The sequence below is a fragment of the Dendrobium catenatum genome, unplaced genomic scaffold, assembly GCF_001605985.2.
Source record: "Dendrobium catenatum unplaced genomic scaffold, ASM160598v2 fragScaff_scaffold_72, whole genome shotgun sequence".
Taxonomy (NCBI): domain Eukaryota; kingdom Viridiplantae; phylum Streptophyta; class Magnoliopsida; order Asparagales; family Orchidaceae; genus Dendrobium; species Dendrobium catenatum.
In genome coordinates this window covers 762,102-834,190 of record NW_021318534.1, presented here as the reverse complement: position 1 = coordinate 834,190, position 72,089 = coordinate 762,102, and the positions used below count along the sequence as shown (strand labels likewise).

The 72,089-nt window shown below is 34.2% G+C and overlaps 2 protein-coding genes across 3 annotated transcripts in view; one reads left to right on the top strand and one right to left on the bottom strand.

The window, feature by feature from the left end:
• LOC110108499 (protein ORANGE-LIKE, chloroplastic) overlaps positions 1 to 4,083 on the top strand; it is a gene marked incomplete in the record, with an annotated part of 32,898 nt that extends 28,815 nt beyond the window's left edge. The window contains 1 exon segment of the mRNA XM_020839174.2: positions 3,765 to 4,083. Coding sequence (XP_020694833.1) covers positions 3,765 to 3,842 — 78 coding nt within the window.
• A 28,639-nt stretch (positions 4,084 to 32,722) lies between these two features.
• LOC110108489 lies at positions 32,723 to 64,436 on the bottom strand. Of its 2 annotated transcripts, XM_020839160.2 has the most exons (10): positions 64,280 to 64,433; positions 61,931 to 64,166; positions 61,432 to 61,561; positions 61,247 to 61,335; positions 60,580 to 60,815; positions 51,797 to 51,883; positions 51,293 to 51,392; positions 34,553 to 34,763; positions 33,348 to 34,431; positions 32,723 to 33,207 (listed from the first exon to the last, which is right to left on the bottom strand). In XM_020839160.2, exons 2-9 carry the CDS (start codon positions 64,121 to 64,123, stop codon positions 33,401 to 33,403), a joined length of 4,077 nt encoding a protein of 1,358 aa, XP_020694819.1. In that variant the 5' UTR covers positions 64,124 to 64,166; positions 64,280 to 64,433; the 3' UTR covers positions 32,723 to 33,207; positions 33,348 to 33,400. The 2 variants fall into 2 exon arrangements, with proteins under 2 accessions (XP_020694819.1, XP_020694818.1); XM_020839159.2 differs by having other exon boundaries at positions 61,931 to 64,436.
• Positions 64,437 to 72,089: the final 7,653 nt, after the last annotated feature.

Sequence of the window (72,089 nt, the reverse complement as noted above, 5' to 3'; positions counted from 1 at the left end):
TTACTTGGAGATAAAATATGTCAATTGATTATAGTTTTAAGTCTTCCTCAAGCATTTTTGTCGTTAAATATTTTTTAGGGTCTTGCATGGATGAGCCTTATCTTATGGTGGAGTTCTTGGCGTTGAAGGGTAACCATATTTAAGATTTGCCACTAGTGGACTTCTCTCTCCCTCTCTCAATACGAATTTCTTCACAATGGGGAGAGTCAAATTTTTAGGGCTTGACTTTTAGTTTTATGATACTTCAAATTTGGCATGATGCTTGATTATGCGACGTTTTTTGAAATTCAGAGAATATCGAAGAATAGAGAAATCCCAATAAAATCATGTAATGATAGAGACCAATGAATTCTAAAATATGAGGTAAATTTTTTTGCTAATAGCATGTCAAGATAATTTTATGGTTCCTTATTCTTACTGAGTTGATATACAATAATGATAGCCAATGATGAATTATCCTTTATGAATGGTATAGAGTCAAAGAATTGAAGAATAACAATTTGCTGGCGGTATGATATAATGTTTTTCGAGTTCAACATATTTAAATTAAGTGTTAGGGTGTCAAGTGTAGATTGCCTGTCTACTTGAGAGCAAAAGCTCACTTGCAATGAGTACTCTCACACTTTTTAATTTGATCTTAAGTAGGGATTGATTTGGTCAACTATTTAAGGTGTTCTATCTCTTGCTTGCTTAACTAATTGAGTATGCATTAAAAAAATAATTTCTCTTATTTTGATTTAAGTCATCAACAACTCAACTTTCTTAACTCAAATTTTGACCACCTACAAGTAGAAATTTAAGCATTATCATAAAGAGCAAACTAATAAAAAAAATCCTTTGAGTATGTATGGTATTTTTGTCAGTGACAAGTTCTGAATTGAAGAGTTCAGTGCCTTTGAGATTTATCATGATCAGAATGAATGAACTAGCAAATTCCAAGGGCGAGCCCCCAAATGCCAAATGCAAGGCAAATTACTTAGTTCAGTTACTTAGGGGTGAGTTCCTCGAGTCCAATTTTTCATTAATATATAATTTTCTTCAAATTCCTTGGGGAATATTTCCTATAATGCTCATTTTGTTGTGAGATTTGAATTTATATGAGACAAACTTTTCTTATGCAAAAAAATCTCAAGAGTTTGATTTCATTTACTTTCTTCTCAATCATAAGTACCAAATTCAAAGTTTTTGGGACACCAACCTTTCTAGTTAAGATTAACATCCTTAAACAATTCAATTGTTGCTCTTAAAAAATATAGAATTGTTATCGCCACTTGAATTATTTTCAGTGAAAATCGATCATTCTTTTCCTTTTTTCATGGGCAGCTTATCAAGGCTTAGTCTAGGATCAACGTGTAGGAATTCTTTGAGCTTGTTCATGCGATTAAGTTCCTAAACAAAGATTATGAAGGGAATGACAATCTTTAAGTAGTGTGATTGTGATCCTTATGGTAAAAATAATATTTGGATAGGTCCCGAGTATATGACGGCTTGCGCATTTGATGTGGTCAATGAAACTACTTTTCGTGCTCTACAATTTCAATAAGTGACAAATGCAAAAGAGTAAAAGTCGAATACTCGTGGTATAGAGGTGTCTTCTCGTTTATCAAGAAGTTGTTAGTAGACATGCTTCTTTATTTATTATGGGGGTGAAGACTCTTTGCAGACTCTCCTGCTGATGCTGATTCTGATGCTTGTTATGATGATGCTTCAACTTCTTAACTAAATTATCATAATATCACATAACATGCTTCACTAAACATGGATGTGTCGTCAGAGTCGAGTATCTATTGGAGGTTTGAAATGATGGGGCTTGAAAAATGAAACCAATGTTATGAGATTGTATTCCTCCATGTGATATGACTATTTTCAACAACTCGGTTAATAGTTTCTGAAAGTGTTCTTTGATTTTTTTGATAATCTTTGTTGAGCGATCCTTCAGAAAATTCATTTGCCCAAGGATAATGAAGTTGCTAGTGATGTGTACGTTCTACATAGATCTTTCCCTATCACCAGGATGCTCCATGGCTTGGTTCTTAGTCTTTGGCATGTTGCTGCTCATAGTATCATTTAGGATGTTGGAAGTCCTTACTTGAAGCATGAATCGAGTCTGATAGGGAAACAAAGATTGGGTTCAAAGATTATCTATGATTGATAAAGTTTTATAGGTAACCTAATTGATCTCTTAGATCAAAGAAAGAAATATAGAGGGCTAGATATTTTATCAGACAGTGTTTTGGCAAAAAAGTGCAAAGTGATCTTATGCTCATGCTTGATTTTTTACCCCATATTTATAGGTGTGGTCTAAGGTCAATAGTATATAAAGAGCTACATAATAAAGTAAAAAAAGCATTAAAAACTCACTATAGTGAGCCGTTTTGTGGACGAGTCCTTCTAAGTGCTATCCAATTAAATGAACTCAAGTTGAGTAACCTAATTGAGGGTCTTGACGAGTTCTATTGGCAAAGTGACTTTACGAGTTTACTGATGAAAACCCTTTTGTTTTCCATGGTGAGTACCATTGGAAGAGCATTCAAGTTCTTTTAATAAATAGCTTAGGTGGTAGAAGCCTTGGTCGCAAGTTTAATAGTTCAATAATAAAAGCTTAGTTTGGCTAATTCTTGGGTGAGTTGATGAGATCCTAGCTCGGGCAACTTGAGGCAATTAGAAACTTGTGAACAATGTTTATGCTCTCATGATGATTTGATCAACCATACCCAAATATGAATATGAGTGTGAATTAATGTGTTTTTGATGCATCTTGGAACTAAAAACAGCAAAATAGATAGAAGGAAAATGTATGAATACAAATGGGGGCATATTTTTGATTACTTTTTCAACAATAACAAAAGATAAAATTGATTTATTATTGGAGAGGTAGAACACAATTAGAAAATCTTCCTAAACAATTAAAATTTCCTAAATAACATAAACACAATTAAGAAACCTTCCTAAACAGCCCCCTTGATTCCTCTTCCTTGCATAATGAATAATAACTCCCCTGGGCCATAAGGGGGGCCGAAATCTCCTCCTAATTATGCTGAGCCAAAGCGCTGGTTTGGCCATGGTTGGGCCCGTCTGCTGGGATGGCTTGGGCCGATTTGGCTAGAGTGGTCTGGGACGGCCAGGTTTCTACCCTTTGCGTATCAGTTCCTTGCTTCATTTTATTATACAAACGTATTTCCTCATCAAAGTAAGCTGATAGTACCCAGTAATTAGCACATAGTGTCCACGTGTTCTCTAGGAAGCCTCTGTAGAAATGCCTGAGGTTGCATGGAGGAGATAGTGATTACCGGCAATTACTTCCAGTTCATTTAAGTTTGGCCAAGTAACTATGTTGCTTGCCTTTAAAAAAATTCACGTTCAGGTCCCTCAAGTTCATGGGGGTTCTCTATCATTTTTAGAAGGCCATTAAAGCAAATAGCAAGATAAAGTATCCATTTTACAGAATCCTTTTAGTCTAGTTCTTAATTGCAAATTGTTTCAGGTAGTTTTTAAACCTGGTCTTTGGTATAGTATTGACCATATTAATGAACTTAGGCCACGCATTTAAAACTTAATCTGAGGTTTGCAAAGACTTTCATTACACATAGTCTGCAGCTTGTATTGGATGCCTATTTCATTCAAATTTGATGTATGAAACCATTTGTTTTTAATTATTAGCACATCATCTTATAAGTTCTGTAGATTGGATTTTAATTTATTGACCAGAGTCTGCTGGCTTCCCACTCCGCTCTTATCTGAAAGCTTCACTGTATTTTCCTCAGGTAATGTGCCCAACATGCCTTTGCACTGGGATGGCGATGGCAAGTGAACATGATCCACGAATTGATCCATTTGATTAAGTCTTAATGGCTTGTCTGGGGACGAAGCTTGCAGCTCTACTTGAATGGAATGTTTCTCATCGGAAAAGTTAGTGGTTAGTGAAAGATTTCCAGTATCTGTGATATAAAATATTAGTTACTGCTATTTAGATTATCTCCCAGTCGTGTGTCCGCTAAATATGTATATGGTGATCGTATTACAGAAAAATATGCAAGTTACATTAATAAATTTACAAAGGAGCAGTTTTTTTAAGCACCAAAATTGAAGCTCGTCATCATCATTTGCACTCACAAACATAGAGCAAGGAACCTTGATCAACATGATAATGATCACCCCTTTAAAGGGTTAATTTTCAATATATGTCGACCCAGCAATGGAAGATCCATGAAGATTATTATTGTTGACCGCACAATGGAACCACTATAGGAAAACAATAATTTCCGGTGGATTTTGACCGCCGGTAATACGTAATTTTTCTGTAGTGAACTCTGATCACTTCACTGTATTTTCCTCAAAATTCTTCTGCACACACCGTTAGTCATTATTGGTAAAAAATAAATCAAAATTCATTTTTAAACATACAATAACAACCATATTAAGTCTTTATTCTACTACATCCAGTCGGCTACTTGAATTTTTTTTCTTCACTATCATGTTAAGAGTCAAATGATAAAAAATGATATAATGCAAAGAACGATAGTTATGAAACAAAAGTTTCATCTCTCTATGGTGGAATGAAAATGAACTTTTTTGAATGAGTACGAACCTTGTGGACTATGGAATGAATAAAATTTGAATTAAAAATGCTTTCTCCCTGACTCCTAGCTAAAAATATGCTCAGAACACAAACATGAGAATTTGAGAATGATGACATTACAGTGATAGTCACACACAAACTCTCTCATGATGCCATTTTAAACTAGTTCTTAAGATCATGTAAGACAATTAGACAAAGGCCCAAATAAAGTCAAATCTACCACAAATCCAACAATTTTAATAAATTTCACCTTTTTGCAACTCCCAAAACCTGAAATTTTTTAGCCCATGTCAAGTCTATAGAAGTCTTAATTAACTCTTAAGCAATTTAAGCAATTTGATAATACCTTAAGTATCTAATGTTAGTCTCATATCAAGTATGGTAAATCTTAAGATCCATCATTCTTAAGCTCCACAAAGCTCCACATGTGGATAAATTATTACGTGCGGTCACTGGATCGTCCGAAGGCGAATTAGGTTGTGCCACGTCACCTGGTACACGACAAAATAATTACGTGGCACGTCATGATTCGCCTCCGAACGGCGTCTGGTGACCACACGTAATAATTTCACCCACATGTGACCTTGGTCCAATAAGCTCCTTACAAAAAGTCCCAATATGCATGCAAAATTCAATTAAAAAATAGTATTATGTGATAGCTATAAAAAACACTAAAAATATCACAAAATATGAAAAATTGTGAACTTTGGTCAATAATCCATTCCTGGTAATTTTTACCCACCATTAAAATTGTAGCTTAAAATTTTAATAAAAGTTTTAAAGATTTTCAAAACCAAATTTTATTATGTCATAATTTGAGCATTTCCAAATTAGCAAATTAACACAAGCATATTATTAATTAGAATTGCGAAAAAAGGGGAATTCAATGATAAATGTAGGTTTTTGGAAGTCACCAACATATATGAAAATCTCATAAATTTGTTGTATTTATCTGTGGGCTTCGAAAATTTGAGCTTTAGGGCCTCGACCTCTCTGCATTATATTCGGGGAGAGTTTTAATGGATGAAGTTCTGGGGGAAATTTTCGGAAGACATATTAAATAGATATAAGACACTACTCAAAGATTTCGCCCTCTTAACGAGGACTTTAAGATATGAGTTTTTGTTTCCTATAGGCGCAAGCCTCTATAGTTAATTAGTACCTTTCTCGATTGCGAGAGAGTACTTTCGATTAAGGTTAGTCTTTAAGCAAATACTTAGTATTCAACATATAATAACAACAGATCTAGATATTTAAAATTGGAAAATTTATCACTCATCACTTAAAGCAGATGGTGGGGGAATGATGATGAATCTGATCAAGATCCCATGATTCTGTGGTCTTGGATCATCATGGTCCCTAGTCTACTTAGTCAGAGAAGGTAGTCGACCCAACCTATCCGAAAGATCCTTGTTGGCAACCATGGGTTGCTTCGTACAAGAGTACTTTGTAGACTTGAGATAAATGTTTGTCTAAGGGATGAATTCTGGTCGATCTTAGCTAACATATGACATTATAACCTATCAATTATACCATATAATTTGTTATACCATATATTTTGTTAATAAATGATAAGTAGCCATTGGGGAACATACAGACCTTTAGCATGACCATAACACAGAGTGGAGTAGTTTGACCAAGCCACCAGGTCAGTGGCCATGATCATAATCGCTAACCATGTGGAGCTGGTCTAGCCAAGCCACATGTTCTTTGTGTAGCCATCTGACCAAACCACTGATTAGATGATCAGTCATAACCATACCAGATAGAGTCGTCTGGCCAAGCTACGGGTTAAAGTGGAATCATACTGGCCAAGCCATCAGTTATAGGACACATGTCACGTCCTTACTATCATAATGAAATTTGAGAATGAATCTAAGTGATATTCTCAACTAGACATTGCTCTTTGTGAGCTAGAGTTATCCTTGAGTTAATCACCCTTGCCAAATGATTACGAAGGATGGATGAGTTATGCTTTAAGTTTTAGATAATTAATTTCAATTTTAAATATAAGAATTCTTAATAAATGTAGAGCTTTAGAATTTTTGTTAGGATTAAAAAATTAACACATTCGGTTGATATTAGCTTTCAACACTATCATCATCGGGGTGACATTATAGTCATTTGAAAATGTTTGTATTTATATGAATTAGGAGGCATTTAAAAGGAAATAGTCCCCTCCAGTTGATATTACCTTTCAACACAGTCATCACCGGGGATAAAATGTTTAATATATTTAATTATCTGAATCTTATCGACTCTGTTCAACCGTTAATAGAGGATTGAGTTTGATTATTGATATTATGCAATCGCTGAAACTGAGAGCTTATATTTTCTCGATGAGTTGCATTTAATGAGTCTTTGAAGGCCTACTCTTAACTTTAATATTAAATATCCCTGTGAATTTATGATTAAGCATTCACTTATTAATTCCAAGTCATGTCGACTCCAATCCTTTGAAGGAGGAGAATGAAAGCTGAATATTTGACATGCGCAACATTCTCAGACCTTTGAATTAGGAGTTTGGTAGAATTGTCGGAGAACATGCAATATTAAATTAATGTGCACCATGGTTTAAAATTGCACAATATGAGGCTCGCCTTGAGGGCCGCCTTTGCGCAATTCCAGTAAAACACGCCTCGATGCTTACGCCTTGAGTTTTTTTATGAGGCTTGCGCCTCAACTTGGTTGAGGCCCGTCTTGAAGCCCGCCTCGCCTCACTGGCATGAGGCTTACGCCTCACACTATATATTAAAACTTACATAAATCGTGAAGTAAATGCCCGACATTGGACTCTATAGGAGAGGAGGAAGGGGAAAGAGCAGTTCATCATAATGATGATTCAAATGAAGAACCCCTCAGTGATGACAATGCTGATGACTTATGAGTTCTTATGTGATATGTCATTGCTATTTATTTTTGGATATTTGAATTATATGTTAATGAAAAGAATACTAGGATTTGGGAAAGATAGAATTTTGAGTTGAACTATATTTCATGTTGTCTTATTATTGGGATATTTTGATTTAACTTCATATTTTATGTTTTTTTATGTTTTATATTATTCCCTCGTTAGTATATAAAAAATTTATCATTTTATGTTTAAGCATTCTTTTGATTTTGAGGCTTACGCCTCAAAACGCCTTGAGGCTTACGCCTCGCCTCACGAATGAAAAATGCCTCAATACCCGAATACGCAATTTTAAACATTGATGTGCACACTTCTCGATGTAGTGCCTTGCTACTCGAGGCGGCATCATATTTTTGTTCGATACAAGCCACTTTGTTCTTGCCTATAAGCTAATCACTGCATGCACTACGAATTTTTTGTTTTTGCTCACAGGTGAATTGTAGTGTTCATTAAAAATTCCTTGCCATTATCCATAGACAAGTTGGTTTGTTTGATGTGAGCTTCTTTTACATGCCTGTAGTCGAATTATTGTGGGCACTACAAATTCCATGATGGTTCTTTTAGGTGATTTATAGTGTTGTGCTACAGGTTACTTGGTGTTTCTTGTAGGTAGACTGTTGTGCGGTACAAGTTTCATCAGTATTAACTATGGGCAAGCTATATTCATTATAAGCATGTTGTTTTCATCTGTTGGCAGATTGCCATATGTATAACAAGTCTTCTGTTGTTGCACGTAGGCAAGCTATTGTATGCACTACGAATTCCTTGTTATTGTTCATAAGTGAATTGTAGTATTCATTAAAGGCCTATTGTTATTGGCTGTAGACGGCCTGTAGTGCACCCTTCATATTTGCCTATGCATGTAGGCAAATTATCACATTCATCATGAGTCCCTTCTTGCTCACAGGGCTATGTTGTGAGTTCCATGTTTCTGCCCGTAGGTCGACTTATGTGAGCATTACAAGTCATCGATTGTTTCCTATAGGCGGGCTACATTAAGTGCAAGTCCTCTAGTGTCGTCTGTAAGCTAGCTGTTATGCGCATTAAGAGACCATATTCATGCTTGTAAGCAAGCTGCATCATTAATGACAAGTCTCCTTGCTTTTCACCAATGGGCAGTTTGTTGTGTGTATCACAAGTTCAGATTGAGCATGTAGGTGGACTAATATGTTCATTATAGGTATTATATCTTCTTCAATAAGTGGGTTGTCACACTTATTACAATTATTCTATTCTTGTTCTTACTCATAAGCAAGTTGTAGTTGAACTACCATTTACATTGTATGTTCATTACAAATATTACTTAGCTTCTTTGATTTTGCAAATTGCATTTAATTTCATTCTAATCTTAGAATATTAATTTAGGTATGATTCCCTGCAATTTTAATTTCAGTGCATTTTTCATTGTGCATATCTTTTAAAATTCTAAGTTCAATTTTCTATTAAGATTTTGGCAGTCTCTCGACGTCTCCCCCTTGTAGGGGGAATTTTGGGAGACTAGGCTTTCCTACCACGCTACAAAAAGTGTGTATGATAGGTATCGGATGACACCGTGTTCGATACCTTCAATCCCACCGCGTTACGAAAAACGTATATTGGTCTTCAAGGTACATGCATAAAAGATTGCAAATTTCCTCGCAGGCGTAAAAGCGCATACACGAGTACTTAATTTGACCATGTCATACTAAGAAAAACGCATACAGGGATTAACCATTTCAGCGCTTACGTTACCTTCAAACTTCCTCCTAATGTGCTACGAAAAGCACTTACATGAGATTGCACGTTATGCCGTAAACGACGACAACAAGATTTGAGATTTTTTAGTTTAATGAACATTATACAGGTGGCGATGGTTTCAGATACATGATAATAAAGTGTAAACACAAAAAAAATCTTTCTATCTTTATTTGTTAATAACAAATTATAACAATAGTGAGAGATGGGGAGAGGAAACTAATATTTTTATTAGAGAGAATATGGGAAAGAAAGCTTGTTGTTTGGAGTTGGGATTGGTGGTTATTGTGTAGTGGAGTTGGCTGCAATGAACAGAGTTGCACGGGTAGGGATCTTGAGTGGAGAAGGCTGATTTGGGTGTTGTACTTCAAGTATGGGAAGGAGAAGTGTTGGGTTAGTAGGAAGAGGAGTCCTGTAGTTGGAGGAGAGGAGTTTTTGGGCTTGGTTTCACTGCAAAGGGGGCTGGTTTGGTTTGGTTTGGTTGTTTGGGTGCAGGAGTTTGTGAAATAGGTGGTTTGTTGAGGAGGTGGCAGCTGGTTCGAGTGGGTTGCTGCAATTGAGTTCGTTTGAATGTAGGGAGGAGATGGGATGCGAGGAACGGCTAGAGCAGAGAATGTATTTTTGCTTGTGCAAGGACCCATACAATATGGTAGTCGCTACATATTCTCAATGTTCCGGACACAACAACGAAGTCCGTTTTGCGAACAGATGTTGTTCGGGCAATTTTGCGCATCGAAGCTCATGTACATTTTGCTATTTTGGCTTGTCCATTAATCATGACAATATTACTATCAATTATAGGTATTTTCAATATTTCGAACGCAACGGCTAAGTGTTTTTTGTAAACGAGTGACATTCGGATAACGTCGCACATCGAAACTTATGTTGATTTCGCTCTTTTCTCTTGTCCAATAATCATGACAATATTATTGTCCATTCTAGGTATTTTTGACTTTCCTGACGCGACAATGAAGTCCTTTTTTGTAAACGGGCAATGTAGCCCATTGACATGTCTGTAGATCATCGATTTTGATCACCTTCACTCAATTCAATTGAGAGGGGTCCCCCTTGGGTAAATTTGATGCTTTGATTATATCAGCGTAGCCCGTTTGACAATTGGAAGTAATTTTATGTGGTGTCGCGCCCACCAAATGTCGCTTTATCATGATATTTGGCCGAGTCGCATTGGGTGACTCTTCTTTGGTAAATTCAGTGTCCTGAATACACTAATGCAATTCGTTTTGCAATCGAACAATGTTTGAATAATTTCAATAGCGATCGAGATGCTTCGACCTTCATTACATGTGACCTGTCCACTGGCCAAATGTTCAATTATGATCATAAAAACAACTACAATTTTTATAAATATTTATTTTTTTGAAGATATTTATATAAATATATAAGCTTGATTAATAAGATGCTTTGAAATGCTTATTAAAATATATTTTAAAGTTATTTTGATATTTGAAAATTGTTATGACTTTTTGGTTAAGAAATAGAGACAAGACCTTTAATTTTTTTTTTTTACAACAATTAAATAATATTTCAGAAGTCATTATAAATTTAATTTGCAAACCGTCTTCTCCATATCATAGATATTATCGTGCTCATATTATGAGAAGTGTTTCTTAATTTTATAGCCAGTGTAGATATAAAAATAAGGAGTTTCTTAGTTATTTGTAATTGCAAAGAAAATTGACACATGTTAGTACAAGTGGATTTTCTAGAACCGTTAGTTGTGTGTTTTATAAACTAATTTCACCAAAGCTTTTCTTAACATGTTGGTGTATTTTATGATTATTTTTTCATAATTTTTGAATCCCGAATTTAAAAATATAAAATAATTTATGCTAAAAATTAAACAATTAACATAATCACCAAAATATATTTTTTATATTATTTTATTATAAAACTCTAAATTCACTTAATAGATTTAACAAATGGCCATTTTCCCTTTTCATTTCGTTTAACATAGAAGGAAAAGAGGGATTTTAAGAAGAAAAGAGAGAGGCGAGGAGAGAGATGCTAGGGTTTGAAGGGTTTAGAGCTATTTTTGTCAATTGGTTCAATTGAAAAAATTGTTTGTCTCAAGGTATGTTACCATTATCCTACATTTGATTTTAAACTTACAAAAACTATGATATCTCAATCTTTAGTAAACTTCCTCTTGTAATTTTTTGTATGTTATAGTTTTAATCATTCTGCACATATTGATATGATCATATTAAATTTTTATCGAGTATTTTTGTATTTTAGGGGAAATTCCCTAATTTGGGAAATTTAGATAAATAATTATAAAACTTTTATAAAATAAAAATAAAAAAATTATAAAACCTTTATAATTCCAGTGTATGACATGCATATTTGTTATAATTATACACATGTAAAAAAGAGTATTGATTTTTTTTTTTTATGAATGTCACTATTCATGATTTATATGTACTTTTTATATGCACTAAATTGATGCCATGAGCTGAATATCTATGTTATATATATATATATATATATATATATATATATATATATGTAAAGAAGGTTGGTTGTGAACATTATAAGTAATATGGGTTGGCTATTAAATAAAAATACTTTGTAAAGGAGGGTAAACCAACAGACTTTCCTTAAAATAAATGTTTGTGGTATAATCCTGAATGTTAGTCTGCAATTGATTGACTTATTACGCTGATAGGTAGATAATGATGACTCCTTATTGATTCATTGAAAAGTCACTTGTTAAAAAATGATTAATATAAAAATTAAAAGATGTGATTGACAAATAATGATGGATTTATATGACAGATGGATGATAGATAGAATGATAAAAACCCCATTTTAAAGCTATATGTCATATCTTACTTTTCATAATTATATTCAAGTTTGCTTTTATATGATAACATATATATGACTAATAAAAGTATTGAGACTATGACATAGCATATGGTAGGCATATTGTTAGACATTAATAGTTATGCATGTATAATGCATTAATAAATATATTAATAAAGCATATTGACAGGTAATTATACATGACATAATTATTGATATAATTATATAATAGAACCTTCAACATGAATATAGCTGATAGATAATTGATGTATGTTTCACTGCAACACTTGTTATAGATTTATAGACTTGTTACTGATTTTCTTATAGATTGATACACCTTTTGCTTTGTGAGATACCCTTTGTTTTACTGATCATATTGGTTTTTACTATTGATTGATATTGATTGCATTGATTGTTTAACATTCATATTAATAGCTTATTGATTTATATTTACTAGAACTAAACCATACATATTGATTATTTTACCTTGCATTGAATTAATGATAGAGCTTTGTTAACCTTATGAGCTTTATAAGCTCATTATATGATTTTTATTAATTTAAGGCCTCGGAAGTGGTCATGACCATCTGGAGTGAGGCTTATTAGTGTTTTTAGGTTTCTTTTATTTATGTATTTTATTATTATGATTATTATTTTTTTATCAAGAGCTTTAACAAGGATAAATTTTGGTTATTTTAAATTATATTTTCAAGAAATAAATATATAAATGTTTTGATATATATGATTTGTAGTTGCTTTTATTGGATTTATTTAAAATGATAGATATTAGTGACCTTGGCAAATTAATTAAGTGATAAAAACAGATAATTTTTTTAAATTTAACACTGTCGTTGCCAGGTCCTAAGTCTTGGATGAGAAAATTTGAGGGTTGCGATGCTTTCAGTATCAAAGGGAAAAGCTCCTAATATTAAAAATAGTTTGTGGTGTAATCAAAATGTGCAAAAAAAAGATTATAAATAAGAAGATTTGTTATAAAAATTGATTTAATTTTAAAAATTCTAATAATTGGGGAAGATATAAAGAGTTTCGTAAGGAATCTAAGAAAGCAATATACGATGCAAAGACCTTAGTTTTTAATGATTTATATAATATATTATATACTAAGGAGGGAGAAAGATATATGTATAAGTTAGCCAAATAAAGAGATATGAGTAGTAAGAATTTAGTTCAAGTGAAGTGTATTAAGGATGAAGATCAAAAAATACTTTTCTTAGAAGATGATATTCAATATAGGTGGATGTGATATTTTGCTAAACTTTTTAATGAAGATTGTGAAAATAAGATTGACTGTCGTGACATTAGCATGCTAAATGAAAATAAAGATTCTTGTTTTTATCGGCGTATTAGTAAAATCGAAGTTAGAGAGACTTTAAAGAAAATGAAGGGTGGAAAAACTGTTGGACCTAATGATATTCCAATAGAGGTGTGGAAATGCTTAGGAGATGAAGGAATTTCTTGACTTACTAATCTTTTTAATAATGTTTTGAAGACTAAAAATATGCCAGATGAGTGGAGAATTAGTGTGTTAACTCTTATTTTTAAGAATAAAGGCGATGCACAATATTGTGCGAATTATAGAGGAATTAAGCTAATGTGTCATACTTTAAAATTATGGGAGAAAGTTATGAAGCATAGGTTGCGGCGTGATACTAATGTTTCTCAAAATCAATTTGGATTCATGTTGGGTAGGTCGACTATGGAAGCCATACGTTTATTAAGAGGTTTGATGGAGAAATATAGAGAAAATAAGGAGGATATACATATGATATTTATTGATTTAGAAAAGCATATGATAAAGTTCCAAGAGAAGTGCTATGGAGAGTTCTTGAAAAGAAATGAGTTATTCAAATCATTAAAGATATGTATGCAGGAGCTTTTACTTGTGTTCAAACACAAGGTGGTTTGACCAAGTATTTCCCTATTTTGGTTGGGTTACATCAAGGATCAGCCTCAAGCCCATACTTTTTGATTTAGTTATGGATGTTCTCACTAGACATTTGCAAGAGGATGTACCTTGGTGTATACTTTTTGCTGATAATATTCTTCTTGTTGATAAGACTAGAGATGGAGTTGAAGGTAAACTTGAATTAGGAAGATTGATTGAGAAGATTGGTAGATTGATTGATAATATCAATCGCTGAAAGTTCGTTAGGGATGTTAAGCCCTTAGCCCAAGCCAACCAAGAGGGGGGTGAATTGGTATTTTAAAAAATCTTTCTTAAGCAAAGCACGAAACAATTCACCACAAAGAATAATGGATGCTGAAATTAAATGCGAAAATAAAATAAAGAAAGATCACACCGTTTTTATAGTGGTTCGGTCAAACCTTGACCTACATCCACTCCTCGGAGGCACCCTACGAGTATTACACTAACTAACTGTCTCTCCTTTAGCTCCCACAGCTAGGCGGAGAAGCCTTTACAATGAATTCTTTTTCACCAACCCCGGTGCGACAGAGAACCGACTCCTTTTGCTTCCTCCTGAAGCGGGCAGAGAACCGACTCCTTTTGCTTCCTCCTGAAGCGGGCAAAGAACCCTGACCTTTTACTGAAGTAGATCTCCCAAGAACCCCCCAAGGACGAAGGACGAAGACGACTTGGAACCTTGCTTGGAACAACCTTTGTGAACCCTCTCACAAACTCCCATCACAAGTTCCTCTCTCTCTCTCTCTCTCTCTCTCTCTCTCTCTCTCTATCTCTCCCTCTCCATAGGCTCTCTTAGGTCAAGACAGCAGCACTCAAGGTCTTAAGCATGAGAAAATTCTGGTCCTTTAAATAGAATTTCAAAGAACTAACATTATCGTCCAGGACGATATTTCTATCATCCTGTACGATCAGTACAAATTATGCTCAATCAGCTTGGACGATATGGGACGATCATAAGAGATTTTGTTTACATCGTCTAGGATGATTGTCACGACCCGACCCGATCCGGGATGGATCCCGCTCGCACCGGGCCGCGACAAAACCCTTTTTATCCAAGATCTGGCTTTGGAATTTGGTTTTGAACTGAATCTTCCAAATATTTAACTCCAAACAACACACAAACCCAGAACAACAGAGCTACTATAAGTCACCAAATGCAGCGGAACAAAACATCTATATTTTCATTTTCCTCAAAACAATCATCTACAAGTACAGTACATGGCTTTTGACTGAATAATTAATAGCTAAGCTAAATGTGCTAAATGTGCTCACGGCACCAGAATAATCCTCGGATCCGGGACAGAACAGAAATTTCTCCAACTTGAGCTCAACTAAAATTTCCCCAGATACTAACTGAATCTCATAGGATCCAGGCCCCTTATAGCTCCCTTTTTATAGCACATACAGATAGCATTTCAATTCAGAAGAAATCCGGGCAAATCCGAAATCAGACAAAAATCGGGCAGCACAACGGCAGTAGACAGAATTTACACAAAATTTCCTGCAAAGAAAATTTACCAAATTCGCACAGAATATAGATAATCACATTCCAGAACCTTTATTCTACTGCACAGAGAATTTACAATTTCACAGAAAAATGTAGTTTACGAAAAACTCCGCCGAATCAAAAATACCCGGACAAAAATCTTCAAAAAATAACCAAAATGTGCACACTCGGCACGTCAACAATATACAGAAAGTTACGCGGTAAAAACCGAACCGATCAAAAGATACGGATGAAAAACAGTAACGAAAATGAAATCCGGACAGAAAATACCGCCAAACTCGACGGTTCTGAAAATTGAGAAAGGCGGAATGTGCCTTACCTTGCGTACAGCAAAATTCTGAACAGTCTCTTCGGACGAAAACGGCTCCGCGTCGTCCGAAAATCAACTTTTTCCAAATTTCTCTCGACTTTCTCTCACCTCAGATATTTTAATTTTTTATTTTTGATTTTTCTCTCTCTTCAAAACGACTGAAATCAGCTTTATAATACACAGATTTGCCCGGCCGATCGCCAGATCGTCCTAGGACGATCAGACCATCTTGGATCGTCCTGGACGGTTCCCAGAACTATTCTCAGGCCGATATTTTCTACAGTGCCAATCGGCCTGGACGATGTCCAAATCGGCCAGGACGATAAGTACAGAAAATCACCTGGAGCAAAACTGGGCACATTCTGGAGCAAAATTTCCACTGATAGTCCCAGGACGATCCAGATCGTCCTGGACGATCCTGGAGCAGATTTTTGATATTACAACGATAACATATCGTCCTGTATAATTAGTTCAAATCACAGAATATCGGCCAGACAATTGCTCGGAAAGGAGGTATGGATGATCCAAAATTAGCTTGATCGTCCGGGCCGATCTCACAATCGTCCCGAATCATTAGTTCAAAATTGAGGAAAATCATCCAGAACATCGCTCGGAAAAGAGCTGCCAAGGATTTTTGAACTGATCATCCCGAACGATCCTACGATCGTCTAGGACGATGTGATCATATCAATCAAGCCTTAATTATTTTTCTTAATTACCAGATTAATTTAGGCATATGTGTGTAAAATTGTCCAGGCCGATGTAATGGATCGGCCTGCCCGATGTCCAAAAATAAATCTTACCTAAATAGATCTGGCGGCTGATTCTTTCTTAGTTGAGCCAATCGTCCTGGCCGATATAAGGATCGTCCAGGACGATGTGCTTAATGACGGCTGCCTTAACCAGGATGCACTAATTAGGATTTCTATTTTTAGTCGGATCGTCCTGGCCGATATGAACATCGTTCAGGACGATGTACTCAAAACATAAAAATAACAGAAAAACCCTCAAGTGTGTGTTTGCAAGGTTACTTAGCATCAGGAACTACTTTTACAATGGACTCAAGAAAGAAAAAAATACAAACTGACTCAAATTAAATCTACCCAATCTTAAGCTGGCTTGAGTTGCATTCGATCTTGTAGACCTGAAAAGTTAGTAGGCAAAACAGTCGTAGATAATTATGAATGTTTGCTATCATCAAAAGTCTAATCCATAAACTCAGATTTGCAACAATCTCCCCCTTTTTGATGATGAAAAACACAACCAGAAAAATCTAAGCAGTTATGACAGTCTAATGAAAACAGTGTAACAAAAAGCAATTTACTAAATTCTAGAAACAAAGTACAAGATAAAGCAGACTACTCTCTCTTTTGACATCACAAAAAGGAGCAGGAAACTAAAAGACAGAATAGAAACTAAAACAACCATAAGAAAGAACAAACTATAGAAAAATATCATAATAAAGAAAACTAAAGAAACGAGGGACCCTGATTATCAGACGGAGGAGGTGGTGGTGAAAAGTAATGGGTCAACTTGACAAACTGAGATTCGAACGAGGCCATGTCTTGGTCATGCTGGTGCTGCATATGGATGATGTCCTCAGTATTTTGTTGCTCCTGTGCAGCAACGTAGGCCTCAAAGGCGATCTCCCACTGATCAAATCTCTCCACCAACTGATCCAGCTGAGAGTGTTGGCGGAGAGGAACAGGTGCAGGATGAGGAGTCGGAGCCTCCTCCTCCTTGGCCCCCTGAGCTTCCTCATCTCCTGGGTGGAGATGAATACTGTGAAGGACGTTGAAGGAATTGTTTGAGTAGAAGGGTGGCTGAAGGTCGGGATGAGCAGGATATTGAAGGTTGTATTTGAATTCTAGAACATATGCAATGATGTGTCCTAGAGCAAAATTGGGCTTCCTTCTATGACCTGGATCTTTAATTATAATCAAATGTTCAATGTAGCGAGAGATCATGTCGGTTGCATTGAATTCACGATTGGCCATGATGTAAAATGTGGTGAGTGAAAGAAGGGGAGTGATATGGATTCAGTCGTCGGCTTTGGGAATCACAGAGGTACGAAGGATGTGCTGGATCATCCTAACATCTTTAAGTAAAGAGATAGTCTCCCCAACATGAAAAGGGGCATTGGTGTGATGAAGGAAGTGATTGGCCGTAACACAGTTAAAATCAGGATAAAAAACCAGGGTATGCAGCTTATCCCCATGGTGGAAAGCTGTAGCAATTATGCACAATCCTGGTATATGATCTCGATAGGGCGTCGATTCACATATGAGGTGAGAGCAGTATAGGCAGAATTGATTCAGAGGTTGGCATAGAATTCAAAGAGAAGTTCAGAATTAAAAGGGATTGCGAGAGTGTGAATAACACATAAAGAGGTGTGAGTAAAAAAGTCGAGTACCAGGTAAGAGAGGTGGTTTGGATTGATTGATCTGTTGAGAGTAATGTTGCAATTTTTGTATTGGTGGTAGGCAGCCTGATCATCTGCCTCCCGAAATCGATGGTCCAGCGTGGCCCTTGAGGAGCTTCCAGATGTGTGTCGGGAAGGCTTGCCACTAGCCATTAGCAGAGAATAGCAAGGAACACGAAAGAAGAAGCCAAAGGAAGAATTTTGGTGTGAAAAAAACTTGCTGGACGTCTCAAAATTTAAAGGATATGCTGGATCTTCCAGGCCGATCGCAGGATCGTCCAGGACGATCCGGTGCAATTATTGCGGCTGGCTGATTGGTCAAAAAGGTGGTCTAATCGTCCGGGACGATTAGACACAGGCGATCGTCCCGAGGAGTCAGACCGGACGACCGTTGAAAAAGCAGATCGTCCAGGCCGATTATGTGGATCGTCCAGGATGCTGCTCAATAATGGATCATACTGGCCGAATTTAAAATGTTTTAAATCATATGCCACATTTATCGTCCAGGACGAACAGTGGATCGTCTAGGACGATTGTCCAAAAATGGATCAACCCGGGCGATTTTATAAATTTTAAACGTATTGACACGTGAATCGTCCAAGACGAACATGTTTATCAGACGAGACTATTACCAATAAAAGCATCGGCCATGACGATCAAGATGATTGTAGCAGAGGACGATCATATCGTCCAGAATGATAATGGATTTTCCAGGACGATGAAGAGCAGAAAAAGTTAAAATATTTAGTAGATGGAGTTTTTGAAGAAAGATAAGCATATCGTCCAGGACGATATAAATATCGTCAAGGACGATGTGACAAAAATTGAAATCAGAGGAAGGATGGAGATGATCAGAGAAGGCCCAAAAATAATAAAATCAACTAAAAATAACAATGATAAAACACAAAAAAGCCATAAAAATTAGCAAAGAAATAAAGTTTTTTTTTTTATTTAAATCACGTCATGAATATGATATAGTCTCAATGTGATTGATTTTAAAAATTTGTAAGTTAATGAGTTAACAACATCAAAAATCTAAAAAATGGTAAAATATCTGATCGTATTAACCCTAAGCTCGGACTTCTTTTAGGGTAAAATCGTCTTTTAAAATCAAAAAGCCTGACTCAGAAAAATCAATTGGATAACAAAAAAGAGATCCGATCAACACTTTGTTTCAAAAAAATATCTTATAAAATAATGTATCAAAGTAGTTTGTTATAATCCCGAAATTTGAAATCAAGTCCTTGGAAATCTCAATTGATATATGAAATCTTCTAAGTTTTAAGAGTTGGAAGAAAAGAAGATAGCTTGCTTTTTGATGGGCTCATTTTATGCCTCTTGTCCATTGAATGGCGCACTTTATGCATCTTTTGATTTTTGATACACTTTGTGTGTCTGTGTGTATTTCAATTTGGCGTGATTGCGCATTTTTTATTTTTGACATCATTGGCCACTTTTTTTTATTTATTTATTTGCAAGCTAGATTCTTTTACATAAAATCCTTAAATATTCTTAGTTGTGAGTATATCTTCTAGATATTAGAGAAGAAGAACTCACTCTCTAATATAGGGAAGAACAAATCACAAAACAGAATAAAAAATCATATGAGAGATGCATTGACATGATAACGAGAAATCTTGAAGTAACAAAAACTTTGATTATTATAAATATAAGCTAGATTACTGTAGCAAGGTAGAAAAGATCTCAATTGCAAAATCTAGTTGTTGATTTGAGATATACTTTTGTTTAGAAAAGACAATTTTACCACAAAAATAGGTTAGAGAAAGAGACACAATCAACGGTATTTTTACCCTTTAGCAGATTAAGAGATGTAAAACATTAAGTACAAATTTTCAAAAAGACAAAAATAAGGCATAAGATATCAATTCAGCGAGGATTAGAAAAACAAATTAAGGCATACAAAAACTAAAGTACCAAAAGCAAGGAAAGCAACTACAAAAAAATAGACAAAAAAAAAAAACTACCAAATTTGAGTTTATGGATTAGACTTTTGATGATAGCAAACATTCATAATTGTCTGCGACTGCTTTGCCTACTAACTTTTCAGGCCCACAAGATCGAATGCAACTCAAGCCAGCTCAAGATTGAGCAGATTTAGTTTGAGTCAGTTTGTAATTTTTCCTTTATCGAGTCCATTGTAAAAGTGGTTCCTGATGCTAAGTAACATTGCACACACACACTTGAGGGTTTTTTTGTTGTTTTTCTTTCTTATGGTTGTTTTAGTTTCTATTTTGTTTTTTAGTTTCCTCCTCCTTTTTGTGATGTCAAAATGGGGAGTAGTCTGTTGTACCTTGTAATTTGTTTCTGGATTTAGTAAACTGCTTTTCGTTACACTGTTTTCATTAGACTGTCATAACTGTTTAGATTTTTCTGGTTGTGTTTGCCATCATTAAAAGTCTAATCCATAAACTCAGATTTGCAACAATCGTAAATGTAAATATGAGGACATGCATCTATTAAAAACTAAAAGATTTCTTCTTTCAGGTATCCGTTAGAGCTAGCTTATGATTCAAACAAGTTAGCAAATCAAATATATCATTTTTATGAGCATTGCTGGATAGAGGAGCATGACGAGATAGCTTTTGAAATTGTATGTTAATTTATAAGGGTGAACAAGGATCTCGGATCTTTGAATTTTTTTTTTTTTGATTAAGGCTATGAATAGGATGACTTTCTTACTGTTTTGTGTAGCTGTTTTTTTAGTACAAAAATATATTCAAAACAAGAAAAAAAAAATGATAGTTTAAAGCTGTTCCAAACTAAGCCTAAGTTAGAATTACTTGCACACACAAACACCACAATATAATAATTTAATTATAAAACTTAAAACATTCATTAGAAAGTTGTGAATAAATTTTTTTTTTGCACTAAATTATAATTGTTGCATAGCTTTTGTAATGAAATCTTATTAATTAATTGGATCCATCTATGAATCCCACTATACATTTAATATCATAATGTATAGTTTATATTCTATAATAGATTTTCCTCTATATGTTTAAAAATGAATTAATTTTATGGTACAATACATATTGTATAGTATGATTGTCCAAACATCATAATATTCTGAATTTTATTCTCTTGAATGGTTATTTTGTGATTCATATGATAATAATAATTATTAAATGCTAAAGATGAACATTATTAGTAGTCATTTTAACTTATAAATATCCCTGGTGTCCTATTTGATGATGATTTCTGGATTACTGAGCCTACAAATTTACCACACAAGTCATACTCTCCTTTTTCTCAAGGCCTCTTTTCTTTCACTTGTAAATTCTTTTTGTGAGGAGAAATTATTCTGTTTAGTATTTAAGTGCTTAATAATATTAAAATTAAGCAATTTTGGGCTTTTTGAATCGGTCTCATTGAGCTACTCCATTCGACTATAAGCATGCCATATTTGTATATCATTTGCGTCATAGAATAATTTTCCCTTTGTGAGAGCTTTGTGGGCGGGCTAATTTGCAAAAGAGATTTCATATCTTAAGAGCTTTATATTTTCCTACAGAGCATTATTTTGTGGTGGATTGTGATAACTGACTGGTTTTATGCCTTGAACTTGGAATACTATGATGGGTTGTGTAAGGAGTTGTGAGTTTCTCACTTAAAGTAAAAAACATTGGGTGGCTTTATTATCCATTAAGGAGAGTTTATACAAGAGATTTCTCCACCTATAATAAAATCTTGGGAGGAGAGATATAAGCCTTGAGGCAATCAACCCATCATCAATTTATTTGCATTATTTACTTTCATTTTTTTTTTTTTTTGTATTTCACTTTGCCACTTTATTGCAATTGAATAGTTTTATGATTTGATTTTCTTATTAAATTTTATTCATCATAATTTTTTAAAAGTATAATTACATAAACTTTTTAAAAAAATAATCTAATTTAACATCCTATTTAGTTGCACCATCATAACCTAAGAGTACATTTTAATGGCATATTGGAAACAATGTTGTTTTTGAAGGATCATCTATTTCTTGTCCTTAGTATTTCATATAATTTTTGCAAAGTTTGTTTGTTTATATTTATTCAATCTATTAATTTTCATATATGACATTTAGTAGAAACTATTTATTCACATCCAATTAAAATTGTAGATGGTTGTAATATAGATAAATTGTATAGTGAATGACCTACAAAAACTTTAGCTAGAACATCTAAATTCCAAGTCTTTTTTTTTTTTTGTGCGCTTACATAGAATGATTATATGTTGTTATATTTGTTTAAGAGAAATAAAGAAATATGCAATCAACCCATTATGGCTTATGAAAATACAAGTAAAATTCATCAATCATATATGAAAATGTTAGGGCATGAATATAAACTCTTTCACATGAGTTAGATGAAGTCATTACAATTAGACTTGACTCATAATGATTATCACTAGTTTATATTTTCTTGGCAAGATTACTTCAACATGGAAAAAGGTAAATAAAATTCTTAGGAGTTTATTTGATACATTGTGTTGACAATGTTTACTTGTTAGGGAGGGAGTAGGTTATGTTTTGGATATATTATTTTTTAATAAGTCAAAGTTTTCAGAATTTTTTTATATTTTAATTAAAATTTTGATGCAAAATTTGGTATATCGGACCACTTGGTAAATTTTTGCTGCGTAACTTTTGATATGCTATAGTTGATAATATATTGCACATTTTGCTACTTCATTTATAAATTTTTACTGGTTAGTTTTCAAAATATGTTATTTTAACGATTTGAAAAAAATATTCTAACACCTATAAATAGTTTTGTAATACAATAAAAGCTTTGAAATATATCTATGATTAATATGCGATAACTTAGTAAAATTTTAAAATATTAAATTTTGTATACATCTTTTCCCCAAATTTTAGTTTGTTTGGTTGTTAGTACGACACTTTGTGAAGCTGTGTGATAATTTTGATACTACATACTATATCAAAAATGCATTTGTTTTAGTGAGTCATAAGATCCTGAATTTTGAATTCTGAATTATGATATCTATTGGGAGGTATTTTGGCACGAGAGAAATCCGCTAATTCTAAGAAATGAATGTGATGTGTTTACTATTCTATTTTCTTCTGCTACTTATGATTGGTTGTAAATGCCTAATATCTATTACCCCGAGCAGTCTATTTATACTTTTGTATTAATGCTAATTATTATTAAAGACTTTGGTAAGTTAAATGTGGCATGTTGAGCTGTGGCTGCTCATGCTGGTCTTTTACGTCTATTTCAGGTCAGGATTGTCACACCCCAACCCTTAGCATTCAGTTCTACCCATTTTATTTAAATAATAATGTTGAGCAGATAAATCATAGAACAATTTATATCACAAAGCAATTCATTTCACATATCTCGGTCCCGAACAAAATCTCAAAGGATTCTAGCCCCTTATGTCTCCATTTTGTGCTTATATCATCAGAACATGTCAGTATGCACAAGAACATGGCTTATAACCATCAGAACATGTCTTATAGGCACCAAAATAATCCATGACATAGATAGGATCTCAAAAGATTTTGACTCCTTATAGCTCACAACATATATTTTTCAATCATATAAGCATATATTCCATCATATATGCATATATTTCATTATATTGTAATAATTAAAGAAAATTTTAGTATATGTCAGAATTTCATAGTATTCTATAACGGCAGATGACGAAACTTCCCACTGAGTAAATTTTTACAATGTCAGAATATAATCAAATTACAAAGGATTGTGTAAAATACTATTTTAAGATATTTATTGTACTATTGCATTATTTTTTTGGTGTCTAGATTATTTTTTCGTTCAATTAAAACTGCATAAAATTTTAAATTACGCAATATAAAATTTATAGAAAATATTCAAAATGTTTGTAATCATGTTCTCTATAACATATAAAAAGTTCTACTGTGAAAGTTTTTTTTGTTGTAAAGTTATATGCATTTTTCGCTATTGCAAATATAAATTTAATCAAAAAATTCAGAAAAAAAAATTTTTATTTTTGAAAATTGAGATGGACATAATGTGACCACCTCGATCTTGATAGCTTTTTTATCTGGGTTGACGGTTTAAAAAGGCTCGAAGTGGTTCAAAACAGGATTTCCCTGGCCAAAACCCTCTTCTCTTTCCTTTCTCTTATTTAGACAACCGATCTGAGAACATGGCAATGGAATAGTGGAAAAATATTATATTTAATAAATTCATAATGGCTTAAGCATTATGGCACTCAAATCGGAGCGCTACGGAGCTAAAAAATATGCAAAAAATTTGAGAGCACGGCGCTGCAATATCATTTTTTGGTGCTTTCACTAAATGCAGCGCTAGAACACCTAGTGTCGTTTCGCTCCAAAAGTGATATTATCATATTTTGTCGAAATTCCCACCAAACACTAACATAAATTTTAGAGCTCATTCAATCAATGTCATACATTAAATCACTCCTAAAGACATGTAAATGATTGAAAAACTCAGAAGTTCCAAATATTTATATTTTTCCAATTGTGTTAAAATGGGTAGAACTGAATGTTAAACCTGGATGTGTCATAAGGATAAGAGGAAAGGGCATGTTGAGCAAAGAAAGGTTGTAGATTCTGATATTTGAGTCTATATAACTAGTCTGATTAGATTTTGATATTCATGATTTTTTTCTATTTTGTTTTGTATTGTTCGTGTCATGTACTATTTGTATATAATTATTTTGATTGTAATCATTTTTTAATAGATTCTACCATTTAGATTCTAATAGCATAGTAAATAACTTTAAATATTTTTCAAGATATTAAAAGATTTATAAACAAATATAAAAACAGAAAATATTTTGTCTACACTTATAAATAAAAGTATTGACTATATTCTAAATATTTGTTCATAGCCCTTAAATCAATTTGATAAATCAAGCTTAAACAAATAAAATGAATCTAATATACTTAAACACTAATCTACCTAGGCCAAGAATAGCACTTTTTAAAAAAAAATTGCAACTCTTTAATCTTCTCTCTAAATGATGGGTGCAACAAGTTGCTTAGCAAAAAGAGGAATAAATGTAACTAATAGTGCATTTTATTAGTAGACACATAAGAGGAAAGTTTGGATTTATTTAAAATTGAGCCTTCAACAAGTCCTATCTTCTCTATAATGGCCTCACTACTCCTTAAGGGAAACCAAATCAGGCTGAAATCAAATTGCATTTATTTTTGCTTAAAAGAGAAGCATCCCATAATAGAGAATGTCTCAACCAAAATGTTCAACATATTGAAGCTTTTGTATTAGTGTGAGGAGCATAAGGTGGCGATGGGGGAGCTATCTAGAATGGACCAACATCATGATTAGTTAGTTGAGGAGAATGATAAAGTAACAATCTTACAATCAATTATGATGGTCTTACAATTCTTTTGAACTTGCAAGTGATTTGAAAACTAAGTGCTCACAAGATTTGGAATGAAAGAATTACTTTAGCTCTTAAGTGAAATATAGCTTGAAAATCTTTTCAAAGAATAAGGATTTGAGATTTCATATTTTGATCTTGTTAGTGCTGATCTTTAACTTCTCCAAACCTTACGAGTATATATAAATTATATTGACTTGTTTTAGGGTTGTTAGGAAAGTCCAAAAGGAATATTTTTCAAAACGATCTACCTTCGTTGCAATATTTCTCAAAATATTTATTCTTAAATTCTCTTCCATGATCTATTTAAATCAGACTAATCAAGTATCCTTACTCTCTCTAATTATAGTTAACAAATTTTCTAAAATCATCAAATATATCATACTTAATTATTAAAAAAGAAAACTCATGTGTAGCTAGACTAATTATCACCTATGATAAATTCATATTTTTTGCCAACAAAATTGGCTACATATATGTCTAAATAAGTTCATTGAATCAATTCTATTAGTTTGGAGATGGTTACCAATTAATACTCTTAAAAATTTCCTAAAATATTTTTGATGAATGCAAGTACCATAAACATTATCAAAGTTAAAATCTATAATGTATATTATAATTGCTAAATTCATTTTTAAAAATTTTTTTAGTGCTTGCATATGTGGCAAGACAGTCTCCTATGCCACAATCAAGCATCCTCTATGCATGTTTTTAAACATAGAAGTATATCTAATGCAACTTTAAGCAATATATTTTCCTTTTCTAATTTGCATACTAATAAAGAATGATTAAGTAAATGATTATTCTTCTTTTTAAATCATCACTCATTTAGTCTTTCTTCTCCTCCTTATCATCCTTCTTTGCATCTTCAATAAGTTTTAGACAATCATACCTCTCATATATTTTGGATTCTTACATTTAACACAATTCCTCCTATAAAAAAATTCTTAGTTGTTAATTTATAAGTATATATCTATATACATTTGATGTTTTTTTCCTCAACAATGATCCAAACCTAATGATGACCATTACAACTTCACTATCTCAATCACTCCAAAATGTAATGTTTACCTCCAAGTGATCAACTTGTAAAGCATTTTCCTTTCATTTTCCTTCTCCTTTTCTTAAAACTTTCATCCTTATCTCTTATTACTATGATTAATTCATGAGCAATAAGAGAACAAAATTGTTAATCAAATGAACTGATTAATTTACTATGATTAAATTTTCGTTGTACTAATGGTCATAACCTTAGCATCTCATTATCTTGGGAGATTTAACATCTACGCCTACAATGCTCTGAACTGGTTTGAGTCTGATCTGGTAAGTCATTTGTGTTTTAAATTTCTGCATTTTTGTTTTGAGTTATCTACCATGAATGCCTCTGCATGCTTAGGAGTTCATAATTTTTGTTCTGGAGTGTGCCGCAAGGGTCTAAGTGTGAAAAATCTGAATTCTTAAAAGTTTCTTTTGAGAATGCGACGTCACTATTGTTGGCAACACTGTGTTTTTGACCTCTCTGTTTGTCTTGTATTTACTCAAGCCATTGTGGTGTTGTGTTCTCTAATTGGTTGGGTTTTTGAAGGGAGTACTACGATGCTAGGTCTTTGAGTTCCATGGCGATGAGATAGAATATTTTATAAATATCAATTTTCACTCAAATTATCAAAGTGCAATTTCACTTTTCATATTTCCCAACCAGCTAGAGAAAGAAAGAGAGAGAAATTTTAGTGAGAGAAAGTCAACTTCGAGAAGCTTCAGACTGTTTTCATCCATCAGGGCGATATGAAAAAATTTCTTGTTTGATGTAACTTATATTTTATATATCCCAAATTTTAAAAGTTTGGAGTTCTCAAGATTTTTTTACATTTTAATTAAAATTTTAACACAAAAATGGGTATATCTAATTACTCGATAAATTTTCATCACATAACTCTTGATATATAATAGTTTTAAATATTCTGCACATTTTGGTTTTTAATTACGAATTTTCAAGAGAGGGGTTTGAAAATACATTGTTTTAATGATCTGAAAAATATTCTGACATATAAATAGTGTCATAGTATAATAAAAACTTTAATATATAGCCATAAACAATGTTTGGTAATTAAAATAAATTTATAAAAATATTACATTTTATGTTCGGGTTTCCCTAAATTTCTATCTACTTTGCTATTAGTAAGACATTTTATGAAACTCTATAATAATTAAGAAATTGTGAACTTTATGTGAAAATGCATTTATTTCTATGCTTACATACATACAATGTGTGAATATGGAGAAGTTCTGATGATCATCGGAGATTCTAAGGCAATGTTTATTGCGAGTCATAAAGGCTTGCGATCTCTAAATATCTATGATGCTAAGCATTGAGAGTTATAAGAATATGCTACAGGGCGTTATAAGAGCATGAATTCTAAATTCTAATATTTGCGATCTTTCGTTCAAGAATGGACGTGTTGTGTTTACTGTTGTGTTACTTTATTATTATGTTATGAGGAAATGGTCTATTATGGAGATTTTTACTATATGTTATTTTGAGTACTTTATTTACACTTGTGTACATATAAATTTACTTATATTAATTATATTTCATTACTAATGGTTATCAGTAAAGATTTGGGTTGGTTAAATATGACCTATTGAGCTTTGATTGTTCATATCTAAAGCGACTCAACTGAACGTGTGAGGGCTGACAGCATGAGGGAAGCACCGCAACAACTAACAGGCGCTACAAGATGGAACAGCGACAGCCAGCAGTGCGGGTATGCAGCCACGGGACGACGCTGACGAGCGACTCAACCAGACATGATCACATGACAGTGCGCACGAGTGCGATATTCTCGGGTCAACCCAGGTTGGTTTTAGGTTTCAAGGTCAACCCGAACCTGGCCCATTTTTACAAACGGGTTGAAATCCCAAATTCAAATCCGACCCGTTTCTCAAATGCATTGAACCTAATATGAAATTTTTTGGTCAAATTTTTGATTTGGGTCAAATATTGACACCCCTCCGATTAATTACATCTCAAGAGATTAAGCATTAAAATATTCTAATTAAAGTCATGGATCAAGGAAATCAAAGATTGTATTAAAAAGATGTGATTTTTAAAATATTAAATGAGAGAGGACAACTTTAAAAAGATCATGTTAAAATAAAAAAAATGATGAATTTTGAACATCATCCTAAGAGATTGAAAATCCCCAAAAAGAGGGCATATCTTATGTCGAGTTTTACATTTTATATAATAAATCAATGAAACATTTGTTAAAGGTGATAATATTATTACAAAGTGGTATTATTATTTCACATTGATGAAATCATCATTAGGAATTTTTTTAAGGTGAGAATTTATGACAACATAATTAAAGATGTTACCCACCATTGTTGGTGGGCAAGTGCAGTTGGATACCCCCCAACATGCGTTCGATTCCGCTCGAGTGACAACGCCTCTTCAGTAGAACACAATCAAGTGCGGGCCAGGATATTTCTATGGTGAGTGTCGTTTTCAAGTCAGTTGAGGATTAATTACACCGCCAAGCTCCTCACAAGCTGAGGTGGCAACAGGTGAATACCTCATTCCAAAAAAAAAAAAAAATATTAAGGTTTTGTTTGGGACCACTTTTTTACAGCTTTTAAAACAACTTTTTAGAAAAAAAAATTAAAATAAAAATTTTGGTGCTAGAAATATGCTTTAAAAAATAATAAAAAAAGCTATTCCAAACAAAACCTAAGTCTCAATCTTAGATTTATGATGAAGACCTAACAATGCCGCTAATGTATAATACTCTACCTAAAAATACATAAAATAATGCAAATTTTATAATATTAGAAAGCATCATCTAATCATGAGAATAAGCATATGATGCTCATCAATTGAGGGTTAGATCTAAATTATGAAAAAAAAAACTACACTTTATAAGTGATAGTCATTTAAACCACTGTCCATACTCCACAAATATATATAAAAAAAAGGAGTGATAAATTATTCTTTTAACCATTAGTTTAAAGAGAAACCTTACATTAATTTTTATAAAATCAAATTGTATGTTCCATTTTAGATTGTTTAATAGAAATTAAAAGTCATCATTCAATATAAAGCATCGTTTAGGATAGTTTTCTTATTATTTTATAAAACAATTTTTTAATATAATTTTTTTTTTAAAGCAACAAAAAGTTATCTCAAATGAAACATAAATAACCAAATAATAAGAAATATCCATGTAATGTAGCTCACCTTGGTCTAGGGGTGCCAATTTCGGGTCACGGGTCGAGTTTGAATCGAATCCGGAACTAATCCGACACTATTCGGATCAACCCAAACCTGACCCGTTTTTGCAAACGAGTCAATTCTTCTAACCCCAACCGACCCGCTTCGGGTCAACCTAACCTGATCCGACCCACGGACAAGGCAATGCCGGTAGAGCTGCAAAAATTTCCATGTAGGGTTTTCGGGTCGGGTTAAATATTGACAATCCTACCTTGGTCTGTCAATTCGAAGCTTTGACTAACAACTAAGAAATATTTGATTTGAATATTACATATGTGATATATGTGTGAGTTTATCTTAATTGACCTAAATACCTAAATATTACCTAAAAAAAAAAAGCAATATCAATGTCCAGTTGGGTTTCATAAAATATCCTATAAAAAAAGGAGATAAATGTAATTGGTATCTATATGTAAAGGAGACATGACATGGGCCTTAAGATCTTACAAAGCACATAAGGAGTTAGGTGCATAGCACAATTTTTTTCTGAATTTTCAATTGGACTAACACAGCACTGTACTAAGCAACATTTGACAATTTTAGCAATTAAGTACATGCAAAGAAAATACCTCTCTTAGTGCACACAATTATAGCTGAACAATGTGTAAGCTTGTTATTACATCAGTCAATCAAATAGTAAGAAAATGTAAATCTAAGTACATCTTAATCCTGGAATGCATAAAAACTTGCCCAACATAACATTAAGAATGTGATAAACTAGTGATGGAGAACAGCCAATCAAGATTTGATATTCAAATTATATATGAGAATTGCTGTGTCTAGAAAATTTGGGTTGGTAGAGAGAATTTGAATGTCTTAGCTTTTCATGAAATTCCAACACACACATGATGAAAACAGAAGAATAGCATCAAAATTTTTATGTGAAAAATTAAAAAAGAGAAGGAAAAAAAATGAAATGATCTATAATATGATGACAAGAGTCAATTTTCCCCTCAATTGAAGAAAACAGAATTTCAATGCATATAAGACAAGTTTGCCTTTCCTAGAATGCAAGGGAGAATGTTGAAGATGTAGCAATCGACTAGTGGATTAGATGACGATGGTCGGGTGACTATAATCAAGCGACGATGGTAGTTAGATGAGGGCAATCGAAGGACGGTGCATGAATTGCTATAAACGAGCGATAATAGTCGGATGATGACAATAAAATAACAACAACCAAGTAGAAAACAATAGATGGCAATGATCGCCAACATAGAACATCAGGTAGAACTCCAGTTCATCAAATATCCAACCTCTCCAAACACAAATCCAAGTCTCATTGATGCATGGAATAAGAGTCTATTAATAGAATTATGGAAATAGTATTTTATAAATTCAACAAAAATTTGGTAACATTCCATCAAATGGCTCACATATTGAATCATTTGATCAAAAAATCATTCATTCAAGACTTACATGCTTTAATGACCTCAAAATCAAGTGAGGTTAGATTTACTAGATTCATCTCGTTCAGCCGCTCAGCTTGATTATAAGTATATAAAATTTATAAATTATTTAATTCGCATATTGAAAGTTTTCATTTTCACAATGAATGTTTGATTTGGGCTCATTTTAACTCAGATTAGATCAATTTTTCATGTCGTTAGATTGATAACTTCAGAAAGCTCAGTTTGACAATGAGTTTATTGAAACCAAAATTCAAAGGATCCCAAATTTATATTTAAAAAAAAAAATCAATGCAAATAGTGCACCAATATTCATGACAATCAAGTGAAATTTGTTCAAATGCATTAAGAATGAAAGTATTTAAATTCATTACAATAACCACGATTGATTCCAATCCATCCAAGTTTCATCACAAGGAATATGCAAAAACCAAAGAAAACTAGCAAGCCAACTTTTATAGCACTATAATAATTTGCATAACCAAACCTTATTAAAAAAATGTAGTACTGCAAGTGATGGCCAGTTTGAAGCCAAAATCAACGCAAAGTAAACAACAACAAAAAATTTTGTTCAGCTTAGACTTTGTTTGAGACAATTTTTTTATTGCTTTTTAAAACAGTTTTCTCATACAAAAATTTTTAGTTCAAGAAATTTTTATACTAAAAATTTTTTAGTTAACAGTAAGAAAGTTATAACAAACGAAACCTTAAGCTCACACTAACAATTGACAGGTTCAATTGCTCGCATTATTAATTCAGGCTTCATTTGAGATGGCTTTCTTACTGCTTCTTAAAACACCTTTTTTTAGCATAAAAAATAAAAATTTTGTACTTGAAAGCTGCCTCAAGAAATAGTAAGAAAGCCATCCCAAACGAAGCCTCAACCAAATATTCAAAAATTTATTACTTTAAGTTTCTACATTGTTGCTGACTCAAAGTGCTCATATTGTTACCTACAATTACAGTTATTTGTAATGTTAAATTCTGTCTTTGTCTGTGAATCCAGCTTGCCTAAGAAATTACACTGGATGACAGAATGTGGCCAATAACAAATTGAGTTCGAATTTACCTCAATTTTAAGCTCAAGATTATCAAATTCAACACAAATTGATTTAAATTTCTAATCAAGAAAATTCAATTTAGAACCATCTTAAAATAAATTGGAAGTCGGAGCAAAAAAATTGGAGGCATGGATTGAACCTAAACCTCTATCAAGAACTATAAATGCCAAACAAATGGAGAACAATTCCTTTCTATTACTATCACATCAAATATTTAAGCTGAACCAAATTAGATGTAAAGATTTGAAATTATCTCAATAGGTCTTGAGCCTGATCAAAACTCGACTCGAGCTTGTTCAAGTTGAATGATTCTAGACTTTAAATTTGTTTAAAGATGTGCAATATAGCATTAATCATGCAAACAGTTAGTAAAATTTAATTTTTTATTAAAAAAGCTATTTGAAGAAACAGTAAGAAAGCCGTCCTGAACAAAACCTTATTTAGCAAAAGTAGAAAACTAGCTTCCTAATTACAGCTGCATAACATTAAGTATGATATGAACATACAAATTACATTCTTCAGTAATGACTCTTTCACTTAGCTTTCTTTGGCATAGTCATGCAAATTCATATTAGTCAAAAACAGGTTTTTCACAGGATTCTCAAAAGAATTTTGGTCATTGTTGATATGCATAAGTCCCCATTCAAATTAGTTGGGGCAAAACTAGCAGATACTGTGAAAATTACGAATGCTACTAAGACAAAGTAGAAATATGAATGGCATGCATACCGATTGATGCATTTAGTTCATGGTCCATAAATACCTGCTTGAAGCCTGGAAGCTCGGCCAGTAGGAGATCTGTATATCACTGCACTATTTCAAGAGTTGGCAGAATGACTGAGAACCAGCTCTACATCAATAAAAGTCAGCAAAGAATGTTAATTAATGATCAAGCTGATCAACAAACACAAATTGGCCAACTTTATATCATTGTAACATTTCAAATTGATCACCTTCAAATGTAAAACAAGGAAAATGTTTGGAATTTACCTATTTAAAACAACTGTAACGAGCCTCTACAAAATTCAAAGCATCTACTTGGACTACTTCACCATCTTCGATGATTGATTAATAGTTGATTCGTCAATATCTGCATCATTTTCCACAATGCTTACATGGCAATCATCACTAACTTCATCAGCAGCTGAAAATTGCTGATTTATTTCAGGAGTTGATTCTTTGAGTTTGCTCGGTAAATCGTCCGCAGTTGAATTTGTGCGAACAGGGCTTTTAGTAGAATCATTAACTGTCAACTGATCAAGTAAGTCAGATTTCTCCTGAGAAGTGCTCTCGTTAGAAGCTAAACAATAAGGTTCAGTATTAGGCACTGAACCATTTTCACAAACTCCAGAAGATGGATAACTGCCATTCCCAGAAGAAATATTCAAATGTTTTACACCATCAATGGACACCTCAATACTGTCTTGATTTACATTTGAATTCAGTCCTCCATTTGCATCACACGTTAAATTCACTTGATTAATTTCATGCGATCTATCTACGTCTGCTTCAATAAATTCACCTTGTTTTGCATTAGAATCATGCGCTATCCCATTACAAGGAGGTCTATCTTCAAGTTTTGGTTCATCTTCCTCAGAATTACAGTTTTCAACTACATCTGTAACAAGTAATTCAGAATAAGAATGATTTTGTGGAGGTTTAAGATCTGAAGCTTCGGATCCAAAATTTCCGTCCAGAAACTCAGAAGCAGCGTGGGGAAAAGAAGGTTGAGCAGGAGGCATCACGTCCTCAGGCTCTTTTTTAAGTTCGTCATTACATGGAACTACCTCATTTGAACAATTTCTCAAAGATACATCATTTTCAACATGATTATCGCAGGAAACTACACTTTTTAAATCATTTGATTCAGCATCTGCAACGCTATCTGTAGATCTGCAAAACTGTCCATGGCATCCTGATTCTTCTGGTGGTAGATTAGAAGTAGGGTTCTCCAAAACAGGTATGTCAGGTTTTATGGCTTCTGCATCGCAGTTTGATTCTTTGCTATCCATGGCCTCATCAGGCAAATTGTTTTTGCCTGCTTCGACTAAGATCTGGGTTTCAGATTTGTTTTCTGCAACATGACAAACGAGTCACTTATAAGCTATTAAAAAAGAAAACTACAATAACGCTAATAATGTAGCAAGATGAAGAAATGTTCAACCAAAAAAAAGGAATTGAAGTTCACTGCTTACCTAGTTCGGGATTTGTAAGCTTCTCAGTTGAGTCATTTAGCAAAGACTTCTGTAGCAGACCAGTGCCAGGGAAAACCAGCATGTTTACAGATTTTAATTCTTGGTTTTGCGAAATGTCAAGTGGCTTAAAGCCAAAAACAGCAGTCCACGTCTCCGTTAGCTCAGATATTGCAGGTATTATCAATTTTCTAATAGAAAGAGAACGAAGCGCCTGAAAATAAGGAAAATTATGCATCTCAGAAGTGTAAATTTAAAGAGATTGCACGCAAAATATTTTAAAAAGCTATATTAATTTGTTCAGCACTAAATAAACAAAATATCATTCCATTGCACGTAAAGCAGATGAAATGTAAGCATGGAAACAACAAACGTGTAATGTAAAAGTTTCCCGCACCATCAATTTAAAACTCTGTTTTTTCCTATTCATTTCCTTTCTTGTAAAGCTTGGAATTTGATCATTCATAATGTAAATCAAGACCGTTGATCTGAATCACCTCCATCAGAACCAGGAAGAGAGGAAATGCCATAATCAAGCACGCTCCACCTATTCATTAATCAATGGCCAGAATTGTATGATAGAATATCCAGTAATATATGCTTCACCTGTTACTCAAATTCAATGATTTTATTCCAAAACTTGAGTTTTAATTTCAATAAAATTGACATACCAAGTGCAGGGACCTCCCGTGCTAATGCAGGTACAAGTAAAAGTAACAAATTCTATTTTTAAATGGTACTTCAATAATATGATTTTAGGCATCATTCCTAGTAAAATGATCTTTTTTTCCCTGGATGATAACTAGCCAAGCAATACTAAAAAATTAATAATTTTTATTCTTATCAAGTTCTAATGTAGACTCAAAATTAATTTTTGCCAAAGATCTATTCATACATTCCCCTAAAAGAGAAATAAGTAAGAAAACAATAATATTATTAATCTAATAAAAAAAAATTAGCAGTCAGCAAAACATGAAGACGTTCTGTGTTCTTGACCAATGTATTTGATGTTCAATAACAAGTTACCGCAAACATACTCTTGAAAAATAGGGATAACTCTGAGACTAGGTTTAAAATTATGTATGAAGTATTGAGGTGTTTTTCTTTTCGTGAGGTGATGCATAAGCCTGTAAGGCTTTTTGAGATGTAAGCCTCAAAATTATACATTAAATTAATTAAAAAAATGAAAAATAAAAAATTGAAAATAATATTTTTAATTCACAATGAAATATCATGAAAAGGCATACAAGAGCCCTATAATAAGCAAGAAATCTAAAATAAAAAAATATATATATAAATAAGAAGAAAAAAATAAATAAGTAAACACATCCTAAAATAAACTAATTCTGACTTAGACTCCAAATTAAAATACCTCTCTCACTCTGATCACTTGAAGGATATTCTTTAAAATCATTATCATAATTGATTGTTTTCTCATCTCTATTATCATCAGTTGTGCAACATCCTCCCATTCTTCTTCATTATCTTCAGCCTCAATAATCTTCTTCTTTCCTAGTCAATAAAATTCAATAAGAATATTAATTAAAATAATGACTATGTAGATCTTTTATATTTTATATTATATAATATTTTATACAAACCTTTTTATCACTTGCTCATCAACTGTTGCTATTATTTGTCTTTCCTACATAAAAATCACCACCGAGATTTTCCTCTAGTAATTATGAGGATGAAACTCAATTTTTATTCTGCAAAAATCATTTTCTTCAGATGGAGTTTCATGAATGACTAAGGGATCTTCATCATCTCCAAAATTTTCTTCCTCAAATGTCCATCTTCTAATATCTAGTTATACATTATGTAAATCAATGAGATTATACTTATGATAGTCAAGCCATTTTTTCTGTTGGAATGAATTTCGTTACCCTGATGAAGAGCATGCATGTCCCACACTTTGAATGCAAACATTTGTAATTTGGAAGTGTGTATATATATATACGCGACAAAAGTTCACTTCCATAGAAACTATGATTTTACTTACTAGGGTAAAGCTTAGCCATATTGTTTTTAGCTTGTTAAAATTCAACGAATCCTTATTTTTTAAAGCTACAAGTTGGAGATCAACCTTCCATCTCTCTAATGAACTAAAAATCCTTCTATCCATACAATGATACAAACTGAATTTAATCTCTATAAACTTTGTTCTCATCATACTGATATTAAGGTTTTAGATAACATTCAATTGCATGTCAATATCAATGCAATTGAGGCTCTCATTTTTCAGTAATAATCTCTCAAATTTTCTTATAGTAATCCTGATCTCCACCTAAGTTTTTTATTATCAACACTTTGCCTCATACATAGAATTATAAATGAAACCCTTTGTTTTTTTTTTTTTTGCAGCAGCACCATTCTCAAGACATGAATTAAAGGCCTTGCTGTTGCGATAGCATAACATACACTTAGCAAAACTCTCATTTAAAACAATATTTCTGACTTCTTTCCCTTCATTATTCTCTGTGCATGCATAACTTAACCATTGTGTAAAAATAAACTTCCAAAGGTTGCCTAGTTTCTAAGCTATTTTGCAAAGGACACTGCAGAAAATCTACTGGTTGAAAATCTAATGAATTCTTTTTTACAGAACAACATTAAAGCTAAAACTAAAATATAGTCATAGGTAAACACGTTTATTTTCTTTCTTTTAATTAAAACAGTCTCATGCTATTGAAAGTCCCAAAATTTCTCAAGTATTAAACCAATATAATATACTACACATGGAGTTCAATAAAGATGTTTTCTCTTCATCAATTTATCTTCTACAATCTTACAAGCACTTGCATTTTCATAAAAAATTGAGACAACAAGATGATCTTTGATTCCTTAATAACCCGTCAAGTAATTTAGAAATGTATTAAGCATCTTTCACATTGTTTGACGCTACAATAGATGTTAAAAGATAGTGCCAAAGGGATTTTTAAAAAGAATATTGATAAAGTTCTTATATCTAACCAACCATCCTAGATTATTATGATTTGTGGTCATGTCTTCTTAATCTTCTAATGATAGCTTTGGTGGTGCTCAATTCTTCCTTCAATATCCAAGTTCTAATTTCATATATGGAAGGAGGTTTAAGGTTTCGACCATAGGAACCTATAAAAATGACATAGACTAAAATAGGATGGAGAAATTACCACATAAAAAAACACATTGTCAAAGACGAACCTCTGATAGAAATGGAATATAAGAGTTCATATATGATTGAACTTCTAATCGAAATAGAATATATTTCTGAATGTGAAAAAGGACAAATCATGTTTATTACATTTAACGAATTAATTGATCAAATTAATAAAAAGTTTCTTGAGATATTATTTAGTCATATTATTACTATGATGAATAATCAAATTGAAGTAAAATTTTGGTTATCGATTTCCTGAATCACAAATCCATAAAAAAGGTAACAATTCAAAAGATTTATTATGATAATTATCTTATAATTATCTTAAATGAAACTGAATATTTAAAAAACCATCCCCATGCCAATTAAAGGTCCATAATTATAGTGCCTTCACTAGTATTCATCAAGAAGCATTTTAGTATTTTGGTATTTAATTCCTTTGCATTATTTATTGATTATAAGCATGATTCGCATGAAAATATTTGCAAGAAACTGACTAAAGTCTATTGAAGATATCAATATGAGATATATGAAATTAAAATTAGATGATAAAACAATGAATTATTTAAATCCTCAGAGATATCTTATAAAAGCCCTAAAAAGTTAATTTCTACGAAAGCACTAACATATTAAATCATGCAACGCATTAGGATGAATGCTTACGAATTGAAAATTTTTAAGAAATTTTTGTATTAATCATCGGATCAATATATGTGATTTTGATTACAAATGCATAAGATTTTCCCCACTTTCCAATTCCTTTAAAGTTCATCACTAGCACATCGTCTACATGATACTATAATTTCCATATTATTTTTATGTCTAAAGCTGATTTTGAAGCTAAAATCATATCCATTGTTGATAATAAATAACTAAGATATCATATAGCATGGACAAAAAAGGACTACAAGTAATTATTCATAAATTTCAGCACAGGAAGTGCGACAATTATGTCATACTTGAAAAATATCAACAGAGCAATTCATTGGAGTTAAATTCTCCTACTCAGATTGATGCCGGATTGTATCTATTAGAAGACTTTCATCCCTATTTCAATCGTGTCTTGCGGCCTTGCTTTTTGCCATGACTTGTGGTTTCTTATGTGATTTATGGATATGTTGTTACCATGACCTTATATTGCAAAAATTCAGGTTGTAGCAAAAGCCAACTGATAACGATTCTTCAGCATTTTTTTTTTACATTAAATTGGCAACTCAATCTTTTTGGGAAGAGGTTGACAGGTTGGCATTCCTATATTGTTTTTTGTTATTTAAGAGGAAATTGCGATTATAAATAAGGGTGCTTGAGGCATGCAAGAAGAAAACTCCATTAATATTCTACTTTGATTAAAAAAAAATCTCTTTATTTAAGCGGTTGGTTATATGGGGATTCATTTTAGATTTATGCAAGTGAAAACTAAAAATTTCTAGTAAAAGTTCTCTCTTTGTACCAGAATGAGACCTGAATTATTATTTGATGCTTGGCATGATTAATACATTCAAATATGGTGCAATCTATCTATTTTCCCAATCCTAAAGTGATTTTCCAATCAATCATGAAATTCTTTAATGATCCTGCCTTTTGTGTGAGATTTCTATCAAACCACCACTAAATTATTACTTGGCATCTATGCTGCACCTACACTTCTCCTCAATGAGGTATGCAGTGTCTAACACATCGGACACAACACGCGTTCGACACGCCTCCGATACATATTAGACATGCCTAAGACATGTCCGATTAAAATTATATTTAAAATAAATTGGACATGCATGTCTTAAATATTTTATGAAAATTTTTAAATATAATTTCTTATATTTCAATTTTTATTTATTAAAAATAAAACTTAATTTTTATTTCCTCTTAATTGCCACAAATCAATTGTCCGCACTCAATACCACATTTCTCAAACATACCATTTTTATTTATATCTGCAAATTGCAGCTAAGGCTTCACAACAACACCCAATGCTATCGCAACATTGATGTCTAACATCATCACAACATCAATGTTTCAAAATCATTTGAAAATCAAAATTTGACACTAGCAATTTCTACCCACACAATCATGTCACCACGTCGTCTTGACATCTCATGTTTAACCAACATTATCTCAACATGGAGTCATGGACAACCGACGTTATCTCGTCATCAACGCTCAATGCCCGACATTTGATAGCATTGTCATCTCCCCTCTCGACGCTTGACATTGACGCCCAATTCTCGGTATCCTAATATGAATCATTTTAAGCACAAATCCTAATTAAATGATTTATTATTTCTCAATTATTCATAATATTCTTCTTACTCAATTTATAGACACTATTTTTAAAATATAAAAATTATAATACCATATCCGATAAAAAAGTGTCCTATATTTTTAATAATTTACGTGTCCCGTGTACATATCATGTCATGTATGTGTTGTTCTGTCCATGTCTGCGTATCATAGCTTGGCATATTTTGCAATAACTTTTTATTTTCATCTCAAGTGGAGAATAATTGTCAATATTAGAAGCATTGAACTATAATTTGATATTGTGTGCGTGATTTTGAACATCCCATCATGCATCTACATTAGAAAATATTTAAATATACTAAATCAGACAATTTTATTTTAAAAGTTCCTAAAAGCTATCACAATTGCAAGGGCCCCTTAATTCCAAGGGACAAAAGACTCACAAAAGTCAATTCCCACCTCATTTACTATCTCAATCTTTGATCAAGATTTAATATAAAAATTAGATCCATTATGACATATAAAAGCAAATCCTTTAGTAGTAAACCTTATTATGAATGTGATTTACAAACATTAACAATTTGATTATTTTCTTGCCAAGCTTATTTCTTGAATTATAAATGTTTTAACTTTTTTCCAAAAATTATTTCTTACTACTCATGAACACCTCTCCCAATAGTTCAACATGTAAAATATAAACAAAAACAACAACAACAACAACATCAAGCCTTGATCCCACTATTTGGGGTCAACTATATGAATTGTTTTTTCACTATTGTGCCCTGTTAAAAGTTAAATTCTCATTTAAATCTAATAAAGAATATCATTTCTAATATTTTCTAATCAAGTCTTTTTAGGTCTACCTAACCTTTCTTAGCATAAGTCAACTCCAACACATCTACTTTCCTAACCAGATCATCAAAAGGCCGCCGTTTTATGTGACCAAACCATCTAAGGCGGCTCTCTCTAATCTTATGTTCCAATGGAGCTACTCCAACATTTTCACATATATGCTCATTTCTTATCTTGTCTCTAAGAATAAAGCCACTCATCCACCTGAGCATCCTCATCTCTGCAACACTTAACTTAATATTATGCTTTTCTTTTAATGGCCAACATTCTGCACCATAAATCATTGCAGGTCTAACCATCATCTTATAGAATTTTTCCTTAAGTTTGAGAGAGACTTTTCTATCACACAACTAGCCCAATGTATTCCTCCACTTCAACAATCCAACTTGAATTCTACTAATAATATCTCAATCTATTTCACCATCACTCTGAACAATAGACCCAAGATATCTAATAAGATGTGTACTCTTATTAATGACTTGATCACCTAAAGTCATAATCCCCCCACAAGAACTATTACTACAAAAAATTACACTCCATATATTCAGTTTAGATTTAGTCAAACGAAAGTCTTTAGACTAAGGTTATCCTCCATAATTCAAGTTTACCTTCAACTCCTCTAGTCTTATCAACAAGAAGAATATCATCAACAAAACGCATACACCAGGGTACAACCTCTTGCAAATGTCTAGTGAGAACAACGTTTTAAAAGGTGAAATCGAGAATCGCGGCGTTTTGACTAAGCGAGGTGAGGCGGATTGAGGCGTAAGTCTCAAAAATGATAAAAATAAAGTAATTTAAAATTATGAATAATGACAAAAAATAATAAAATATTATGTCAATTGTGAATTTGATGATTTGTTCTAAGATAATATTAGTATATTACTAGAAAAGAATATTTAAAATAAACTTAAATAAAACATCCTTTTAGGATCAAGACCCAATGCAGGCTCACTTTGATTGTCTTCAGAAGAATCTTCATAATTAATGTCAAAGTTATCCTCAAACTTTCAAACTCTTTTTCATTTATAATATTTTTTTCCAATATCCCCTATATCAGTTAATATTTCATTAGCTCTATAATAAAATAATAATAGCATAAAAAATAATTCATTATATTTAAGAATACCTTTGAATTTTTTTGAAGCTCTAATCTCACTTTGGCTTTTTCTTTTATATACATGAGTAACTGCTTCATTGTCTTCATTGACATGAGTTTCTATTTCTGCTTCAACTTCAAAAACATCAACATTCTTAGGAGTAACCCATTCATCATCAGATTGTAAATCATCAACAAGTAAATGATCAATTTCATGATCAATGCTTCCTTGCTTCTATAATTTGAGATGTCTATCTTTCAGTTTTTTGTTAAACATAACATAAACTAGTTTATTCATTCGATCTGTCGCCAATCGATTTCTCTTAGTATTAATTTAATTAAAGATGCTTCAATTACGCTCGCAAGCAGAAGCCGAACATATTAAGCTAAGAACTTTAACTACAAAAGCTTTCAATTCAGGAATATCATATCAAAACTGACTCCACCAACGTTCTACATGAAATTCTGCTTGTTTTTAAAGTTCGTAAGTTCTTTGTATGAAAAAATACTAAGCGGTACCGAGCATGTACCGCTCGGTACCGAGCATATACTGCTCGGTACTACTGGCTCTGTATCGAGCGATACTGACTCGGTACCGAGAATGTACCTAATGGTACCGAGCATGTACCGCTCAGTACCGAGCGGTACTGGCTCGGTACCGAGTATGTACCTAGCGGTACCGAGTATGTACCTAGCGATACCTAACAGTACCAAGTATGTACTGAGCGGGCGAATGAAAGAAAACCAAATCAAGAGTTACTTAAGCTTTCATCACTGCACATCAAAGTCAAGGCCCACAACATTGCTCACCTGCTCTTCCGACCTAACCGAGGCCTGAACGTTTTCTGCACTCACAACTTCGGCTTTGTTTCCTGCTTTCGGCTTCGTTTCCTGCGTCGTCTCCTTCCGACTTAGTCTCCTGCACTCACGGCTTCATCTCCTTCCCTCACGGCTTCATCTCTTTCCCTCACGGCTTCGCCTCCAGTTCGCCTTTCAATTCTCACAGGAAGCCCTAATTCTATACGCGAATACGCGAACACAAATCGGCTGCATCGTATTTACATATATACCGAAGAAAAAGTTTCAAGGCGGTGCCTCGTACTGCCTCGAGGCGTTACGCTTTGATGCATACGCCTCGTGCGAAAAAATCGTAGGCTTCGCTGGATGGTTCAAGGCATAAGCCCCGATACGCATGACTTCGGCTCGACTTAAAGCGTGACTCAATGCGGACACCTCGTCCGCTTTTTTAATAGTTGAGTGAGAATATAGGCATTGCAATTTAACTTTATTATTAATGTACCATATTTAATTATTTCATTGTCAAAATTTGCTAAACCTATAGTGCAAGTTCTTCTTGTATCACCATATGAAGAGACTAATAGTTCAATTAAAAATCATGAGATTAATACTTAAAGCAAAATCAGCTTTATTTGAGTATATGTGCATTTCACTTGTAAATTAACTATAGCATTATCTGACAATATTTTTAATTTAGGAGAATTTACACATAAAACTAAATTTTGTATTTATTTACATATCTAACACCAAATATAATATACAATAACTTATGATCAAGCATTTTTAATGCAGATGTAAGTATTTTTAATGCAAATGTAAGATAAGCAGTAAAAAACATACAATATGCACACAATGTTCGGAAGATGCAAATCTTATTCTTAGACGATTATGCATTGTCCTCGAAGAACTAAAAATAAGATGAAAATCAATTTAGAAGTAAAATCAACAATCTTCTACTTGAGAAAATGACCAGAATTTCAAAATGAAGAAAGTCGGATAAATGATTTTAAATTCACAAAATCATCAAAAATGATATATCATCAAAGTTGACAACTTAAAAAAACATAGAAGGAGAACTTAAAGAGAGAAAGAATATACCATAAAAAAGAGACATTTAAACAAGAAAATAAATTATATCGAAATTCTTCCAAATCCTTCACTTGATCAAGGAATTGAATCCGAATAGTAAAATAAATAGCAAGTCCAACTAATAATCTCATCAATAACAAATTGTGTTTTGTAAATATCTCATACCATATTTCTAATCATAAAGCTAAGTGTTAAATACCTCTTACTCTGTCTTCAAGGAAAATATGAAATCAAGAAAATGCTACATAAAACAGAGCCTCTAAAGGTGATGCAAGAGTAGGATGCTTTTAAATGGATGTAATAAGAATTTACATGATTCCTTGATAAAAACAATTATGATTAAAGCTAATAGCAATTTAAAACCATAAAATAAAACAAGAAAGGGGTGTCTACATTTAGGCTAAGCCGCTTGTCAAATGCTTGATTTATCAAAATAACGTAGAATATCAATAACATGCAAATGAAGTAGCTTTCAAACAAAATCCCTACCCTAACAATGAGATTTAAAGCATAGAGATCAAACTCAAGCCCTACAATTACTAGGCTTGGCATAAATAGATGAACAAGATCTTCATAAATCAATAAAACCACAAGAGCAAGTTAGACAATGAAAATACGAGAGAAGGAAGGTTGGTAAACCTTTATCACGATTGGGTTGCAGTCCTCCACTAAACGGTACCAAGTTGCTCCTCTATGGCTTCCACGAGCGTATCTAGAATGTGATCCAGGTATTCATCGACGGTGTTGTCAATATTAGGATTGACGTCGAAGAAAGTCGAGTGAAGGATGTGCACGAAGCCTTGCTAGTCGTAGGCAAGGTCGTAATCAAGATCGGGATCGGCCATGCAACGATCTTGTTGTGTCGAAAGAATTGGATGAAAAGTCCCTTTGTTGTCCTTGTCGTTTCTCCTTTGAAAGAGAGATTTCTCTCAAGAATTCAAGTAGGAGAAGGCAAGAGAGGTTGGCCGGCCAAGGGGGAGTGGATTGGGGAAGCTAGGTTCAGATTTTGGGAAATTAAAGTGGAGGGAAAAGGTGTCAACCAATCCTCTAATTAATCCTTAGAAGTGGAATTAATTAAAGAGGAGGGAGGAAAGGTAGGGGCGGCGGGTATGAGAGGGGTTTAGGGGATTTGTATCCAAATCTCAATGTTTGCTTTTCGAAAGAAGTAAGGGGTGTAGGGGATTAGGAAATTTCGGCCAAGAGTGGTGAAGGGGAATTAGGAATTATTTCGAAGAGAGCTTTGGGAGAATTGGAAATAAATCCCAATGGGATTTAATTTTTTTTTTTGGTGGGGGGGAGGGGTTTATAACAAGTGTTTATTGCTTGCTTTAATTGGGAAACTTAAATTAGGGAAAAGAAATTAAATATTATTCAATTGAGGATTGATTTGAATAAGGTTTAAAGACCTTCCTAAAATAGATTTCATATTTTAGGAAAGATTTTGAATTTCAAATTACTTGGATTTGAATTCAAAATTAATCCTAATTATATTCAATCTATATTAGGAAATAAGAAAACAAATGAGGGAAAGGCTTAGGATGGGCCGGCCGACGAGTGAGGGTGGAGGGAGGAAGCCGGCGGGTGGATATGCGGGGGAAGTGGTGTGGTTGGGGAGGGAGGCTCTTATTTGGCCGGCTATGGGTTGGGGAAGTGGCGGCTACGAGGTGGGTGGTGGGGGTTTTGGAGTGATCCTTGGCAGAAGGGTACAAAGGAGAGAAGAGTGGGGGAAGAGTTAGAGAACCAACGATCAGGACATCAGATTTTGACACGTGTACCATCGTCGGAGACGCAGATCGACGGCTACGATCCATAGCCTTTATTTTTTATTTATTCTCGCATTTTATTTTCCTAGTTTGCCCCTGCGGGTATTTAGTCGCTTGTGTAGCCCTGAGGGCATTTGTGTCTTTTAGTTTTGTTTTATCTTAGCCTATTTAAAAGAGGCCTCATGCATTGTAATGTTTGGTTGATGAATGAAATTTTCTTATTGTTGATCTCTTTGTGAGTTCTTGAGGAGGTGGTACTTGAGGTTAGTAACTAACTAGCTTTTCCATTTTCTTCTCTTATTTCTTCTAGCATCAGTTTTCCCCTCTTGCCGCCGGCCTCCTTGGGCCGCCCAAGCCGCCGGCCACCGCCCACCAACCACCCAGTTGCTAGCCTCCCTCCCCCATCCTCCCCTCTCCACACCTCTAGCCGCCGGCCCCCCCTCTTGGAATCACAAATTTGAAATACAAATTTTCTAAGAGGCATTGATGACTCTCCTAAAATAAATCCACGTTTTTAGGCAAACTTCTTAATTGAATTTCAATTCAAATTTGAAATTCAAATGGTTTCCAATTTCTAGCATTTTAATTAGGAAACTTTCCCTTCATATAAAATCTGATATTTAATTCATATTTTCTTAAAATCTTTTATTAGTGTTGTGGGCCCCACTCAATTAATGACAATTCCACTCTTCCCTCTCTCTATGTGGCCGGCCCCCTTCATTGGGCTTCTCTCTCCCCCAAATTAACTCCAATTGCCCCCACATAATCAGCCCCCAATCCCCTCCACATTGACGCCCCTCTCCCCTTTGGATTAATTTGAATTTTCAAATTAAATCCCTCCCAACCCACTAAAATCTGAAGGAATTTCAGATTTTATGCTTTTGTCTCTTGGCCTCCCACCCTAGCCGACCCCCTCCAACCCTCAAGCAGGCTCAACACCATCCCCCTCCAAGCCGCCACCTCCTCTCCCTCTTCTCTCCATCGGTGCTCCTTCATCTCTCGGCAAGAATGCATGGCGGATCCAAAAGTTGATCACCGTTTTGCCTACAACGCCCAAGGAGAGATCGACATCTTCCTCTCTCCCTTCTACGAGCTGGATTGGGAGTACAATGGCACCGTCGAACGTTACGTCAACTGCATCGTTTATTGTCTCGCCGAGACTATCAAGCTTCAACGACTAAGAACTCCATGGACTCTTATCGGACGACCGCTTCTCCAACTCCGGTTTCTTCCCCGGCAACTAGTCCCCTCGGCGTCACTTGTGTGATAGCGGCATCCTTAAGTGTGCTTGCAATTCTCCTCCGCTAGCCTCCACTTTCAAGAGATTGAGTGAAGGCTCTCGAGGTGAATGATCTAGATTTTAAATTTGAGGCTTGTGTTACAATTGCTATTTGCATTACCTACTAATCTTGGTTGTTATTTTGCAAGTCCAACTAATCTCAAGTTGTAACCAATTGTTATTACTTAATCTTTTAACGCCATATTTTTTTAAGCTTTAACTTGAGCAAACAAAGAGTTATTGGCAGCAAAGTAAAGTTCATAAACTTCTATTAATATCTTAATTGCAATTCTTGTTTATCACATTTAGTTTCAGATCAACCAAGAACTCACCCGAGGGTGTGGTTGTTGGGTAATATGCTTAGCCTCTCCAAGGCTCTTCTCCAAAACTCACAAACTCGCCAAGAAACACAAAAGCTGGACTTTCAATAATAATCATTCATTAATATGAAAAGAGAACAAGAGGGATTATATATAGCCCAATGTTTAAAATTGCATATTCGGGTATTGAGGTGTTTTTCATTCGTGAGGCGAGGCGTAAGCCTCAAGGCGTTTTGAGGCGTAAGCCTCAAAATCAAAAGATTGCGTAAACATAAAATGATAAATTTGTTATATTCTAATGAGTGAATAATATAAAACATAAAAAAGCATAAGATATGAAGTGAAATCAAAATATCTCAATAATAAGATAACATGAAATATAGTTCAACTCAAAATTCTATCTTTCTGAAATCCCAGTATTCTTTTCATTAACATATAATTCTGATTTCCAAACATAAATAGCAATGTCATATCACATAAGAACTCATAAGTCATCAACACTGTCATCAATAAGGGGTTCTTCATTTGAATCATTATTATGGTGAACTGCTCTCTCCCCTTCCTCCTCTCCTATAGAGTCCAATGTCGGACATTTACTTCAAGATTTATTTAAGTTTTAATAAATGTAGCGTGAGGCGTAAGCCTCATGCCAGTGAGGCGAGGCTGGCCTCAATGCGGGCCTCAACCAAGTTTGAGGCGCAAGCCTCATAAAAAAAACTCGAGGCATAAGCATCGAGGCATTTTTTACTGGAATTGCGCAAAGGCGAGCCTCATATTGCGCAATTTTAAACCATGATATAGCCTCATACAAAGGACCCAAGAAACTAAAAGACGTCGATGCCCTCTAGGCTTACATATGACCTCCCTTAAGTAAATGGGGCAAAAACGGAAAACTAATAAAGCAAATACAACATAAAATAATAATAAAGAAAATACATAATACGACTCAGAAGTACATCGACTCAATCATGCTCGTAGATCGACGGCCACGTCTCCGATAGACTTTCCACACTTTGATGTCTCGATCAAAAGGCCAAGTCAAAAAACTGAAAGCCATAGATAAGAAAAATCCAACTACAAAAAAGGCCCCTTGATAGCTCGATCTAACGAGAACCAACGAAAATAACTGAAGTGGAATGAGAAGTGCTTAACAAAATGTCTCATGTCAACTATGCTCCTATATCAAACATTTAATGAATAATAACAAGTTTACTACATGTTTCTTAAAATCTTGCAAAGCATCACTCCAATTGGATCCACTGTACTTCGAAGTACACAACAACCTCACATTCAAAAGGAAACTATCCAAAGTTCTTGAGATGCACAAAATTTAAATAAATAAAGAGTTTATTTCCCAAAGAAAAAAGCGAACATATTCAATGTTACATAATGAGTATATGCCATATTGATTTTAAAACAGATGAGTATTAAATAATGCAAACCAATATCATTGAGATATATATATATATAAAGGATGAAAGAATAACATGAAAAAGATATCAGGCATAGATCAGTAGATGACGAAAGACAGAAGGTCCAACTATCAAAGGGAAAATAATAACTACGCAATTGTGAGCCATCCAGTCCAAAGATGAATAGTCTTATGTTGTCAGTTTGTTTCAACATAAGTGTTTGAAACGATAGGAGTTAATTTGATATTTCAGTTACATTGAAGTGAACTTAATTTTCTCTATTTTGTTTTGCAAACAGAAACAGACTTCTTGAATTTAGCTGGGCTGCATTTACTATTATTTTTACCTATCCTCCCATTGGCTTTATATTAATATTGTCGTTGTCATGTCCCAAGTCCTGGATGAGAAAAGTAAAATGTTGCGTTAAGTAGTCGACAGCCAGCGTAAAACTTATCGAATAATCATGACCAAGGTTTTGAAAACCGGACTGGACAACAGACCGGAACGAGAGGTTTACGGTTTGACCGGTTCGACTGGTCGAACCGGATGACGTAATAAATAATAATATTATTAAAAATTATAAAATGAATGAAAAACTTTTCTCTAATACATTCACTATACAATATACATTTCATTTTCATATCAAACTAATCAAATAATATAAATATGACATCAATGAAGTTTATAAAACATAAGCGACGAAGGAGTAGATACCTGTTGGAAACAAGGTGGAAGAATGGTGATACTTGTTAGAAACATATTTCAAGACTTGAAAGTGGTTGATAAGAACCTCAATGGCTCTATCACCATTCAAACCAATACATCTGTCCATTATGTTCCACTAACAAGTAGAGCTGCACAGTTGCAGGAGTGAGTTATGAATCAAAATACCACTCATTTATCCAAAACCATGGGAGAGCGAGAGCGCCTAACAAAGTGAAAAGGGTTTCAAATTCAATGCCCCAAATGGGCAATAAGAACATCAGAATTCTGTCCCATTCCCCTAAATCCGCACTAAACAATAAAAATTCAAACTTCTACACCAAAATAAGTGTAGATGGGAATTCACAGAAGAAAAAGAAACATCAATCAATAACTCAAAACTAGCAAGCAGCAATGTAACATTCAATTTAAAGGAACCAATTATACATATTCGATTAACACCATAAATTATACAAACAAAAAGAGAAGATAAATTTTATGACAAAGATAGAAGAAAAGAAGTTTAAAATACTAACCTAAGATTACTGCCTTATAAAATCGTACGATATTTGAGAAACCGAGGCCACTGCTAAGTCCACGATAGGCTGCAATAGCAACATGTAAAAGAGGAAGGAGATGACAATTTTTTCCTGTTAGAGAGCTGACATCTCCAAAACACTAACGAGATGAACCATTATTGAAGCCAAAATCTCCTAATCTTACAATGATTCCTCTGGTAGAAACAATTTAATCTTCTCTTCAAAGAAATCTTTCTTGCCTGTTTACTTTCTTCTTGTCCTTGCTTTCGTCAGCTAGTTCGCGAATGATCCGAGCACCGACGGAAGAGCTGCAGCTATGAAGGAGTAGGAGCGGAGGAGAGGCACAGCTTCGGGAGTTACCGCACGATTGAAATCAATTAGGGTTTTCCTTCACATACTTATTTACTTATTTCTCAAATACCGCACGATTGAAATCAAACAGCTGAGAGAAGCGTCTGTTTAACTAGGCGGTTCGAGTCCGGTTCACGGTTCGCTGGTTTCACGGTCCGACCGACGATCTGATCGGTTCAAATATGGTTCCCTGCTTTGCCGGTTTTTGTTAAAACGAACCGGCCGGTCCAGTCCGGTTTTTAAAATGTCGATCATGACATGAATATTTTAAAAAATTATTTTTACTTGAATTCTGCTGATAATATCCCCATCTATTTCACCATCACTCTGAACAATAGATCCAAGATAACTAAAATGTGTACTCTTATTACTGACTTGATCGTCCAAAGTCACAATCCCCTCACTATGTCTATTACTACTAAAATTATACTCCATATATTCAGTTTTATATCTACTCAAGCGAAAACCTTTTAACAAGACACAATGGAGAAAAAGGATTCATGTAGCTGACCCCACGTAGTGGGACAAAAGCTTGATGTTGTTGTTATTGTTCCATTAGCTTTATATTATTTGTTACTAATATAAGAAAAAACAATAATCCAACCCACATCCCATTAACTATACGTTATTATATTATTATATAATAATAAAGGTGACTTTGAGGCCCTATAATTGAAGCACATTTCCCATCTTTCCGAAAGTGAGTTCCAAAAATAAAATCAATTTCATTCACCTTTTACCAGATAAAAAGTCGTAGTCAGCTACAAAAGTGACCGCCAATCACTTTCAACCAGATACCTCAAAATAAACTAGCTCTTACTAGGCTTGAGCTAACCTAGAACTACAGTTAAAATATAGGCAAGCCTGAATTCATTTAAAAGAAAAAAAAAACCAATAATCTGAGTACAACTGTGCAAAAGATCACTTTGAGACCAAATCTTAACAGCCAGAGAATGGGAGATACTTTCGTGACCAATTTAAAATGTCAACATGATTAGAATTATTCTCTTTGCTTGCATTGTTCGAAATAAATAGAATCAATAAGATTGCTTTTGAATTAGGATAGGCCATAGCAAGACTTAAAATATTAAAATGCACTCAACAGTTGGTTGCTATGCTAAGTTGAACACTGATCATGAAGAACAAAGCGAGAACATACATATTCAATTCCTTCAAGAAGTCTTCGACACATTCCTTGACGCCTATACATACACCTTGTGCCAATGAAAGGCATTTCTGCCAGCCTTGTATCGTGTATCCTGAAAAAGTGGAAAAAAAAAACTGTGTTAATGATCATTTGACAGTTTAGCAACTTGGAATAACATATATCTGATCTTGAACAAATGCCTATAAAGCACGGACATGCACTTGAAACATAGATTAGTAAATTAACAAATCCTGTCATTCATGCTCCCCAAACAAACTTTTGATGGGAAGAAAAAAAAGTTGTTTCATTTAATGCTAAACAATACAAATTCCCAAGATTGAAATATTGTTGGCTCTGACAAGTAGTTTACCACTCTAAAATTACAAATATAAATAATTCATAAAATATAATGAGCAGTCGATTTCATTAAATTATTAATATCTAACTGGTATGTGATAACTCAAAATCAGTTTATAGCAGTATTTTTTATCAAGCATAGATGGGACGAATATTTACCTGACAGATGCAGCAGCAACAATTTCATCACCTCGCTCCAAAATAAAAGTATAAAAGCCACTGAAGTTCAGCCGATTGAAATTTGATCTATAACATAGTAGAAAATCAGAGTAAGCTCCATTGGCATAAATGTTAAATCAGCCACTTATAAAATCTTATAAATATGAGATTCAAAAAAAAACCTTCAGTGTCAGATGCATTATTGTCCATGGAGATCATGGTCGGAAGTAACATTATAAGTCTGCAACTCATCATCATTATCAATAATCTTATCCCAACTATTAGGAGTCTACTTTATGAATCCTTAATTTTTATTAGTTCCCATTGGGTGATGCTTAATGTCATAAGCTTATTCTTCATAAATCAATTTGAACAACAACTATCTCTTCTCCTTCCTAATCATCTAATGTTTATTTTATCTACTTTTGTGATGAGTGCATTTTCTATTATTTGTTGTGATTTCCAAGTCCTTCCAAATGGTTCTAAGTATGTGTCCATAAGCATTATATTGTGAAAGGTTATGCCACTCTCTCTCCACTATCCAAGGCTAAGAGATTTAAACTACTAAATATAACTACCCATGGTAATTAGATCTTATAAGACTTCCACAATCTTTTGTGCAACCTGCTAATGAACCAATTAGGGTTTAAAAAGGGGGTCCCAAGGCATAACTAGGGCCTCACATAACTATGTAGGAAGAACAATAACTTAGCTCCAATGCAAGATTATTGAAAAAAAAAAATTGAAAGAGCATTTGCCAATGTGAAGCTAAGGTTTTGCTAGGAAATCCTTTCATCTTTCTTTCCATAGGATTCATTTTCTCTTCTTTGTTGCTTCTTCCTTTGCCTATTATCATCTTTGAATTTCTTTAATTTCTCCTCAAAATAGTGAATTAATCTCATTATTTCTACTAAATTTTATGAAGAGGACAATGGTTGGGACCTTGGAGTCCAACAATGACATAGAGAAACTAGTGTTTCTGTGGATGCAATCAAAATATAGATTAATTATATTTTTGGAGATTACAGCTTGCAGTTTTGCACTTTTGGAGATTACAGCTTATAGTCCCACCCCCTTCCCACATCCCGCCGGCATCCCCACCCTACATCCCAGGCCCGCCGGAAACCTCCCAGCTCTCTCCACCCGCTAGCATTCCACCTCCACCCCATAGCCACCGGCCACATATTTACCTCCCACATTTTGATTTCAAATTTCCCATAAATGCTTTCCTAATTTGGCTCCCCTAATTTAGGCATAAAATTAAGTTCAAATTCAAATTTGAAATTCAAACTATTCTTAAATTATCATCCCATAAATTAAGAGAAACTTCCAGTTAGTTGAAATCTCAAATTAATTCCATATTTAACTATTCAATCCCCTTAATTGCTCAGGCCCACCTCCTTAATACACAACCTCTCTCACTTCCTCTCTCCTTGGCCGGCCCCCCCAACCGTCCCCTTTTAATTAATATATCACATGAATTAAGGATCTAATTAATACAGTCCCCTCCCCACTTTCACTCCCAATTTCCCCAATTATTCAAATTTAGATATCAAAGGAATAAAACCTAATTCCCCATTAAATTTGTAATTAAGTTCAGATTTAATCTACCCCTCTCCCTACCCCTACTAAGGCTTACGTTTTCTTCGCTGTCTTGCACTTTTGGAGATTACAGCTTGCAGTTTTGCACTTTTGGAGATTACAGCTTGCTGTCCAGAAGACTTCCAGCACCCTATAGCTGGTGTCCATGGAATTTCGGCAAAGATCAGGGGCTGTCCTGCTGTCCGAATACTCCCACTGCTGTCCAGACTTTCTATTGGAAGACTTATTGATGAGGGCATCAGATTTCGACATGTGTACCATCGCCGGGGACGACGATCGACGGCCCTGATTCAGAGCCTTTATCTATGATGCTTTAGTTCTTTTCTTTTATTAGTTATTTCATGTTTCCGTTTGTACCCCTATGAGGGATGTTTTGTAGTGCTGATTTGCCATCCGGAAGGCTCTCATTTGCTGCCCAGAAGATCCCACATGGCTGTCCACACGCAGGATTTCTTCGAGATCAGCCACCGGACTCGGGTTCTTCTCCCTCGCACCTCAAATCTGATCTAAGAATTTGACCACGGTGAACTCTTCCCCAAATTTCCTATCTTCCTAGTCGCTCTCAATTATGATTTAGTTGATTCACATAAATAATGTTAATTCTCATCCGCTATGACCTAGTGAATTAGATAATTGAATGAGTGGATTCTTATAGTATCTAAACTCATTGTTAGTTTATGGATCATCATTGAAAACCAATCATGTATGCAACGTCAAATTAAATTGATTGTTTTACGATCTTAGCTCATTTGTATGTGATTTAGCCTAAGCTTGTTTTACCGCTCTTTGTGTTTTATTTTGTCATTTATAATCAATATAAAGATATAGTTATTATGACTTCTAACATTAAGCATGCAAATTCCTTAATCTAATCATCCTTGCATGTTTGGTTTCACATCACAAACACCATGCAAATGACCAATCTCAAAAGGCTTGGTAAAAGATAGGCAAAAAAAAAGATGAAGAGGATAACAAGGGAGGAACAAGAGAATTTGAGAGGAATTAGAATTTTAAGCCAGTCAACCATTTCCATATTGATATAATAATCTGAATAGGTCCCTATGTAAAGAAATAATAGAAAAAAATTTGGGGACAAATCAAAATTCAATGAAATGAGACAATAATGCTAAAATGTAATAATCATTTTCTACAAAGTAAGCAACTTCCATTAAAAATAACAATTATCTCTACATTAAAACAACTGCAATAATAGAAAAAGGGTAATACCCGAAATATAGGCAAGGAAATCCATTGAAATAATTTAATTTGTGACCTGCCAAATGTCTTTTGTCGCTTAATTCTTTACGAAAACCATGTTTCAACATTTGATCCCACTCCTTTAGGCATAGTTGGCTCCATGAATTGGGCTTGTTTAGGATATTTCATAGTTGTTGATAGACTTGTTAGCGACCTAGGAACTTCCTAAACAGATCTTGAAATCTTTCTAGATCATGGTTCCATCTATTAACCTCCTTCCACGCCTGCAAAGTACAAGCCTCTTTCTTTTGAGCTCGCTCCAAGGTTTCTTCCACCTCTTTCTTTCTAGAGCCACTGGTGCTGCTCATGGATTCGTTGATTCATGAATGGAGAAACTGATGTGGTACCTAAGACTAGAGCAACTAGTATGGATTCTGATATAAAGGCTCTAGACTAAGCATGCATTTTTTTCTTCTATTAGATTAGGTGTTGCTTCAAAAATTCTTCAATGGATATGCCTTTCCTGACAGCAATCTATCTTCCATCATTATTGAAGCGGAGCAAATGCTCCCTTCTAAAGTATAAAGCATTCATGTCACCCGAATTACGAGGATTTCTCAGTATCATATAAAACCATGTTTAATAAAATTACATCATATAAAACTTTATCTACAAAAAGATCAGGAAGAGTGAATTTCACCTACTATATACTACATATGATAAAAACTATTGTTGATCCATCCAAGAAGATAAGGATGTGGATGTTTGATAATCAGCGATCCTAATCATCGAATTGGAGCGAAAGATGACAAATTTTTCTTCTTGCCATAATAAGAATCTTAACTACATGGTTCTATACCTTCACTTTGAGTTTAAAGAACTCATTCTGAGCTAGTTTGACATAGGTAGCCATTAATACTATTGTTGGATTGGCTTGTTGCTCACTTGACAACTCAAACTTCTTCCACTCTTATTGCAGTGGCCAAAGTATTCTTGGCTTCCTTTCGGGTAAGCCATTTTCTGGATACAACTTCAGCAATACGCTTTTGATTAGCCCTGGCATTGGTTGCGACAACAATAAGGCTTCCCATTCAAAGTTTAATCTCCTATCGGTTACCTTTCTTTCTAAACATAGCCTCCGGAGAACTTTTGGCTTCTGTAACTGGCTCTATTCTTCTCTTTTATTGCAATGCCAATATGACTATTGAATTAATCTCTATAATACCATGTGCTTGAAATAGTTACAATTCCCTGAAAAGATCTTTACAAAGACATATGAGAGTTACTTTTATTGTAATGTTACATCGAGTAAGAAGGCCCTATCACTTGAATTTTTAGTATACCCCTGAACTATTTGTTTATATTATGTCAAGGTTATTGCCAATAGATCCTTCTTTATATCTAAAGGATGATGGGATAGAACTAGGCATTCAATTTGCCCAAGTTGTTCGAGATAAATCATAATTTAAGGATTGTGTTCCACCACATATGTGCCTAGGATTCCATTTTGAGTCGGGCAAAAGAAATTTTTGTACAAGAAGAAATAAGCCTCTAACCCCTAACTAATTGTCCACCTTGTTGGATTGTATGTCATCAAAGGTAGGCAATCATAGCTTAGCATCCACCTTAAAAAGAGAATTGTTGTCAAGTTGGGAGTTGATCTTTGTATGCAAGGATTTCCCTTTCACATCAATATTCTTAAGTAAAAGGCCATTTTAATGGCTTCCCTCTATTTCTGAGAGCTATTGATATCCACCGTTTAGCCATTAGTTCCATCATAATTTTCAATGTTTTTTCAATTTTTGAAAATCTATTATTAGTTTCATTTATGATGCACATTTCTCAATGCATAGTGTTTGGCTCCTCCACTCAAATTGCCTATTGAAAGTTAAATTGATTTTGGTTTTAATCATCTTAAAACTAGAGAGCATTTACAAATATAAAGCTAGAGTTTTGTTAGGAAATCATTCCATCTTGAATAGGACTCTTTTTTCATGGTTATCTTCTCACTATCCTTGATGGCATCTTTCATATTTCTTACATGAGGATCAATCGGTGTAATGAATGAAAACGATACCAAGGGAAGACCAAAATCAAAAGAGAGAGGCACAACACAGCACCAAAAGAAAGAAGATGAGCTGAAATTGATAAGAGGCATGTTAGACCAAAAAAGCAAGGCGCAAAAGTCAGAGATGGGAATAAAGAGGTGTGAGCATTTGGTCAGCAAACAGGCACAAGCAAAGAAAGATCCAGCACGCAGGCAAAGTAATAGAGAACACGATAACAACTGCAATACAGCATGAGCAAGCAAGGAGTGGCAAGATCACAAGAAGCAAAAGGGAAGATGCGAGGGCAGCCAAGCGTAGGGAGCAATTATTACGTCCGGTCACCGAATGCATTCATAGACCAATAATCACGCGCCATGTCACCTGAAACTCGGTATTGAGCACTCCGTATTGCTCGGTATACATTCGGATACGTTCGGATTTGACCGGATGTAATAATTGCTCCAAGCATAGGAGGCATAACATGAGCATCAGAGGCAAGACAAGCCAAGGGAGAGCGTAGCAGGTGAGATACTCAATTTTTTATTTTAGTTTACAACATCTTACTGATTAATTAGATCTAATTTAAAATTGAGTGCTGAATGAAACCAAAATGTTATAAAAAATAACCTTATATTATTTATTTAAAACAAAAAATAATCTAAATTATAATATTTAACTTTAGATTAAAGGATAGACCCTAAGAAGTTGATTCAAACAAAAAGAAGATGAGTACTACATTTATATTTGTTATTTGATTTTGATTTTTCATATTCTATTGATATGTTAGGTTAAATTTGAATTTTGAGATACGAAAGAAATTGAATACATAATAGAATGAAATGAATACATAATAGAATGAAATTGAATTATTAAAAAAACACCTATGACTATTAAACTTAAGAGAAAAAGATAATCTTTAATTCATATTTTATATTTTATTTTTAAATTTATAATAAATTGAAACGCATTGAATTAAACTGATCTACATCAAATTGATAAACATTGGGTTATTGGGAAATGTGGAGTATTTTGGATGATAAGCAGGGTGCTTTCTAAAAGCACTTCCAACAGTAAAAAAATTTATGCTTCCGCAGTTGATTTTGACGACAGTTTTGGGCCAAAGCAGACAACAACCAAACACAACACAAAACAAAATATATCTGCTTTTTCTTGAAGTAAAACAAGCAAAAAAGCAAAAAAAAAAAAAAAACAGACCCATATGTTGTGAAAATGTCTCCTCTAGTCCTACAATCAGAGAAGTTTACCTTACACACATATAAATGAGAGAATAACTATTCTTTCCCTCACTAAAATTTCCACTTTATGGACATGTAATAGACAATCAAGGCCCCTGATCCTCTCAAACATCATTATATCTAATGGCATTCATGATTTCATGCACAATCTAGATCATTTGATCATCCATCACATGCATACATAAAAAATTACTTAATGAACAATTTCAAATGCATATGAAAATATTTGTGGTTCCATTTCTTGGACATTCAAATAGTCTATTATAATTTAATACACGAGTAGTTCAAAATACTTAGAGCATACTTTTGATAGGAGAAAGACAAAAACATAAAGTGAAATTTTTATGTTGTTTCAACATGTAATCCAATTATCCTCCAATTATGACTAACAACAACAACAACATCAAGCCTTTATCCCGCTATGTGGGGTCGGCTACATGAATCACTTTTCTCTATTGTGTCTTGTTAAAAGTTAAACTTTCATTTAAATCTAATAAAGAAAGCTCATTTCTAATATTTTCTAACCAAGACTTTTTAGGTCTATCTCTACCTTTCTTAACATAGGCCAAATCTAATACATCTAATCTCCTAACAGGGTCATTGGAAGGCCGTTGTTTTACATGACCAAACCAACTAAGGAGACTCTCTCTAATCTTATCTGACAATGGAGCTAATCTAACCTTTTCACGGATATGCTCGTTTCGTGTCCTATCTCTAAAAGTAAATCCACTCATCCACCTGAGTATCCTCATCACCAGCAGACAACACTTAATATTATGCTTTTCTTTTAATGGTCAACATTCTGCGCCATAAAGCATTGCAGGTCTCACCACTATCTTATAAAATTTTCCATTAAGTGTGAATGGTACTTTTCTATCATACAATAAACTAGAAGCATTCCTCCACTTCAACCATCCAACTTGAATTCTACTAATAATATTCCCGTCTATTTCACCATCACTCTGAACAATAGACCCAAGATACCTAAAATCAGTACACTTATTAATGACTTGATCGCTCAAAGTCACAGACCTCCCACTAGATCTATTACTATTAAAATTACACTCCATGTATTAAGTTTTAGATCTACTCAAACGAAAACCTTTAGACTCTAAGATTGACCTCCATAATTTGAGTTTACCTTCAACTCCCTCTCTAGTCTTATCAGCAAAAAGAATATCATTAGCAATACACCAGGGTACATCCTCGTGTAAATGTTCATGACTAAAACAAAAAGATAAGGGCTTAAGGATGATCCTTGATGTAATCCAACTGAAATAGGAAAATACTTAGTCAAAGCACCTTGTGTTTGAACACAATTAACAACTCCAGCATACATATCCTTGATGACTTGAATATAAACATTATTAACCCCTTTCTTTGCTAGAACTCTCCATAGCACTTCTCTTGGAACTTTATCATATGCTTTCTCTAAATAAATAAATATCATATATAGATTCTCCTTATTCTCTCTAAACTACTTTCTAAACTACTCCATCAACCCTTTCAATAAATAGATAGCTTCCAAACTAAAGCCCCAAACAAATTATGCCTTCATACACCCCCGATCCGCAACAACTTCTTCTTGAGTACCTCAACCTCCAACCCCAACCACCACCGTCATAGCCTACCGTCGGGGATCACTTGAAAGCCGCACACCACTACCACCTCATCTAAGAATTTTGGAGTCTTAATCTCATTTTTATTTTGATGAAAAACATTCATGAAAGAGGGAGATGATTGAAATAAGGGAAGAAGAAACAGATTGGGAGGCAGTGAACTCCACAGGATGAGGCAAGAGAGACCAATTTGATATAACAACGACTCAAATAAAGACCTTCTCAATGATGACAGTGCAAAAGATTTATGAGTTGTTACCAACTATTTCAATTTTCTTTAGGAATTAAATGTGCATGAGTAGAGAACTGAGAAAAAAAGAATTTGGAATTCTTTTTTTTATTATTATTTTCAAATTAAAAATTATTTAAGAATTTGGAATTGAACTTGGTGTTATATAATATTTTTATGCAATTCTTATATTTAATATTATTTGCTCTTGAATATTTTGGATTTCAATTCTATTTCACATAATTTGTCACTTATTACGTTACGTCTTGTACATTTTTTTATTCTATATGTATTAATTTGTTACTTCATAGTTCAATAGAAAGTTCATATGTCATCATTTAACATATTATTAAGTATTATATAAAAAATTATTTTTAACCTTTAGTCTCACTTTATGCAATTTTTTTATTTTGAGGCTTACGTCTCAAAATGCTTTAAGGCTTATAAATCGCCTCACGAACAAAAAACATCTAAATACCCAATTGCGTAATTTTAAACCTTAGAATTATGCACTCACATACCTTGATTCTACAAAGCCCAAAGCGACAACAAAATTAATTAGCTCAAACAGTACCTTATGTGGGTGTATAAGGTAGAAGAAAAGGTCAAACAGAATTGGGATAAACAATTTTGTATGCAATGAAAAACAACCAAGTGCTGGAGAGACTCAAGTGAAGGAGAATAGAAAAAATACAAGTTTATTACAAGATGGGAAAATAGTATTTACATTGAAATTCTTATCAGTTGCTAAAAACTAAGCAGCAGCATATATTTTTGGAGAAAGTTTAACCTTGCATGGAGGCAAAACTAATTAAAAAAACCTAATGCTTACCCGCAGTTATACACAACATTGTGAATCAGATTAATACCACTTCTCTGGTCAGTTATAGGGACAAAGCACTCATCCATAACAGCATATGCAACAGCAATCTTAGAGTTGTTTTCCACTGTTTGAGCCATTCTAGACAAAGACTTGGAATGGTCTTCAAACCGGCGAACTATGCTCCAGTAAAATCCTGGCTCCAACTCATTCCTGACCCCAGTAAGCTTCTGCAACTTCCTGAACACCTACAGAAATGAGAATATGATCAGATTCATTCTCCAATTTAAAGTTTAAGATGGCTTCAACCTACCTGAAATAACAACATAATAAAATCAACTCATTATCTAAATACATTCAAAAGATAAAGCAATGAAATTTAAAAAAGTATGCTCATCGATCCATTTCTATAAAATTCAGTAAAATGCTCCAAGTTCTGCCACATAAGCTCAATCGATTAATATATAAAAAAATGAATCAGCAGACTCAAAGCTACTTGAAAAGATTGGTGATAAAGGGAATATGAAACCAATGCTCAGAATAGATATCTTATACAGCACCGCAATATAACAAAAAGGCATGAAGAATCTGAAGTGAATGATTGAATAATAAGATATGATAAAAAATGTACTAGTGATGAAAACCAAGTTCCTTAAAAAGTTAAAGATGTCATTGTTACCTTTCTACAACTTCGCCCACAAAACACATTGCAGGAGCTATTGGGAACAGTAGAAACAACATCATCCTCGGGAACACAATCCTTGTGAACTACAGAAATTTAGTAGCCAAATAAAGTATCAAGGGCATCTTCTAATGTAGTAATGTAAAAAATGGTAGTATACTGAGGACTGTAGAAGCTCTTACATTTCCGTGCACATTGCGAGCAAGTAAATAATGTATTAGATACATTTCCGTCTAGAGCTACAGAATCATGTGCTGCACCGCAAAATTTGCAAGAACAGTTGGTACAGTGCCAATCTCCAGTGGGAAGCATCTGTGCAAAGAGAACCCTTAAAGTAAAATAGCAAACTAAAAAATGCATGGAGATATCGACAGTGGTACACCCTCAAATTGTACAAAACACAAGGCTCTACCCAACCACAACAACCACGCAAGCAAAAATTCTCATGGAGAAAACACAACAAAACAAGAGATCAATTGAGAGAAGAGAGAAACAAAGCCTAAAAATGCTTAATTCAGCATTAAAAACACCTCTACAGGGTCCATGTGATACAATAACTAAAGTAAAAGACTTCTGGCAGAAGAAATGAAATTCTCCAGCATGAATTCCCCATATGCATTGAGGTCCAACATAAGGTCTTCGCTACCTTGACTCATGAAAAAAAAAAAGGATCAAACCTACCTCAATGCCTAAACAAGCGAGATGGAAAGTTGAAGGACAGCTATCACAGCAGATCAGATCGCCACCATCTCCACAGATGCCGCACGTATCATCATTTGGGTCATCCCCATCAGTGTCTACATCATAGAAAATGCGTCGTGTAGACTCCTCCTGCTTTTCCCATGCATTTATTTGACACTGCAACAGGGATATACCCGACCCTTCCAGACATACATTCTCATATGGCCGTTGCAGCCTACTGCCAGCATGAATCTCAAATTTTGATACCGTAAGAACTTTACTACAGCAGTTGCACTGAATACCATCTCTTGTAATCCGTCCATCCAGCAATGCCTTTGACATCCTCTTGTTCATATACCTCACTTTTCCAAAAGCGGGTACCACTCCCAAATCTATCATCCATGAAAGAATTGTTCTTTTCCAAACATATGGGGCATAATCACCATTTTCTGATCCTTCATCTTGGTTAAAGCCACGAACCAAAAGAGCACAACCTCTTCTCTTACTATTTCTTACTATTACTTTCCTCTTTATAACTCTTGTTCTCCCTACATCATTCCACGTTCCTTTATCTTTAGAGTATTTAGCTTTGGTGATTACCTTCGCCTTTTTTTTTCTCTTTCCCCCTCCAATCTTCTGTTTAGCATCTTCCATTTCATTTTTACGCCTTCTTTTATTAACTACATTCCTTTTAAGCACGTGTAATACCTCTGGGGGTATGACAGCAAATGTAGAATTTGCCTCTTTGCACTCGCCATCCCTCAAAGAAGAAGCTTTAGGTTCTTTTTCAGAACTTTCCTTATCATCACAAGCGCTTTTAAATTCGCTCAGGTATACCGCATAGGCTTTGGTGATTGACCAATAACCTGAGCCTTTAGGTGAAACATAGACAGAATCCTCATAGTTTCTGCCTCTCCTAGGCCTAAGTTCAATCGTCCAGCCAGCATCGAAAAGAATGCCTTTTATCTGCTCCCGTAGTTTGTTTTTAACTGCACTGCGACTTCCATTTGACTCATCGGTATTTTTCGTTTTTTTGGCTGCCAAGCCAGATTTTTTGCCATGCAACAAATCTGTGTTCATTGAGCTTTTCATTTGAGATATATTTTCCTGATTTACTTTGGAAACATTGGATCTGCTTGTATCTTCTGAAGAAACTCTTCCTGCACTCTTCCGCAGCTTGACATTAGAGATTGATTTCTTGTCAACTTGTCTCTCTAACTGATGGTTTGACGAACTCAACCTGTTCGTGCCGAAAGATCTCAGTCTCATCGTGTTTCCTTGTTCCTCACATTGATCAGTGGCATTTTCAGAGCCAGCAACATTCTTACTGCTCTTTAAAACCCTCAAAACGCCACTTTTTCCATGCATCCTAATGTAGCTGTGCTGTGAACTTCCACCATCCCCCACCTCCTTTTTCATGCCAACGTCAGAAGATCTGCCATCCTTCACCTTTCGGGGTTCTCTCTGACCAGATCGTCTTAACCATGGAACAGCATCTGACTTGCTACTTGTTCTCGGACTCAGCTGAAACTTTCTCTCACTTGAGCTGTCCTCATCCCCATGTTTGACCCTTGGGACAGACAGATTGGAAACCTGAACATCACCCTTGCTGTCGCCCATAATCTTATTGTCTTCTCCAGACTTCTCACTTTGGTTGTCAACAGAATCCATATTTTCGGCTTTTGCTCTCTTCCTGCTAAATTCATCATCACCTGTACCCATACTCCTCTTCCTGTAGAACTTCGATTCAAAAACCTTTTCCTTGGCACTGCCTGTAATCTCATAGCTATCGTTCAGAGATACCAAGCTCTTCCCTACAGTAGTATCTGCTTGGTTCCCCACGGAATCCACAGGCTCCGATTCTATATCCTCACCGTCAGGTTGAGCAACACCAATCTCCCTACTCTTCCTATCTGCCCTCGGCTCCAGAACTTTTCCTTTACTTCCCTCACCACCTAACTTCCTCTTGAGCACATCTCCTCCTATCAAACTCTTCTGTCTAGCACCACCCTTCTCCAGCACTATATTCCGCTTCCCACTGGCAGCACCATTCCCAGCTTGAAAGATCTCCACTCGCGGAGCAATCACCAATTCCTCCGATTCCGCGTCGTTTTTCATCGCTAGCCGCCGCTTCTTCTCTTTCTTCGACTCGTAAACCTTAGCCCCCTCGGAATAATCCCCATCCTTCCCCATTGCAGAGCCCCAAAGCCACAAACAACTAAAGTAACACACCGCCCTAATCACAACTGCGAGATCAGCAACAGCAAAACAAACCCTAGATCCATAGGAGAACGCAGAATAACAAAAAAACAGGGATTCGGTGAGTAGAGTTTAGATGAACACGCTTACTTCGAGTAAGAGCGAGGCGATCGGAATAGATTGAGCGGAAGGTTAACTAAACCGCGGGAGAAGAAGAGACGAATTTATAGGGGTGAAAAAGAAACGATAAGGAAATCTCTGTATAGGAGGGAAGGGATTTTTGGGGTCTGCGTTCGGGTTTTTAACCGGAGTGTTAGGTTTTTTTTAAATTCATTTGGCCGAGCCAATCTGCTGTTCCATTTTTCTTTTTCTTTTTTGCCCTCTCCGCCGCGACTCAGAAATTACCTCTCCGGTTACTTTCCTCAGCTCTGGAGCACAGGGCAAATTATTATGTCCGGTGTTCATATTCGTTCGGACATCAATTCAGATGCGTCATATTATCAAAATACATCAGGATTCAGTATATTTGATGACGTAATGCGTCTGAATTGGATGTCCAGACGTCCAATGACCGGGCATAATAATTCGCCCTGAAGTAGGCTAAATTGTTTTGGATTGGGTGGGGGGATGGGGAGCACAGAGAGAAGAAAGGGAGAGAAATGTTAAGAATATTTAGACTCCGGACTGCATTCAATTAAGCCCGTAAATAAGAAAAATTGTATACAATTCTGTACATGAATTTCTTTTATCTCGAGTGTAAGGCTTCTTTTCTATAGCTTTTTAATTATTTTTAAAACAGTTTTTTTAGTAAAAAAAATTAAAAAACAGTAATAAATCCAAATACTTAAAATCATAATTAAAAACTTAACAAAGCCATTTTAGAGATGATCAAGCATCCTCCAAATTGTATGTGCTTATAATCAAAATGATTATCATCATAACAACTAATGATCATTTTATGGATTTCATATGTTCATTCTTATCCTCCACCTTTATTGTTTGCTCAGAGTTTCATTTGATTAGAAGGATAGTCATGTTAAGTAATTTCCAAGACCATGGCTTCTGAGCCAGAGACAGACATTGCTCATCCTTTAACAAATAATTTTGCCTAATGTTGAAGACCATTCATTAGTTGACCAACACGATTGATCGCTAACTCTCATAAACCATTGCCTCATATCTACAGGCTAAATTGTTTTGGATTAGGTGAGGGGTGGGGGAGCACAGACAGAAGAAAGAGAAAGAAATATTAGAATATTTAGACTCCAGACTGCATTCAATTAAGCCTGTAAATAAGAAAAATTGTATACAATTCTGTACATGAATTTCTTTAATCTCCAGTGTAAGGCTTCTTTTCTATAGCTTTTTAATTATTTTTAAAACAGTTTTTTTAGTAAAAAAAAATTAAAAAACAGTAATAAATCCAAATACTTAAAATCATAATTAAAAACTTAACAAAGCCATTTTAGAGATGATCAAGCATCCTCCAAATTGTATGTGCTTATAATCAAAATGATTATCATCATAACAACTAATGATCATTTTATGGATTTCATATGTTCATTCTTATCCTCCACCTTTATTGTTTGCTCAGAGTTTCATTTGATTAGAAGGATAGTCATGTTAAGTAATTTCCAAGACCATGGCTTCTGAGCCAGAGACAGACATTGCTCATCCTTTAACAAATAATTTTGCCTAATGTTGAAGACCATTAGTTGACCAACACGATTGATCGCTAACTCCCATAAACCATTGCCTCATATCTACTAACATTAACAACTTAGGCTTCGTTTGGGACGGCTTTCTTACTACTTCTTAAAGCGGCTTTCTAGTATAAGTATTAAAAATTTTGTACTAAAAAACTGCTTTAAGAAGCAGTAAGAAAGCTGTCCCAAACGAAGCCTTAGCCTCTCTGCTATCGGATCTCGAACATTAATATTTTTCATCATCATTGAACAACATTGACATCTATCATTTTCCATTGGCTTCGCTTCAATATCACCATCTTTCAACATTCTCCACCAATATCACATGAGATATTCCCTACTATTTAGAACCTGCAATCCCAACTCTACTGATAATAGAGAGATGTGGATTGACATAAATTTTATTGATATAATTTTTAACATGTACAACTATAATATTTTTCTTTTTAAGTTTTTCATGTAAAAATGTATGTATCTTACGTGTTTTGTGGACTATTTATCTATATGTCTGTAGGATTTGCGCACAATACTAAGATGATAAATTCTTCCTCTAATATTGTAAATATTATAACAAATAATAAGAAGGTTGCTCTGCATGACAAAGTTAACTTGAGAACTTATCTTGATTTCAGTTTTGAAGGGATATCAATGCTAATGTTAGGCATTGATTATAATTGAAGAGGGGCTTTGTAAGGACTATTGTAGCAATACTTAAAGAATAATTTGTGATGACCTGAACTAATCTGATAAGATTGGCATGCTCAGATTATTGCATTTTCTATATTTTTGTAAAGTTCTATATTGTTTTCTATTTGAAATTAGTCATAAGGGTATGTGTGAAAATCTATTGTAGACAAATCCCTTAGGAGCATTTTTGCACTACATTTTGAGCATTGTGACGTTGAGCTTTCGATATTCTGGTAGAATAGAGATGTTTTTTGGGAGCACTGCACTGCTAAGTTCTTTATGTTGGAGTATGGTGATACTGGTTATGGGCATTGTGACATTGGGTTCTATATATTCTAAATAGAGCTTAGAGTTTTCTAGTAGCTTTGTGGGGCTAGGCCTTTGGGCGCTACGATGTTGTGTTTTGAATTTTTATAAATATCAAAATACAATAAAGTTTCATTATCAAATTTTATTATCATTCATTCAATTTGTTAGCTAGAGAAAGGAGGATTTTTAGAGAGACAAAATCCATTTTGGAGGTCAATCAGGCCGGTTAGAAAAGTTATTCTAATCGAGATATATTATACTTATCATATCTTTATTTTTAATAGTATGAGTTTTTACAAAAGTTTTTGCTTTAAATTTCACAAATGGCATAAAGTGGGATATTCTAACATCTAGAAATCTTCAACATATAACTTTTGAGTTTTCATAAATATCAAAATACACTAAAGTTTCATTATCAAATTTATTATCATTCATTGGATTTGTCAGCTAGAGAGAGGAGGATTTTTAGAGAGAGAAAATTCATTTTGGAGGTCAATCAGGCAAATTAGAAAAGTTGTTCAAATCAAGGTAGGCTATAATTATCATATATTTATTTTTAATAGTATGAGTTTTGGCTTTAAATTTCACAAATGGCATAAATTGAAATATTTTAACATCTACAAAATCTTCAACTTGTAACTTTTGGTATATTTTTTTCTTATTTTGTACATTTTGACATTTTATTCCAAATTTTCACTAGATATTTCTAATTATGTGGAGTTTTGAGTGTTTTGATGCATGCACGTATTTTGATAAAAGTTGCCATCAAATGATAAAAGCTTTAAAATGTTATTGTTAACATTATGTGTGAATGATTTTGTGATTAGCAAATGTTGAAATGTGCGTATAAATTTACCCTGAAATTATAACTACATTGTTGTAAATGTAAAATTGTGTATAATTATGCGATGTATATACATATATATATATATATATATATACATGTTGAATGTGTTGTGATTGAATATGTGAGAAAGAAGGAAATGCTTACAGTTATTTATTGATGCTCATGTGTATCCAAGTGGAGGTGTTAGAACTTGATTCTGAATGAATGAATTTTGTCATGTATGCACTAGGAGTTATAAGAGTATGATAAGGCACGAATAATATTTTTAAATCGAGGAATTAATAGTGAGTGTTAAAGGAGTTATCAATGGAGAGGATTGATGAAGAGTATTTACAAAAAATTACATAGGCTAATAGAGTAAAGCAAAACTCACCATCATTGTTGTTGCTGGCGAACATATGAAATTGTAGACATGTCCTTACCTAATATAAATAGGGGTCTAGTGTCTCATTGCATTGTGAGGAAGATTAAAAGCTTTGAGAGGTGGTCAATTTGAAAGGACAAAGTCACATCATTAGATTTGCATTGCAACATGCTTTAGAGTTTAGAGGCACTCAAGTGGCATATCTACTATGTAAGTATGGCTTGCATTTCTTCCCAACTGAAATATCAACCTTTCATATATCTTTTAATTAAAAAAATTTTTTTTTGAACCCTACATGTGACATGACCCTTCGTATTTCACAAACTACCTATCCTCCACCTCTTCGGCTTTGCGTGAACAAGAGTTTTAAAAAATCTCATTTGCCTTCATCTACTGTCCCTCTCAGATCGAGAGTCACGACAGCAGCTCGTTAGTCGCCTTCTTCATGAAGAAGAGTTTTGAAAGAGTCATTATAGAAGCTTTGTCACCTTCAAGAAGGTTTTGTTGATTTTTTTCTTTCTTTCTTTTTACATAGGCAGCATTTGTTTTGGAGAAATTGGATAGGAAAATTTTTTTGCATCAAAACTACATTTGATCATTTGGTTTTACTATAATTTATAAGAAATTGATTTTATGAAGGAAATTATAACTTGTACATTTCTTTTTATAGGTTTTCACTGAAACCCAATGAAATGTTGAAGTAAAACAAGAAAAAATAAATAACATTATAATTAGGTTGTGTTCATTCTTCAAATTATTGTTTATTATTAACAAAAAAAAACCTTTTTACTCACTTTCTCCTTAATCAAACAAGTGGATAAAACTATTTTCAATTCATCTTTTTTAATATTTCATTTTCATTTCCTCACTCTCTCTCTCTCTCAACTTCTTCAAACCAAATAGAGCTATCCTTAATTGTGGTAATGAAATTTTTATTTTTTTAATCTACAATAATAGATGAAGCACCTCTATTTCTGAATGAGAAGTACACCCTACACCTGATCAAATCATTGAATTTTTAGCATGCTATATCATATATATCATAATAAATATATAATGTCCAACATTTTCTTGTATATCAATCACATCACACTTATATATAATATCATCTAAAATGTGATGAAAAATGCATTGACTTTATGTGTTTTAAAGGAAATGATATGTGATGTAGGAACATCTTTAGTAGAATAAATCCTTAGGAATAGTTTATCCTTTATTAGCTTAGGTGTATGGTTCTAGAGTCTTCTATCCTTTATTAGCTTAGGTGTATGGTTCTAGAGTCTTCTATTATGCCTATATATTCAAGATATTGTAAGGAATGAGGGGATGAATATTATCTCTTTTTAAAGCTTTGAAGCTTTTGGTTCTTCTTCTTCTCTAGATTGGGACCGAAATCCTTCTTGCAAGTCGATTCTTCCGACGATCCACTATATCAGTTGATATCAGAGCCTGGAGTTTGCGAAGATCGATGGACTGCAAAAGAAGGTCGGCTGTCAACAACGATCGAAGCTGCAGAATAAGATTGGCGGTCGACGATGATCGACGCCGAGGAAGGTGGGTTGTCGACGATGCTCGAAGCCGGATCGCCTTTTATCAAGCTCAAGCGAAGGAATCACTCGATCGGGTAGACAGAATCCTTGCTCGGATTGACAGAAACCTTTGTACAATAAAGAAGATGCAAATGTCATCGGCAACCATACCAAGGTATTCTTCTTCTTCTTCGCTCCTCTCATCCTCTTCACGCCAACGCCATCGATCCCGCAATATATCCACCATGCGTGATGACTACCTCCGCTCGAACTCCCTCTCCGATGGCGTGATCCGTCGCCGAAGTATTCGCCGCTCGAGCGTCCGGTGCGATGGCGAGATCCTCCGCCTCCACATACTACTTCGCTTAAATCAAACTCGATCGTCCCACTCCCACTACAGCACGCAAATCGTGATTCCGCACCTGGCGACGAGCGCGATTCAACGCCTGATGATGAGCTCGATTCAGCGTATGGCGACGAGTGCGATTCAGCGCCTGGCGACAAGCACGATTTCGCGCCTGGCATACAATCCAGTCCCGTTGCCCGTGATTTTGCCTCCAATTCCTCTAGCCTTCCCATAACTGACAAAGCAACTGGCACTGCTATTATCCAAATGCATGATTTCGATCCAGCAGCTACCACTCCGCCATAACTGGCCGCACGCACAGAGCTCTTCGCTGAAGAGCGTGGCTTGAATAACCGTGTGGGATTAGCTACAGAAAGGCAAGAAAAATCTCTAGAAGAAAATTTGCCTGAAGGAATAAGCAGTTCGGAAGTTTCTCTCAAGTGTCTACAGAGTCCGGAGTCGAGAGGAGTACTTTGACCTTAAATGCTGGAGGAGTAGATGGCTCTGCTGCTTACAATGGCAAAACTTTTGAACAGGATAATTTCTACACATGAGGAGACATAATAAGAACAGATGTTCAAGCCTAGGATGACACAGAGCATGCATTATACCATTATGCTCGGTTTGGATCTAGACTTCTCTTATGAATTCCCTAACTTGGAAGAGGGGGATTACCTTGTTGATCTTCATCTTGCAGAGATTGTGTTTACAAACGGGCCCCCAGGAATAAGAGTTTTTGATGTTTATATTCAGGAAGAGAAGGCTGTCTCTGGCATTGACATATATGCAAAGGCTGGTCCAAATCATCCTTTGATACTATCTAATTTAGAAGCTTCAGCTGTCGGACAGGAGGGTTTGTCAATAAAGTTTGAAGGGCTTGTTGGAAAACCTATAGTAAGTGGTATTTCAATAAGAAGGAATTTTCCTGCTGCAGGTGTGAAATTTTTTGTGAAAATTTCTGGTCTGGATTTGATCAACAAAGCCAATCTAATGCAATGCCCCTAAGCTGTTCGACGTAATGTCAATGAAGGGTTTGACACCAAATTTGTTGGGCTTGGTGATAAGCCTGTTTTTTTTTTTTTGAAAGAAGCATAAATGCATTAAGTAAAAGAGACAAAAGAACTAAAAGTTGATTCTTCCTTCATCATTTGAACAAATGAAGGAGGAATCTTATCCAAGGTAATATCTTCCCAAATAAAACTACTAAGAAGTCCATAACTAGCACACAAGTCCGCTAGTTTATTTTCTACTCTACTAATGCATTTAAAAACAACATAATTAAATTTATTGAAAAAGTTTAACTCATCTGAATTCTTGAAGCCAAGATCCTTAGCATTTTGAATCACCTTAATGACGTTGTAGTTGTCACTCTCAATAATTGCTCCCTTGTACTTGAACATCCAATCTTTTAAAATGCTCTTCAATGTTTTGATATCTAGAAACTCCAATTGGTAAATGTCTCAATGGATAGAAGAGTCCCCAAAAGCCAATAAGAATCTTCCTTTATGATCTCTAATAATACCTCCAACTCCCGCTCTATAAGAAGAACAAAGAGAAGCATCTACATTTATTTTTAACCAACCGGGTGGCGGGGGATGCCAAACATTCAACAGTCTACAAGACTGATTAACACCCCATAGTTCCGGTAATTGGTTAAAAATCAAGTTGGAATAAGTAGATTGACAGATTGCTTGAAGAGCAATTGAATTGGCACTTCCATTTATTCTCTCATGAATCAATATGTTTCTAGCTTTCCAAGAAAAGAATATCACATTGAAGTAGAGATTAAGAATCATAACATATTCTTTTTTAATCTTCTGAAATCACCTGCAGATTTCTTGAAGATTGCTGAAGACGGGTAAACCAAAGCCCCATTTGTTTAATAAATTGACCACCTTCTCATGAATCAATATGTTTCTAGCTTTCCAAGAAAAGAATATCACATTGAAGTAGAGATTAAGAATCATAACATATTCTTTTTTAATCTTTTGAAACCACCTGCAGATTTCTTGAAGATTGCTGAAGACGGGTAAACCAAAGCCCCATTTGTTTAATAAATTGACCACCTCCTTGATTTTGATACACCCGCAAAGAATATGCTCTAAATCTTCAATACCAAGAGAGCATCTCGGGCAATTGTAGTTCTCTATCATCCCCCTGTGATTAAGAAAT

Excerpts from the sequence above, each read along its gene's own strand:
- LOC110108489 (XM_020839159.2), bottom strand. The coding sequence starts at position 64,123 with ATGGGGAAGGATGGGGATTATTCCGAGGGGGCTAAGGTTTACGAGTCG. Across the intron at positions 60,816-61,246 it reads GTGGGCGAAGTTGTAGAAAG|GTGTTCAGGAAGTTGCAGAA; the intron begins GTAACAATGACA and ends TCATTTCTGTAG. Across the intron at positions 34,432-34,552 it reads GCTTACAAATCCCGAACTAG|AAAACAAATCTGAAACCCAG; the intron begins GTAAGCAGTGAA and ends GTCATGTTGCAG.